Raw genomic sequence first — 60,948 nt, forward strand, 5'->3', positions numbered from 1 at the left:
CCCCCCCCCACCCCCCCCCCCCCCCACCCCCCCCCCCCCCCACCCCCCCCCCCCCCCACCCCCCCCCCCCCCCACCCCCCCCCCCCCCCACCCCCCCCCCCCCCCACCCCCCCCCCCCCCCACCCCCCCCCCCCCCCACCCCCCCCCCCCCCCACCCCCCCCCCCCCCCACCCCCCCCCCCCCCCACCCCCCCCCCCCCCCACCCCCCCCCCCCCCCACCCCCCCCCCCCCCCACCCCCCCCCCCCCCCACCCCCCCCCCCCCCCACCCCCCCCCCCCCCCACCCCCCCCCCCCCCCACCCCCCCCCCCCCCCACCCCCCCCCCCCCCCACCCCCCCCCCCCCCCACCCCCCCCCCCCCCCACCCCCCCCCCCCCCCACCCCCCCCCCCCCCCACCCCCCCCCCCCCCCACCCCCCCCCCCCCCCACCCCCCCCCCCCCCCACCCCCCCCCCCCCCCACCCCCCCCCCCCCCCACCCCCCCCCCCCCCCACCCCCCCCCCCCCCCACCCCCCCCCCCCCCCACCCCCCCCCCCCCCCACCCCCCCCCCCCCCCACCCCCCCCCCCCCCCACCCCCCCCCCCCCCCACCCCCCCCCCCCCCCACCCCCCCCCCCCCCCACCCCCCCCCCCCCCCACCCCCCCCCCCCCCCACCCCCCCCCCCCCCCACCCCCCCCCCCCCCCACCCCCCCCCCCCCCCACCCCCCCCCCCCCCCACCCCCCCCCCCCCCCACCCCCCCCCCCCCCCACCCCCCCCCCCCCCCACCCCCCCCCCCCCCCACCCCCCCCCCCCCCCACCCCCCCCCCCCCCCACCCCCCCCCCCCCCCACCCCCCCCCCCCCCCACCCCCCCCCCCCCCCACCCCCCCCCCCCCCCACCCCCCCCCCCCCCCACCCCCCCCCCCCCCCACCCCCCCCCCCCCCCACCCCCCCCCCCCCCCACCCCCCCCCCCCCCCACCCCCCCCCCCCCCCACCCCCCCCCCCCCCCACCCCCCCCCCCCCCCACCCCCCCCCCCCCCCACCCCCCCCCCCCCCCACCCCCCCCCCCCCCCACCCCCCCCCCCCCCCACCCCCCCCCCCCCCCACCCCCCCCCCCCCCCACCCCCCCCCCCCCCCACCCCCCCCCCCCCCCACCCCCCCCCCCCCCCACCCCCCCCCCCCCCCACCCCCCCCCCCCCCCACCCCCCCCCCCCCCCACCCCCCCCCCCCCCCACCCCCCCCCCCCCCCACCCCCCCCCCCCCCCACCCCCCCCCCCCCCCACCCCCCCCCCCCCCCACCCCCCCCCCCCCCCACCCCCCCCCCCCCCCACCCCCCCCCCCCCCCACCCCCCCCCCCCCCCACCCCCCCCCCCCCCCACCCCCCCCCCCCCCCACCCCCCCCCCCCCCCACCCCCCCCCCCCCCCACCCCCCCCCCCCCCCACCCCCCCCCCCCCCCACCCCCCCCCCCCCCCACCCCCCCCCCCCCCCACCCCCCCCCCCCCCCACCCCCCCCCCCCCCCACCCCCCCCCCCCCCCACCCCCCCCCCCCCCCACCCCCCCCCCCCCCCACCCCCCCCCCCCCCCACCCCCCCCCCCCCCCACCCCCCCCCCCCCCCACCCCCCCCCCCCCCCACCCCCCCCCCCCCCCACCCCCCCCCCCCCCCACCCCCCCCCCCCCCCACCCCCCCCCCCCCCCACCCCCCCCCCCCCCCACCCCCCCCCCCCCCCACCCCCCCCCCCCCCCACCCCCCCCCCCCCCCACCCCCCCCCCCCCCCACCCCCCCCCCCCCCCACCCCCCCCCCCCCCCACCCCCCCCCCCCCCCACCCCCCCCCCCCCCCACCCCCCCCCCCCCCCACCCCCCCCCCCCCCCACCCCCCCCCCCCCCCACCCCCCCCCCCCCCCACCCCCCCCCCCCCCCACCCCCCCCCCCCCCCACCCCCCCCCCCCCCCACCCCCCCCCCCCCCCACCCCCCCCCCCCCCCACCCCCCCCCCCCCCCACCCCCCCCCCCCCCCACCCCCCCCCCCCCCCACCCCCCCCCCCCCCCACCCCCCCCCCCCCCCACCCCCCCCCCCCCCCACCCCCCCCCCCCCCCACCCCCCCCCCCCCCCACCCCCCCCCCCCCCCACCCCCCCCCCCCCCCACCCCCCCCCCCCCCCACCCCCCCCCCCCCCCACCCCCCCCCCCCCCCACCCCCCCCCCCCCCCACCCCCCCCCCCCCCCACCCCCCCCCCCCCCCACCCCCCCCCCCCCCCACCCCCCCCCCCCCCCACCCCCCCCCCCCCCCACCCCCCCCCCCCCCCACCCCCCCCCCCCCCCACCCCCCCCCCCCCCCACCCCCCCCCCCCCCCACCCCCCCCCCCCCCCACCCCCCCCCCCCCCCACCCCCCCCCCCCCCCACCCCCCCCCCCCCCCACCCCCCCCCCCCCCCACCCCCCCCCCCCCCCACCCCCCCCCCCCCCCACCCCCCCCCCCCCCCACCCCCCCCCCCCCCCACCCCCCCCCCCCCCCACCCCCCCCCCCCCCCACCCCCCCCCCCCCCCACCCCCCCCCCCCCCCACCCCCCCCCCCCCCCACCCCCCCCCCCCCCCCCCCCCCCCCCCCCCCCCCCCCCCCCCCCCCCACCCCCCCCCCCCACCCCCCCCCCCCCCCACCCCCCCCCCCCCCCACCCCTCCCACCCCCCACCCCCCCTCCCCGCCACCCCCCCCCCCCCCCCCCCCCCCCCCCCCCCATCCCCACCCCCCCCCCCCCCTCTCACCCCTTCCCCCCCCCTCCCTCCCCCCCCCCCCCCCTCCCCCCCCCCCTCCCCCCCCCCCCCCCCCCCCCCCCCCCCCCCTCCCCCCCCCCCCCCCACCCCCGCCCCCAGAACAAGGTCGATACTGCTTCGAAGTGGGGAAGCATCGAAACGACGCCTCATCCGTTCAACCAATCACGAGCCGCTTTTGTGGCATGCGCAGAACGGGAGAGTCGTGGCGGGCAGAAAGTGCATGTAACTGTAAACTGTAAAAACTGTAAAAAAAAAAAAAGAACGCTCCCGTTTCCCGCCGTAACGCAAGCGCCAATCACGATCGAGGAGCGAAACAGGCACCAAGATGATCCCGCCCACTTAGCTCGGTTCCAGGGGGCCAACTCAGTTGCTGTGGGGGCAGCCTGGAACCGCCCTCCACTGAAGGGAACCGAGTCAACTTTAGCTCCTGTAGTGGGGAAAGCCTCTTAGAAACTCTTTCAGTGCCGAAAAGTGGGGCATAAAAACCAACTCTTCTTATAGGAGCCATCCCAAATGACAAGGGTTGGGGGGTTTGCCCTCAGGTTGCCAATCCCCAGGGGGTGGCTGGATGTCTCTTGCTATCACAGCTGATCTCCAGGTGACAGAGATCTGCTCACCTGGAGAAAATGGCCACTTTTGAAGGGGGAGTCCGTGGCATTATACCCCACTGAAGATACCTCCCTTCCCCAAACCCCATCTTCCACCTCAAAACCTCTAGGTATTTCCCAACCCTGAGCTGGCCGCCCTGGATGGCCCTCTGAGATTTAAGTGATGTCCCCCAACACCTTCATCAAGTCTCCGGGATGACCTCAGGTGTTGTCTACAGCGGTGGGATCCAGCAGGTTCTCACAGGTTCCCGAGAGTAGGTTACTAATTATTTGTGTGTGCCGAGAGGGGGTTACTAAGTGGTGATTTTGCCACGTGATTTTTGCCTTAGTTATGCCCCTCCTCTCAGCAGTAGCGCGCAGAACTTGAAGCAGTCTAGCAGGAGGTGCACTGGCGCGTGTGGCAGCCTGCGCCTGCGTGCATTCGTTTCCCGCCCAAGGACTGGCGCAGGGGCTGCGTCCTTGCCACAGCTCAGCCCAGCAATGCCCCGCCCCCAGAATGCCCAGTCACGCCCCCGTCGTGCCCCGCCCATCCCCATTGGCGCTACGCCACTGTTTGAATCCCACCACCATGGGAACCTGTTACTAAAATGTTTGGATCCCACCACTGGTTGTCTACATGCTTCTAAGTGCATCTTTGCAACTATAACGCCTAGGCCCTTGCTTTTCAAAAAGCAGAATTTTTTAGAAAAGGCCATTCTCTTTCTGCCGACGATCCCATCTGCCTTGTTTTTCCAGCCCCCCGCAGGTTTAAAGTAAAAAAAAATGAAACAAAACAGGATACCTTCGAAAGCATCTTTGAAATTTTTTAATAGACATTTAGAAACAGATTTAAGCCACTGTGGCAGGCAGAGAGTTCCTTCCGCCCAAATCTGAGCACGGGTCTCTCCTTACTAAACTAAACCTTCGAGCTGCTTCTGCATCTCATTCTCCTTGGTAAGGGATGACCATATGATTCACCCTTCCCACCCTGCCTTTGTGTGTGCCAAGTGCTGTCAAGTTGCAGCCAACTTCTGGTAACCCAGAAGGGTATGTATGAACCAACTTCATTTGTTATATGTTGCAAGCTTGTATTTTGATATGATTTTGATGTGATTTTATACTGTTTATGCCCAATAAAGGCTAAATGAATGCAAGTTTTCAAGGCAAGAGGCTCACAGATGCTGTTTGCCATTGCCTGCCTCTGCGCTTAGCGTACATAACATAGAGCGCATCTAGTTTTTCTCTTGTAGGGCTCTGGACTCACGCTGCCTCCCATCCTGCTTTATGGTGGAGGAACCAAAAGGGACTTCAGGCTCGGTGTTTTGTTTTGTTTTTAAACAGTCAAAACCTGTTCCTTTGCAGATTTAAAAAAATGATTGTTATGGTTCAGTCCAGAAATGGCTGTTATGCCATTAGCTGAACCAGGCAAGTTGGGTACAACTCGTAGCAACAGCACAAGCTTGTGAGACTGCTGTCCACCCGTACCCTACTCCGGCCCACCTAAAATGTTTGTGGAAGTTTTAACAAAGTTCCTTTTCCAGTGCCTGTATATGTTTTGTGGTCTTTGAGCTTTCTGCTTTTGGACCTGTGCATGTTAAATAAATTGTTGTTTTCTGTTTAAGAAGTCTGTTTTGGGTGTGGTTGTTTCCAAGGATTTCGAATCTTTGTCCAGAGATTGTCCCAAAGTGTAATAAATAATCGCGCAGAAACTCCAAGACCAGGGAGGTGGGATCCAGCAGAGTTCTCCACCCAGTTTCGAAATTAAGGGTTCCGCCTAAGTATTAATTTATGTGTGTGCCGAGAGGGGGTTACTAATTGGGTCCGCTTTTCCATCTCCACGCCCTCGCCTCCCCGAGAGGCCTACTGCCTTTGAACGTGGAAGGGTTAATCCCCTTTCAGGTACTGCACAATTCATTGATTCTCAATAACCTTTATTGCCGTCACCTTTTATCCTCACGCCAGAGTCCTCTATCCAAAGAACCTGTTGTGTTTCACCATTTGCTTTGTGTTCAGATTTGTGAGTTTAGGGGCATTTTTCTATGATGCTTGATGAAGATTTAGAAATGACCTTGGTGCAATTGCAAAATTTACTGAAGTCATGGTGGGGTGGCCCAGGTTTTGCCCAGGGCTCAGGTTTGCCTAAGTACGCCTCTGCCCCCTTTGCTGAGGGGCGGGGGCGGCGAGGGAACCTGTTACTAAAATTTTTGGATCCCACCACTGTCCAAGACTCTATCTTCTGTCCACTTCCATGACGTTTAGAAGGAGAAAAGAAAGGCACCTGCCTTTCCCTAGAAAGAACAAGTGGCACACGATAGGGACAATACCACAGGAGTGAAAAGGTTTATACTCCCATTTCCGCTTCCTCTGGATACTGGACTGGACTACAAGAGTTAGAGAACTGCCCCACCAATGTCAGAGATAGCGCAGATGTTTTAAAAATTTGGTGGGAGAGCTGTCAGGCAGGGCCCTTCAACTTTTTTGAACCTGTGGGAACCGTTAAGAGTACTGAACTAGGGTGGTGGGGGCAGCACCAAAATGGCCACCACGGGAGGCGGAGCCAACCATCAAATGGTCACCATGGGAGGTGGAGCCAAACACAAAATGGCCACCACAGGAGGTGGAGCCACACACAGAAACACATGGGTGAAGCCCAAGTACAAGGGACAAGATAAGTAATCTTTAAAAATACACTGGGAAGAAGAGTGAGAGTGAATTAAATTAACACTGTGGGGGCAGTTGCTGGTGAAACACTCTTTTAAAAAACATCTGCCCAGCCAATCAGATCTTGGTGGGTGCCAGGAAAGTTATCAGTGGTTGTCACTGGGGACCCTTGCGGTGAGATATGTCTTGTATTTTTAAGAACATAAGAACAAGCCAGCTGGATCAGATCAGAGTCCATCTAGTCCAGCTCTCTGCTACTCGCAGTGGCCCACCAGGTGCCTTTGGGAGCTCACATGCAGGAGGTGAAAGCAATGGCCTTCTGCTGCTGTTGCTCCCGAGCACCTGGACTGTTAAGGCATTTGCAATCTCAGATCAAGGAGGATCAAGATTGGTAGCCATAGATCGACGTCTCCTCCATAAATCTGTCCAAGCCCCTTTTAAAGCTGTCCAGGTTAGTGGCCATCACCACCTCCTGTGGCAGCATATTCCAAACACCAATCACACGTTGCGTGAAGAAGTGTTTCCTTTTATTAGTCCTAATTCTTCCCCCCAGCATTTTCAATGGATGCCCCCTGGTTCTAGTATTGTGAGAAAGAGAGAAAAATTTCTCTCTGTCAACATTTTCTACCCCATTGAACCTGGAGAAAAAGCAGAGGATGGTATATTATGTACAGGGATATTCTCTAGAACAAGGGTCTGCAACCTGTGGCTCTCCAGATGTTCATGGACCACAATTGGCCATGCTGGCAGGGGCTGATGGGAATTGTAGTCCATAAACATCTGGAGAGCCACAGGTTGCAGGCTCCTGCTCTAGGAGATAAATGTGGTTATATACAAGTTAAGCATAGGTCTGACTTCTTGACTGTCCCACAAAATCCAGAATTCTACAAATGATGGGGTTTGTAGGCACCGTAATTTCTTGTACTTTAACTGTCAAATTTTCACACTTCAAAGAGTTTGGATTTGTACATGATTTTTTTTTATCACTGCAAACTGGCAGTTCAGAACCCACATTTTCCTGTTGCAAAGGTCACGCTTGGGGATTTAAATTAAAGGGAAGTTAATTCATTTCTGCCCTGGCGCGCAAACCAACGAAACTACTTGTTCTACTTTGTGCAAAAAAAATATTTAAATTAAATGAATTAAAAGCCTCGTTAAATCTTTCAATAAAGGAGGAGAGCTAGCAAAAAGGCCACAATTTAAAAGAGAAAAAAATCAGATTTTTTGTGTACACATTGTGGGCCACACCTGTAAGGCCGGAGGCCGACCAAAGAACAAACTTTCCCCTCATCACTGGATTCAATTTGCTTATTTGCGAGCTTTCCAGGACTGTGTGGCCGTGGTCTGAGTAGACCGGAAAGCCACACAATAGAGAAACCAGTTACCAATTGAGCTAACGTGAAAGCCTTCGGCAATACGATTTCCCCTCATCCTCTGCTTTCAGGAGTTGTGAGTGTCGAGATGGAGCCAGGCCAGTTCACCAGCTAAGACTCCCCTGTGCGTATCAACCACAGTGGATCAAGGACCACAAAAACAGCTTTTCCTATTGCTTCAAACCCACTGCTTTCCAATGGAGGGGCTTTCCCCACTCACCTTCTGCTGCTTATTAACTGCTTGCGCAGCCCTCGGCTTGCCCTGTCAAGCGTCGGTCATTCTGGCAGCTGGCAGCTCTGCAGGGGTTCAAACCCGCTCTGCCTTGAAGTCATCCAAAGGAATCACCCGTTCAGCTTCCAGCGCTGCAGGAATGGCGCGCACTGAAGGTGAGTGCAAGGCCCGGCAGCGTCGAGGAAGTGACTGCGTGGTTGCAGCCGCTTACAGAGTCAAAGGAGCGCCGCTGGACCCCGCGCTACTTTCCCAGAGTAGCGCGCAGCAGAAGGTAAGTGGGGAAAGCCCCGGAGTCAGAGGGCGAATCTGCGAGGAACAAGACGCGAAGCCACACTGTCCTTAGTCGGGGACGCAGCTGCCAAATCTGCGATACCGTAGTGATGTTTAGGGCTACGGCCTCGCCCTCCAGCCTCCCCTTCCTGGGGGCAAATCTGTTCCCCCTTTTGCAGCAGGGATCAAGGCACAGTGCTGCGGCAAAAAAGCTTTGACTGAGGTCACTTGGTGAGAAAGAACGCAAAACAGGGCAGGGATGGGACCGGTCAGCTGGCTAGCAGAGTCCCAAGGAGCGTGCCAGGAGCTGCTGTTCTAAGTGTGTGGATTTGGACAACGGGAGGGAGAAAGGCTGGGCCAAAGCGCTCTCTAGGTTAGCAGACTTCAGAGCAATCCGGGATTACACCGTGTGTGCATTTTGTGCTTGGCAGCTGCTTCCCCCTGCCCCACGATATTAAGGCGGGAGCAAAGGGTGGAAAGAGGTAGCTCTTAGCTCTGTTGCAGTTGTAGGGTGAAGCTGGGCCAGAGGAGTGGGGCTCAGTCATGTCTCTTCCCCTCCTGGAACCTGTGCTTCCCAGACTTGTGGGCGACCTCCTTCTGGGAGAAGAACGGGCGTTGCACGTGCCAGGGCTTCCGGCCCTTGAACTCATGTGGTTGGTGCTTAGAGTCCTGCTTGCGCCTGGGGTGGTGGCCCTCACTCCTGTCGCCCCCCTCCTTGTGGCGCCCCTTCCCCTCGTTGTGCGGGTGCCGCTTGTGCTCCTTGAAGTGGGCTGCCTCGTGTTTTGGAGGGCGGCTCTTCCCTTCCTCCCTCTGATGCCGCCGCCGCTCTTTCTCTGCGCCCTCCCGGCGGTGGTATTTGCTCAATGGGCGTTTCTCCTCTTTTTCCTCCTCTTCATGTACTCTGTGGTCTTTGGGGGCCTTGCCTTTGGACTTCTCTCTTTTGACAGCTTTCCCCTCTCCCCTTGGTTTCTCCCGGCTCTTTAGTGGCTCGGCTTTTCGTGGTTCAGGCTCTGGCTCCTCCTCTTCTTCTTCTGTTGGCTCCTCCTCTTCTTCTTCTGTTGGCTCCTCCTCCTCTTCTATTTCTGTTGGCTCCACCTCCTCCTCTTCTATTTCTTCTGGTTCCAGTTCCTCCTCCTCTTCTTCTTCCTCCTCTTCTGGTGGTTCATAGTCTTCTGGCCAGCTCAGCCACCTCTCATAAAACCACAACTCTTCCTAGAAGAGAACATGCGACAGTGTTCAGCACAAAATTTTAGGGTAGCCAGCACTGGGTTGGAAAATACATGGAGATTTTGGGTAATGGAATCTGGAGATTCCATTAATATAATATAATATAATATAATATAATATAATATAATATAATATAATATAATATAATATAATATAATATAATATAATATAATATAATATAATATAATATAGTATGATATAGTATGATATGATATAGTATGATGCAATGCAATGCAATGCAATGCAATGCAATGTAATGTAATGTAATGTAATATAATATAATTAGTGTAATATCCATCCTCCAAAGTAGCCATTTTCTCCAGGAGGCCTGAGCTCTGTCACCTGTAGATCAAGCTTGAACTGTGACACCTAGATACTTAAATCTGTCAACTTGTTCTAGTCTGTTTCCGTTTATTGACCATGATCTTTTGGGAGGGCACTTTCCACATGCCATTACTTTTGTTTTATTTATGTTAATGGTCAGATCTTCTTTTTCACAGTAAGTTGAGAATGCAATGTGCCCTCCATCCCAACCGGAGTTCTATCGAATACTAATAGCACAACATCATCTACGCCATAATAAAATCGGGAGAGGGGATGTTATGTATTTAATTTAGGTGGATGTGAGGTCTACAGTTTTCATATGTGCCTTACACCCATTTTATCCAGGGAAATTAAATAAAGGCTGGAGATAATATACACCCCTGTCTGGCAGCTCCTCTATAGGTCATATTTGTTCAGTAAAGGTATCGCTTGTGTATTTACCAGCGAACTCTCAAGGCGGATTACTCCTTATAGAAGATGGATTAGGAATTATAATCTTCTATCTATAGTGAGCTGTTTCCTGCACAATAATAAGGAGAGAGCCTGCATTGGCGTTAATCATTTGCCGATGCAGGCTCTGGAAGGCCGTTAACAAGAATGACCCCATAGATCAATCGCAGCTGTTGGAATGGAGGCTCCCTTTGCTTTGGCTGCATATTCCCCTCCCCAACCCAAAATGCCTCCTTACACCTTCTGCTGGCAGCCAGCAGGCTCTGTCGTTGCTCTGAGGAGGAAGGGACGTACCCGTAGCCAGAGTGATGAAGCAGAAGCACCCGGAGGCCGAGCGTGTCACCCTCCTCAAACGACAATGAACGACGGCTGACCAGCAGAAGATAAGGACGCATTTAAGGCTTTTGAGAAGAAGGAGGGGAAAATGCCGGCTTCCACCCGCTGCCGTTCGCATGGCAGCGGATGGAAGCCAGCGTTTGCAGGAAAACTCGCTCCCCAAGCGAGTTTTGAAAACACCGTTTGGGCAGGCACAGAGTGCAGCTGCATCGATTTGGCAGCGGCGCCTGCGCGAAGGGCCCCCACCAAAACGGTGTTTTACCGGGCTGAAGCCGTTGCTTTCAGCCCGTGCAGAAACCGCCTTGGTCTCTTCTAATTTCTGCCTTAATTTCCCCCTAGAAATTGAATCAAAGGCAGATTGGAGATCAATAAAGGCAATATATAATGATGTTATTTTGCCAGTTACATATTTTCAATTAGATGTTGTAGTGTTAACGTATGTTCATCTATTGATCTACTTTCCCTGAAGCCTGCCTGCTCTACAGCGATCATGTCTTCATCCCTTACTGTGAGGCTAGTCACAGTTCTTCTGAGCTCTCTCAGCTGGCATGTGTTGGAGTGCACAAGCTGATCTGGTTCACCAGATAAGCCTCCACAGCTCAAGTGGCAGAGCGGGGAATCAAACCTGGTTCTCCAGATTAGAGTGCACCTGCTCTTAACCACTACACCACGCTGACGTTCCTTGTCAGCATCCCAGACACATTCTCTTTGATCCACTCCTCCCTCCCTGCAGCGGCTTTTTGTGCCTGTTATCCCCCCGCCTCTCCTCGCATTGCTTGGGGCCAATCCTCTCCAGATTGGCTCTCTGGCTTACCAGTTCTCCAGGCAGGCTGCCTTCCTGGGCGCTGCCCTCTGGCGGAGTCAACACACCGGGCTCTATCACTGGAACATCCTCGTCAAAGTCAAAAATGTCTGCAAAAACAGGATAGGGGGTGAACTCCAATCATGCCAAAGGTAGGGCTGGCATCCTATAACCTGCCACCATCACAGCCTTCTGAGGGCCAGACAATCACGGGCTCCAGCATTTGACCCGGAGCCCTCTTCAGAGCCCAGGAGGGAAAAGGGCAGAGGTGGGATCCAGCAGGTTCTCACAGGTTCCCGAGAGTAGGTTACTAATTATTTATTGTGGTATTGCCGAGAGGGTTTACTAGAGAGTGGTGATTTTTTTTTTGCCGCGTGATTTTTGCCTTAGTTATACCCTCTCTCCTCTCAGCATTGTGGCATGGGGGCAAGAAACTGAAGCAGTCCTAGCAGGAGTGTGCACTGGTAGCGATGTGGCAGCCCTAAGCCTGCGTGCATTCGTTCCCCGCCCAAGGACCGGCGCAGCGGCTGCGTCCTTGCCACAGCCCCGCCCAGGAATGCCCTGCCCCCGGAATGCCCCGCCCCACCCCCGTTGTGCCCTGCCCAGTCCCATTGGCGCTACGCCACAGTTTGAATCCCACCATTATGGGAACCTGTTACTAAAATTTTTGGATCCCACCACTGGATATATGGAGGCGACCCCTTCTGACAAGCAAACTGTGTGAAGGCTCTGGTGTTGGAATGAGCGACTTCTGCATGCCTGGACACTGGGCATTGCTGTGTATCTCACTCTAACTGTGTTGTTGCCTCTCTTGTTTGCCCTCCTTCTCTGGGCCAGGAGACCGCCTACTAACTTCCTTTCTTCCCTATGCTGGTCTCACTTCTCACCTGGCTTTTGTCCTGAGCGCATGGACAAAAGGCTGCGTGCCTTAGTGGGGCTTTCCCACTGAAGCAGTCTCTCTAAGCAGTGCACTTTAGATATTATATTGGGAGTGCCAAGAGCGGAACACCACGCAACACAGGGGCATCCTGGAGGGGGAATCCGCGGCCGGTCTTGTAAAGAATAGACTTGTGTGACCTTGCAACTGCAAAAGTTAAACCTTCCTATGGAAAGAACATCTTGCGTGGAGAGTATTCTTTTCCAAGTGTGGTAGGAGGCTGCAGTGAGTGCAAGAAGACTAAAGACCTTCTCATCTTACCAGAGTGACTCCGCTTTAAACTCTGCTGATATCCTTAACTATTGATTTTGGTTTTCTCCACCTGCAAAAAAAGGGGCCCGGCGATGGGGCAGGTCGGAAGGGGGGGTGAGAAACAACCCCCCCCCGCCCCCAGGATCCACCACACTTACCTTGAACCACTTGGCAGCCCATGCTGAGGAGGGCGAGGAAAGAAGCCACGAGGAGGCATTTGTTCAGCGTCAGCCCCTCCCAGGGGAGCGTGTCCTTTGCGCTGAAGCACTGGCGAAGGATGAACCTGCTTTTCCCAAGTGCTTCGGTTAAGAGCGGGGCCGGTCTATGATCACCACATCTCCAAAAGGATGCTTCCCCGAGATTAGAAAAAAGAAGTGAGAAGGTTAGCAGAAGGGATGATTGAGGACAGCAGCACCTTCCTTATGAGAGCTGCAGCGTTTGGGACTCTTTAGTTTGGAAGGCGTCGGGGATGAGTGGAAGTCTATAAAATTATGGAGTGGGGTGAAAATGGAAACAAGAGATAAATTTTTCTCTCTCACAATACTTTACTAGAACAGGGGCATTGAAATGGGGAAGGTAGAGGGGTGTCAAAGGAAACACTTCTTCCGCGCGTGTGATTGGTGGAATATGCTGCAGGGAATTGGTGGCCACTCACCTGGATAGCTTTAAAGAGAGTGGACAGATTTATGAAATTGATTTATGGCTACCAATCTTGATCCTCTTTCCAGCTGAGCTTTCCGTCTGAAAGACCAAGTGCTGTATTAAGGTGGCGAAAAGCTTGAGACCCTTGCTTTCACCACCTCCTGAGCTCCAAAACCTGGTGGGCTTTTCGCGAGTAACGAAGGCTGTGGACCTAGATGGACTCTGGTCTTTTTGATCAGCGGCTTCTTATGTTCTTATGTTTCTGAGTCACCACATCTCAAAAAAGGGGATATCGAGAGAGATAGAAAAAAAGTGCAGAGGAAAGGCAAACAAGGATGGTTGAGGGGACTGGAGCACCTTCCCTTGCCAGGGAGAGGCTGCAAGTTTGGGACCTCTTTAGTTTGAGAGGGGAGACGTCTGAGGGAGGATATGATGGGGACAGTCTATAAAATTATCGTGGGGTGAAAAATGCTGACAGAGATAAATTTTTTCTCTCTCCACAATTTTAGAACCAGGGGGCATTCCATTGAAGAATGGGGGGGGAAGAATTAGAGGGGGTAATAAAGAGGCAAACACCCTGCTTCGCATGGCGTGTGATTGGGTGGTGCATTCCCCAGATATGCTGCCTGCAGGAGGTGGTGATGGCCACTCACCCTGGATGGCTTTAAGGGAGGGCTTGGACTGAGATTTATAGGGGAGAAGTCGATTTATAGGCTACCAATCTTGATCCTCTTTGATCTGGGATTACAAATGGCTGGAGCAGACCAGGTGCTGGGAGACCTTGAGCAGCCAGCAGCCTAGACCCTTGCTTTCACCTCCTGCACGTGAGCTCCCAAAGGCACCTGGTGGGCCACTGCGAGTAGCAGAGAGCTGGACTAGATGGACTCTGGTCTGATCCAGCTGGCTTGTTCTTATGTTCTTATGTTTCCAGACTATTTTAAAATCCTTTCCAATTTTATATCTCTCAAACCTTTGGCTACCGTTTTTAATATAAGATTGCAACTTTTCATCATGATTAACTGCCTCTTTTTACACGACTCCCCCTCAGCCTCCCCCCCACCCCATGTAGCGGGAATGCATGTGTTTTACTGGAAATTACTTTGAATGAATTTTGAAAGGCAGCAATTATAGAAGATAAGAACAGTTGGTTTTTCTATCCTGCTTTTCATTACCTTTAAAGGGTCTCAAAGGACCTTACAAACTCCTTTTCCCTTCTTCTCCCCACAGGAGACACCTTGTGATGCAGGTGGGGCAGAGAGAGTTCTGAGAGAACTGTGCTTAGCCCAAGGTCATCCAGCAGGCTTCATGTGCAGGAGCGGGAAAACAAATCACCAGATTACAGTCCGCCGCTCGTGCAAAGGAGTGAGGAATCAAACCTGGTTCTCCAGATTAGAGTCCGTGGCTCGTAACCACTACGCCACGCTGGCTCCCTATATAGAAGAGTTTGGATTTATATCCCCCCTTTCTCTCCTGCAGGAGACTCAAAGGGGCTGACAATCTCCTTGCCTTTCCCCTCTCCCAACAAACACCCTGTGAGGGAGGAGGGAGCTACCAGAGAGTCTCCGAAAAGCTACTTGACTAGCTGGGGCCAAGGTCACCCAGCTGGCACATGTATGCTGAGGAGTGCACAGGGCTAATCTGAATTCCCCAGATAAGCCTCCACAGCTCAGGCGGCAGAGCTGGGAATCAAACCCAGTTCCTCCCAAGATCCAGAATGCACCTGCTCACTTAGCCACTGCGCGCTGTAGCTTCCCTTCCACTCCTTGAAGCCAGCCTCCATGGAAAAGCCCGCCTCTCCACAACTCTCAAGCCTCCACATGAAGCCTCGGCTCCTCCAGGAAGTAAAACCTCCATTGAAGCCTCCAGATTAGAATGAAGCCTCGGCTTCCTAACCACATGATGAAACTCTCCATTACATGAAGCCCGGGGCTCCCTCCACATGAAAGTGCCTCCACATGAAGTACATTGAAGCTCCTCCTCCACATGAAGCTCCTCCTTGAGCTTTTCCTTGAGCCCGCTCCCTCCATAGAGCCTCCGCCTCCACCATGAAGTTTCCTCCACATGAAGCTCCGCCTTCCACACATGAAGCTCCCTCCCACATGGGAAAGCCTCACATAGAACAGCTCAGGCGGCATGAGCAGGGAATCAAACCCGGCTCCTCCACATTAGAAGCCTCCTACCTGAAGCTCTTGAAGCCTCCACATGAAGCCCGCTCCTCCACATGAAGCCTCCACATGAAGCCCGCTCCTCCACATGAAGCCTCCACGTGAAGCCTCCACATGAAGCCCGCTCCTCCACATGAAGCCTCCACATGAAGCCCGCTCCTCCACATGAAGCCTCCACATGAAGCCCGCTCCTCCACATGAAGCCTCCACATGAAGCCTCCACATGAAGCCCGCTCCTCCACATGAAGCCTGCTGGGTGACCTTGGGCTAAGCACAGTTCTCTCAGAACTTTATAATGTAAATATTATAAAGCAAATAAGTAACACCTGTGTGAAAAGAGAAGCTCCCTTGCCACACAAGAACCACCAGCCTCACGAGGAAATGTCGGCCAAGAGTAGACTTATTTGTGAGCAGCAACCTGCTGCGTTTCGTAACATAAGAAATCTACCCTCCTTCTGGTGGATCAGCTTTCAGGCCCAAGAGCCAGCCTGCTTCGCAAAGGGCCTGGCAGGCAACCACCAAGGAGGCAGGCTTTGCAGCTCTTTTTGAAGCAGTTTGCTTTGCAATGCTGCAGGCTGCAGTTCACCAGGTAGAGAGAGGAAGGCGATCTGCCAAATAACCAGAAGTGCTGATTTAAGCGGAAAGAGGATAGAGGGGATGATTTCCAGATTGGTGGTCCCATCAAGAAAAAATCTCCCCCCCGTTTTTGGAGACCTTTTAAGGACTATCTATTGAAAAAAATGCGGCAGGAGAGAAATAATGGCAGGATTTGAAATTGAAAAGAAAACAGCAGATTGAATTAGAATATTCAAAATGATACAGAGTGTAACTGATAAATTGTTTCATTTTAAATAGATGCATGAACCTAGAATGGATTAGAATTCAACAAGATAATGGGAAGTCATTATTTGGTGTTCTGGTGTGTACTTTAGTTGGTTATACTAAGTTGAGTCAAATTATTGTACGAGTTATGTTTTAATTTTTGTGTGTGTTTTTGCTTTGTATTAATGTAATACATTACATTTATAATGTGTATATATGTTTGTTTGGTATGCTGAGAAGAAGAAGAAGAAGAAGAAGAAGAAGAAGAAGAAGAAGAAGAAGAAGAAGAAGAAGAAGAAGAAGAAGAAGAAGAAGAAGAAGAAGAAGAAGAAGAAAGGAGTAGGAGTAGGAGTGGGAGTAGAATTGGGAGTAGTAGTTTTGAAGTTTTATATCCCCCCTTTCTCTCCTGCAGGAGACTCGGGCTTACAATCTCCTTGCCCTTCCCCCCTCACAACAAACATCCTGTGAGGTAGGTGGGGCTGAGAGAGCTATGAGAAGCTGTGACTAGCCCAAGGTCACCCAGCTGGCATGTGTGGGAGTGTACAGGCTAATCTGAATTCCCCAGATCAGCCTCCACAGTTCAGGCGGCAGAGCTGGGAATCAAACCTGGTTCCTCCAGATTAGATACACGAGTTCTTAACCTCCTACCCAATTACATTTAAAAAAAAACAAATCTCCCCGTTGGTTCTGGTGGGATTTCCAGGCCACGGTCACACAGCCCGGAAAACCCACCAGAACCAGTTGAATCCGGTCGTGAAAGCCTTTGACAAATCTCCCCATTGTTTGCAGAAGATAGTCAGCAGTTAACACTGTGGAAAAGAATTCTAACCCTTGGGCTGCTAATAGGGCCTTTCCCAGCACCTGTCACTCGAGATTCTTTTCCTGAAGATGCTGGGGATGGAACCTGGCATCTCCTGTCCTGGCCACTGTGCCAAAACCCCTCCCTGGTCGATTTCCCACTCACCATTAGATGTGCGCTCCTCGCGGCAAATATCCCGGGGTCCTGCAGCACTCCCCACTACACCAGCGGCGACGGCGCAGTCACCCCGATTCTGCTGCTCCTGCCACCCCCTCGGCGCGCTGTATTCCGGAACCTCGTTGGAGGGTGCGCGCTTTTAAAACCACATGCAGACATGGGAACAATTAGGGAAGTCAGAGGTGACTCCAGGTTTAAGGAGTTCCCTTCATCCGATCAGGTGGTCACAGCTGGGGTGTATGCTTGATCTTGTAGCAACCTTTCATTTTAGCACAAAGTAACAGGCATCTACCGCGTCGATCCCCTAAAGGCAGTGTTCCCAACCTTTGCTTTACCGACAGCCATTGGTACCCTTAAGCCTCGCTCACCCCCCATCTCAGAATTTTAAGGAGTTCATTTAAATTTTTTTGCATTTTAAAGGGTTTTATCCAGTTTTTGAAGCTCCTTAGGTAGAGGGAGTGGCAGAAGAAGGGGGAGGGGAGGGAAAGCAACATTAACAACCCGTGTTACTTGTTTACTAAATTACCGTATAGATTGGGGGGGGGGGTTAAAGGGAGAGCTCAGTTTAAATCTACCCCCCCCCCAATCCACACCAAATTTAGGCAAACCGTGAGCAATGCTATTTTCAGTGTTGTTTAAAGAAGGCCATGAAGCTTCTGGCAACCCCTTCAGGAAATCCATTTACGGTTCCAGTGGGGGGGGGGGGGCAGTGATACGTGCATTGTCCTTGTTACCCTGGGATGTGCATGGAACCCTGGTTGAGAATCACTGATCTAAGGCAATGGGGAGGGGGGAGGGGGAGTGTGCATTCACTTAAAAACGTTCCCGCGCATGCTCGCGGAGACATGGACCCGTCCTTTTGAAAATAAAAAAAAATTCCCGCCCCCGCACAATGCAGCAGCCAATCAGGACAGCCCCTGAGCGGATTGCGCACGTTAGGGGGCAGAGGCTGCAGTGGGGACCGTGACACTGTGCTCAAAAGGTCCCGAAGCAAACCAAACTGGTGCGTATCGACTTTCTTTTTTGAAGTGGGGAATCGACCCCCTGTTGTGTTTTGCCTGGAGCCTCCCAACACCCTTTTGGTACTCTGGTGGTATCACCCCAGCCTGGGTGACTGTAACGACTGAATGCACGAAGAGATTTTCAGTGGAGAAAAGTATACCTGAGGAGCCGGCGGGGCGTGTCTTCTCCGCTGGTTTCTCCGCCCGGGGTGTTTTCTCCACCACTTTTTCAGTCCTCGGCGCCTTCTCTGGGATTTTCTCTGCCCTGGGCAGTTTCTCTGCCTCCCTTTCTGTTCCTGGCCATTCTTCCACACGTGGCACTCTCTCCGTCACCTTTTCCGCCCTCAGTACTTTGTCTGCCACTTGCTCAGCTCGAGGCAATTTCTCAGGTACTCGTTCAGGACTCAGAGGCTTCTCAGCCTCCAGCAGCACCTCTGGCGGGACTTCGGTCATACTGTCCACAAATTCATCTAGATCCTTGTCAATGATGTGGAGTTTGTTTCCGCCTTCTTTCTCTATTCCCTGAAATAACAATGGGAACAGTTGGGTGTCAAGAAAGTCCTGGTAGGGATTCACACATGACACTAGAGACACTTCACAAACCCTGAATCTGTCATTCAAATGTTAAAAGTACGTGAGGAAGAATGTGTATTTTGTTTTGAACACTGTCTCAGATTCAAGGAAATCAGATCCAAGTATGTGAATCTTACTCCTTTACATTTACCCGATCTCCCCGATTTAATTAGATTACACTACTTGTTGGACAACCTTGATCCTCCTCTCTGTATGATAGTGGCAGACTTTCTCCTGGAAATTACTAAACGCCAGTAGTTTTCCTTCCACTTAACATTTATTTTCTGTGTTGTATATGCTTTTTAATCCATTTTTATTATTGTTGTACTGTTGTCTATGCCAATAAAGGCTTGCTGCTAAAATTTTGTTTTGAAAATAGCTCCTTCCTCTGGTTAGACACCAAATCTTCAATGAATGAGAGCAGGAAGCAGTATGGTGTCGTAGTTAAGGGATCTGACTAGGACCAAGGAAACCCAGGTTCGAAATTCCGTTCACACCATGGAAACTTGCTGGATGACTTTGGGCCAATTTTACATTCTCAGCCCAGATTCTGGCTATTATTTGGTTAGGAGATCTTCAAGGAATACCAGGACTTTGAGGTGGAGGCAGGCAATGGCAAACCACCTTCCAGCATCTCTTGCCTTCAGAGCCCTACAGATTTGCCATGAGTCAACTGTGACTTCATGATGGAAGAAGAAGAAGAAGAGGAGGAGGAGAAGGAGGAGGAGAAGGAGGAAGAGGAGAAGGAGGAGGAGGAGAAAGAGGAGGAGAAGGAGGAGGAGGAGGAGGAGAAGGAGAAGAGGAGGAGGAGGAGGAGGAGGAGGAGGAGGAGAAGGAGAAGAAGGAGGAGGAGAAGGAGAAGGAGAAGAAGAAGAGGAGGAGGAGAAGGAGGAGGAGGAAGAGAAGGAGGAGAAGGAGGAGAAGAGGAGGAGGAGGAGAAGAAGAAGGAGGAGGAGAAGGAGAAGGAGGATAATGAGAAGTAGAAAAAGGAGAAGGAGGGAGAAGGAGGAAGAGGAGAAGGAGGAGGAGGAGGAGGAGGAGGAGGAGGAGGAGGAGGAGGAGGAGGAGGAGGAGGAGGAGGAGGAGGAGAAGAATGATTAGGGTGCAGGCTGAACAGATGCCTGAATTACTGGGCTTGAAGATGATACTGAAAAATTGGAGCTGTATTGTAGGGTGATCCCTAAAGAATACAGATGGTTGGTTCATTAAGACAAGTGAACAGCTCAGACGGTGAACGTTCTGGACTTGCCACAGGGGGAGCCATATTGTCAACTTTTTACCTCAGGGACCAATAGAAAGTAATCTTGGAAACCCCAGGAGATGCTCTCTTCTCAACAGAGCACTGGCAAACCAAAATTTAATATGAGAGCCAAAGCAGAGAAAAACAGTTATCTATGCCTTCTGTATTTGTGTGCTGTCAAGTAGCAGCCAATTTATGGCAACTCCATAGGGTTTTCAAGGCAAGAGACTAACATAGGGGATTTCCATTGCCTTCCTCTGCCAGCAACCTGGGCATTCCTTGGCGATCTCCCATCCAAGTATTTACCAGGGTCAACCCTCCTAAGCTTCTGAGATCTGACAAGATCAGGTTGTCTAAGTTCAGGGCACATCAACACCTTAAAGTGGGATAATTTTCACCGCTGCTCTCCAGAAATAAAAAAAGGAAGCATCTTAGAATCAGAAAGTGCAGTTTAATTACTCAAGTAGGAACAAGGGATTGTGCTCAGAAACCAAAGGTGCTTGTTACCTCAGATGAGGAACCTGCCCAGTGGTGGGATCCAAAAAATTTAGTAACAGGTTCCCATGGTGATGGGATTCAAACTGTGGCGTAGTGCCAATAGGGCTAGAAATGAGGAGCACAACAGCAGAGTGGCAGACATTCTAAGTGAGACATTCCTGGGGCAGGGCAGCTGTGTGGAGCCCTTGGCCCAGCTGCTCCAGTCATAGCTGGGAAGCAAACGAATACACTTGAGGCATGAGCTGCCACGCATGCCAGTGCACCTCCTGCTGAACTTTACTTCAAGTTCACTGCAGCTACTGCTTTCCAAGGAGGGGAGTCACTAAAGGCCAAAAATCAAGTAGCAAAATCACCAATTGGTAACCCACTCTCGGCACACACAAAATGAGTGGTAACCTACTCTACAGAGACCTGTGAGAACCTGCTGGATCCCACCTCTAGGAACCTACTTGAGGAGTGTTGTGGTCTAGAGAGAATTTACCAGAGTAAAACCACAGCTCACACATTGGGTCTTGGCGAAATTAACAATCAAAACAGGATAATGTGGGAAGATCCTGGGTCCAAAATTCCTCTTATGCAACCAGAATCAATACAGCCTGAACAAATAACCCCAGGAAAGTAGTTAGGACATAAAGGTCTGTGGAGCAGTTTTCCCCCAGTCATTTAACAGCGTCCTAGTTAAGAAGAAGAAGAGTTTGGATTTATATCCCCTCTTTCTCTCCTGCAGGAGACTCAAAGGGGCTGACAATCTCCTTGCCCTTCCCCCCCTCACAACAAACAACCTGTGAGGTAGGTGGGGCTGAGAGAGCTCTGAGAAACTGTGACTAGTCCAAGGTCACCCTGCTGGCATGTGTTGGGAGTACACAGCCTAATCTGAATTCCCCAGATAAGCCTCCACAGCTCAGGCGGCAGAGCGGAGAATCAAACCCAGTTCTCCAGATTAGAATGCACCTGCTCTTAACCACTACGCCATTGCTGCTCCTCCTTAAGTGGGAGTAGATTGTGATTTTCCAGCCCTCTTTTTTTTCCTTAATTTTTCTTTAAAAAAAATAATTATTTTCCATTGCAAAGTTACAGGTTGCACAATAGTGAACAACCCTCATAGAGAAGTGGTGAGAACCATGCATGGATCCCACATGGCATGCAGTAGCAGCACATGTAGTCGAAATGGCAACAAGCTGCAGCAGAAAAAGATACTGAGTGGGTGAATGGAGAAGCCAACCTCTGTTATAAAGCAATGGTAGTGACAGAAGTCACATGGTTTAACAACCCTGACTTGATTTTTTTCAAGCCAACTTGCATGACAGATAGTTTGTTTCTGGACAACAGCGAGATGAGCCCATTGAGAGCAGGCAAACGGATCAGACAGCAAGACCACCTGTCAAGGATCCTCTCAAGCCATGGTGGCTGAGGCAGCACTCAGATGTTATGGACTACAATTCCCATCAGCCCCTGCCAGCATGGACCCAAAATTGTAGCCGCAAATGCACAGGTAGGAGAGTGAGTAAGTGTGAGATCACTGTATCCTGGAGTCAAGACTCCCACTGTCTAACGTGTCTCCTCCGTTTTGCCCTTAGAACAACTGTGAGCTAGGCTAGGCTGAGAGTGTGAGCTAGGCTAGGCTGAGGCTAGGCGAGCTCCCAAGGTACAAGAAGGGATTCAAACCCAGATAGTATGTCTATTCAAACCGGGAGACGTTTTGTGTGTATGTCTATTGGATGGAGGTTTTTAATGTCCTTGGTTTCTTTTTTCCTGATTCAAAGTAAGAGCTTCAGTCATTGTGGATTGTTGCTTGATATTTCTTTTGTATTTTTGGCTATTCTAATCTGGAGGAACCGGGTTTGATTCCCCATTCTGCCGACTGAGCTGTGGAGGCTTATCTGGGGAATTCAGATTAGCCTGCGTACTCCCACACACGCCAGCTGGGTGACCTTGGGCTAGCCACAGCTTCTTGGAGCTCTCTCAGCCCCACCCACCTCACAGGGTGTTTGTTGTGAGGGGGGAAGGGCAAGGAGATTGTAAGCCCCTTTGAGTCTCCTACAGGAGAGAAAGGGGAGATGTAAATCCAAACCCTTCTTTTTCTTCTATGCTCCATACACAATTTTTAAAAAAATAATTAAACTTTAACAAACGCCATTGTTTTTAAAACCTCCAGGAAAGTGATAGCTTCTCACTGTTCTGCGACAGGGAAGACATGCCCGTCATCTGGCATGGCCACGGTTTCCTCTGGCATTTGGCTCTGAAGGAGCGTTTGCCCTTAGCTCTTCTTTCCCAATAGAGATCCATGTGCTCACACAGCAACAATTTTTGGACAGCCTCCTAAGTGTTTCCTTTCCTCTGTAGGAATGGAAGTGTGGTTCTGAACCAAACACGGCCTGCCTCTCATCCGAAAAGCAGACACGGGCCTAGAAATCAGGTATTCAGATATTGGCACATTCGCCAATCCAGATAGTGGCACATTCGCCAATACCCACTTAGCTGTGGTTTACTCAGGTACTTTCTAGACCAGTGATAGAACCTATAGCACTTGAGGTGCCAGAGGAGTTGGCACTGGGAACCCTCTCTGTGGAGCACGCGCCTAAACAAGGTTCATCATGTAGGGGGGAAATCACCCGCCCCTCCCCCACACACACATGTAGGCTGGCCTGGGCTGCTGGGCTTGATTATTAGCATTAAACCTAAGACCTAGTTTTGGAGAAGCAGTATAGGTAACCCTGTTAAGTGCTATTTAAATTACTTTGAGATTTTCATGCAAAAGAACTTAAGTGCGATCCTTTACACAGGAGTAAGCTCAGTTACTTTAGCAATGTGGCTTGCTTCTAGGTAAACCCTCCTAGAATTAAGTGATTCCACTTACGTTCGAAGAGTTTCATGGTTGCTTCAAAGCAAAACCAACAACTACCACCAAGCTTACTCCAGAGTGAAAATTACCGCCTCAGAACCAACCACTTTTGCTTAACTTCAAAACCTCGGCTTTCAGGTTAGAATTGCCGGGTTGGCACTTTGCGATAAATAAGCGGGTTTTGGGTTGCAGTTTGGGCACTCGGTCTCGAAAAGGTTCGCCATCAGTGTTCTAGACCAATAACACTGGGACAGGTTCCTCATCTGAGGTAACATGTACCTTTGGTTTCTGAGGTAACGTGCACCTTACTAGCTAACTCTTTCTTCAGTGGTCTCTGCAGCTGCTTGGGATCATTCGGACATCGCGCTCTGCCCCTCTTTTGGCATCGGCCACTTAAATATTGTCCATGTTTTTCTTCTTTGCAAGAGTGCATTGCAGCTGCCTGCCTTTAGGATTTGAAACTTTAAAATAAAATCAAGAAGTATTGGATAGAAGAATATATGAAAATGCAAAAAAAACCCCCACCCCTCCCTTAAAAACCCCTTTTACTGCAAAAAGTCTGCTATTAGGCATTTCGCTTGAAAATCTTCTAAAGAAGCTTGATGAACTATGTTGGCACTGATTAACAGCTGCAGGAATAATAGTTGTATCCTGTTGGAAAACTAAAAGAGATTTTTTTAAAAACATAGAACCCTGGGAAGTTAAAGTTAGAGAATCTGCTAGGATGGCCAAATTAACAAATCTGGTAAACAGACAGTCAAAAGAAGAGCTTGATGAGAAATAGGAGCTGTATTTCTTATTTGAAGCGGAATCGATTATGTAAGAATAATAACAATACTAAGGATATTAATTTGTCATTGACTAACATATAAGTAACTGCTCACTAGAAACTTGCTGCTGTTTTGGAATTAAATGTCAGAAGGTAACAAGTTTTAAAACTATGTAATGTTCTCTCTGAATGATATTAGTGTTGTATTTTTTAAAATCCAACATGTTGGAGTTAATATACATATATATAATTTATGGGTAGCTGTATTTTTTTCTTTTTCTATCTTTTCTTTTCTCGTATTATATTTGAAAAAATTAATAAAAACATTATTTTTAAAAGGACTTGAAACTTAAAAAAAATTCTGCACCCAATATACATCTTGCAATGCGGTTACAAAATACAAACACAGGCCGTTTCCCCACTTTGGTTGTTTCCCCTTTGCTGCACGCTACTCTCCAGTCACGTCATTTCTAGTCTTGCGCGCCCGAACTTCCCCACGACCCCCCATACTCTGCATTAGGGTCGGCATCAAAAGGCGCCGTTTTGAAGAGCATAGGAATGGCGCGTGTGGAATGCTTGAGAGCTGGCAGCTTAGGAGTGGCAGCGTTGTTACCGCCCCTGTAGTAGAAGTGCCATTAGGACCCCGCGCTTCTTGAGGAGAGTGGCGATGCAGCAGAAGGAGGAGTAAGAAGTGGGGAAGGCCCACAAAGTGTTTCCTTTCCTCTGTAGGAATGGAAGTGTGGTGCTGAACCAAACACGGCTTGCCTCTCATCCGAAAAGCAGACACCGGCCTAGAAATCAGGTGCCTAGAAATCAGGTGTTCAGATAGTGGCACATTCACCAATCCAGATAGTGGCACATTCGCCAAAACCCACGTAGCTGTGGTTTACTCAGGTACTTTCTAGACCTGTGGTGGCAAACCTTTGACACTCCAGATGTTATGGACTACAATTCCCATCACCCCCTGCCAGCATGTGCCGCCATTTGCACTGCAGGAGTAGGGGCCAGCCGGGATTGCTGGGATCATGGCGGCAAGAAGCGGCCCAGTTTGCACAGGAAACATGGTGTTTCCCTGAGAACCACGCAGCTGAGAATCCCCCACCCGAGAATCCCCCCACCCACTTGCTGGTACGACATGGCACTGCCTATTGGAGAATCCACTCTAATGCAGCCACCTGGGGAATGCACCATAATGGTGGACAGAAAGGGGTGGGAATAGGACATTTCCTACTTGCCGTAGTTTGCACAGGCAAGCAGGAAGTGTCTGAGACCTCACCTGAAGAAAAGAAGTTGCTGATTTAGCGACTTTCATTTAACCCGGGTTCAGGCAAATGAAGAAGAAGAAGAAGAAGAAGAAGAAGAAGAAGCAGAGGAAGAAGACGAAGAAGAAGGGAAGAAGAAGAAGGGAAGAAGGGGGGAGGGAGAAGAAGAAGAAGAAGAAGAAGAAGAGAGGAGAAGAAGGAGGAAAGGAGGAGGGAGAAGGAGAAGAAGAGTTAGATTTATATGAAGAAGAAGAAGAAGAAGAAGAAGAAGAAGAAGAAGAAGAAGAAGAAGAAGAAGAAGAAGAAGAAGAAGAAGAGTTGGATTTATATCCCCCCTTTCTCTCCTATCCCCACTCTCTCCTTTCTTTCTCAATATCCTCTCTTTTTCTTTCTTATATCCCCCCTTTCTCTCCTGTAAGGAGACTCAAAGGGGCTTACAAAGTCTTTATCTTTATTAACCTTTAATAGGCATAGAGGCTTACAAAGTCCTTTCCCTTCCCCCCTCACAACAAACACCCTGTGAGGTAGGTGGGGCTGAGAGAGCTCCGAGAAGCTGTGACTAGCCCAAGGTCACCCAGCTGGCATGTGTTGGAGTGTACAGGCTAATCCAAATAGAACAGGTTAGAAGCGATTGGGGGGGCAAGTTCTATGGCTGTGGTGGCGAACCTTTGGCACTCCAGATGTTATGGACTGGCAGGGGCTGATGGGAATTGTAGTCCATAACATCTGGAGTGCCAAAGGTTCACCACCACTGTTCTATGGGAACTTCTCCCCCATAGCATTTTTTAAAGGGCCATTTTTTAAAAGGGCCATTACATTTGGCCTGTGCAGAATCACCATCTGTTAGAACTAGACTTAAAAAAAAATTCAGTACAGAGGTATGGATGGCAGACCGATTTAGCTCAGAAAAATTGAAAATCTACATATAGGGATATATTAGATATAAATTAGTTAATGTTAATATCAGGAAGAATGTCCTGAAATTGATGTAAAGATGGTATTTTAAACACAGTGACAGAAAGCGTTTACCAATAGTTCATAGAAAAATAGAGCTGGAGGGGACCCCGAAGGTCACTTAGTTCCACCTCTTGCACAGTGCAGGAAACTCACAACTATTCTCCCCCCCCCACACACACACTTCCCCAGTGACCCCTCCATGCCCAGAGGAAGGGGGGAACCCTCCAGGCTCCATGGCCAATCTGGCCTGGAGAAAAATTCCTTCCTGATTCCAAAGGGGTATCAACTTTATCCTTGGCATATAAGAAAAGCCTACAAGAGCTGAGCCCTGGGTCACCCTGCCTCCCGTGATCTTCCAAAGTTCAACATATCAGCATTGCTGTCAGACAACCATCTAGCCCAGACCTGGGCATTATACGGCCTGCGGGCCACATCCAGCCCGCCGGATGACCTTGACTGGCCCCCCTGCCGTGTGGGGAGTGAGGTGCCTTTGAAAGCCCCGCAGAAGCCGGTTGCCTTGGCTGCCGGCTTCTGAGGGGCTTTCAAAAGCGCCTCGCCCCCCTGCCTTTTGGCCCAGCCCTCCACAATATTTTCTGTTTCTTATGCGGCCCCATGGAAAAAATAATTGCCCACCCCTGATCTAGCCTCTGCTTAAAAACCTTCAAAGGAGAGCCCAGCACCTCTCGAGTAAGCCTGTTCCATAGAGGAACCACTCTAATTGTCAGGAAGTTCTTCCTCGTGTTCAGATCAACATCGGAGATGCCGTCAGGAAAGAGGAATTCGTCTCCCTACTTGGGGAGACTCGTCCCGATATTTGAAAAAATATTTTTGCGCAAGGTATGGAGCAAAATCTGAACTAGCGGGGCGAAATCCACGCCAGTGAAATTAGGACAAATGGAGAAGCTATTAGGGAAAAAAAACGCATGCATCTCATGGGGAATTTAATGTGGCTGCAAGGATTTCAGTTATTGGAAGCAGTCCAATACTCTAATAGATACATGGCTTAGGAAGAGGTGGCTAATTACGGGAATAGATGAGATTGCAGTTTACAAACAAACGGGGTGTAAATGATAGCGGAGTCAGAGATGATTTATTCCATTTCTGATCTGGCTTTTAAATAAAGATGGAACTATGTTTTATTTCTGTATAAGTTAAGTAGGAACAACTTGTATTAGGTAGAAAGTAGGAATTGTAGCAATATTTTGTATTTGTGTCTGCATGGACCCTCCTTGGCTCAAGGCAGGAATCCACCCCTGCTCCACCTGGGCATGTCCCTTTCATTTGTAAAAGCCCTGAATGGACGTTGACAAAAGGGACCCCGGAAGAAGCGCCTCCAGCTGCCTTAATCCCACCAGCTGGCAGGTAAGGGTGCTGTCGTCGTTAGGTTTCGTTTCCTGACGCCAAGCACCCAAAGGACTCTTTTGTGTTTTTCCCGCCTGTGCCTACGCCATCGCCTCGCCCTACTTCGGCTGCAAAATTCAAGAAGGGACTGCCCACTGGACTCTAATTGGTTCTTATGTATTTGTAGATGTATGATTGATTGCTACGTATTTTGTGAATGAATGGTTGTAGGCTGTCCTGTATTCCCCCGGACTCCCGGGCGGGAGAAAGTGTATATAAGTTGTTGTAAAGCTGCTAGGCAGCGCAGTTGCCGTGGTGTGGAGGTGCTGACACGTAGGTCAGCATCTCAATAAACTCTTTTATTATTTCACTATGCTCGCTGTGTTGGGCCCCGTTTCTGTTCCTCTGCGCTGCCGAGAGCTGGTTGGTCTGGAGCTATTAAAAGTTACCAGGCAGCGCGGTAACATAAAGAAGAAACACGAACAGTCGCTCATCATGCAAAGATAGTCTTTATTCTTAAATTATTGGAACCAAGCTAAACCAGAAGAGGAGATGCATTTAAGCGGTTAGTTGGAGGCGTTACGGTATCATTTACTCTTCTATGGATAATTGTTTTTTTCTCTTTTTGGTGTCACGTTAACGGAAAGCAATTTGATGTAATGGTATATTCTAACGGTTTATAGTAAAGCTATAATTTAAAAAGAGCATGTGCTTTGCATTCAGCAACATTCCGTGTTCCGTTCCTGCCACTCGCATTGGAAGGATCTTATGTAGCAGGTGTCTCTCTGCCCGGAAAGGAACAGCTGTCCGTTAGACAAAAGGTCATTAGGCCAGAGGGGGCTGATGATCTGATTCAGCGTAAGGGAATTTTTTGTGTTGTGCGATACTCAAAAAGCTTGACTCATCTGTTTGGCCGAGCCAAAAAAGTATTCGCTCGCACCAAATCTGTTCCCTTAACACAGCGGTGGCAAACCTATGGCACGGGTGCCAGAGGTGGCCCTCAGAGCCTGCTCTGTGGGCACGTGCAAACAGAGTCTGAAAATGCTGGGGGGAAGAATTAGGACTAATAAAAGGAAACACTTCTTCACGCAACGTGTGATTGGTGTTTGGAATATGCTGCCACAGGAGGTGGTTGTGGCCACTAACCTGGATAGCTTGGATAGATGTATGGAGGAGAAGTCGATTTATGGCTACCAATCTTGATCCTCTTTGCATCTTGAGTATCGATTGCAAAGAGCGACTGAGCAGACCAGGGTGCTGCACCGGGAGCAACAACCCATAAGCAAGGCCCCTACCTCGGATTGCTTTCACATCCCGCAGGTGCCCCACCCAGTCTCCCAAAGGCTTACGCCTGGGTGGGAATCCCACTCCGCGCAGTAGCAGAGAGCTGGACCATAGATGGACTCTGGTCACTGATCCAGCTGGCTTGTTCTTATGTTCTTATGTTCTTAGAGTCTGCCTGTCCCTCACGCCCCCCACCCCCCACATCTAGGCTGGCCTGGGAGCCGCTGGAGGCCTCGATTATTAGCATTGCTAAACCTAAGACCTAGTTTTGGGGAGGCAGTGTAAGAATAACCCTGTTGGGTGCCAAAGCTTGTTAAACCCCACTGATTTTCATGCTAAGAATCTAAAGCACGATCTCCTTTACCTGGGAGTAAGCTTGGTTGCTGGCAACGTGGGCTTGCTTCTGAATGTAAACCCTCCTAGGGTCGTGATTCACCCGTTACGGAAGAGTTGAAGGCAGGTTGCTTCAAAGCAAAGCCACCGACTACGCACCAAGCTTACTCCTGAAAGTAACGCTTGCCACTGGTGGCAGCCAACCGTTTTTTTCTAAACTAAAACCTTAGTATTCAGGTTCAATTGCCCTGTTGGCACTTTGCGATAAATAAGTGGGTTTTGGGTTGCAATTTGGGCACTCGGTTCGCTATCACTGCCCTAAGAGAACATCTTATCTAGTCATTCGTATTCTGTAAAAAATCTCAGTAGAAATACAAACCTCAGATTCCCAGTATAGAGGAGACAGGGAGTTAATAGTTTTAAACGATCACAAAAACCTCAGGACAACTTACGTTTGGGGTGCCATTTACCTCTTCTTTACTTGTGGGTGTCTTGGCATCTGATAAAAACACACACATACACAAATGTTACTGGAAATCAAGCATCAAGGAAATAATTTACCAATAATAAAAATGGATAGAGGTGTTTTATTTCTGCCCTGGAACTTTGGGAAGGTTAAAGCTCACTGATCCATGCGGATGAAATATAGTGGGTCTCTAGACTTCTGGTGGAGAACAATTGCCCTCAAGTCACAGATGATTCGTGGCCACTCAATAATGTTTTCAAGGCAAGAGATGTTTGGAAGTAAGTTTGCCATTGCCTTCCTCCATGTGGGCTGAGAGAGCTCTGAGAGAACTGCGAGTGACCCAAGGTCAACCAGCAGGCTTCATGTGGAGGAGTGAGGAATCGAACCCAGTTCTCCAGAGTAGAATCCGCCTGCTCTTAACCCCTACTTCATGCTGGCTTTAAAAAAATTTAAGAAGTACCTTCTTTTCTGTCCTCTTTCAATTGTTGATGAGTGCTTTCTTTCTGTATGGACAGCCCTTTTATAGTGTCTGGGCATTCCTCATTTCTCTCCAGTACCTCACAGGGTCCTGTGGCCATATCACCTTCCTGGGATCCTTGCTAGACCCGACAAGATGTGAAAGATATATATATATATTAATTAGCAGTCACAGCTGGTCCTCTTCTTTTTAACACCCCCTCCCACACATATCAAGTGGGAAAACCCAACGATGGCTACTTCCAGATGGAAGTTTCACTTTGACATTCAAACTGGAGTGGGTTTTGTGGCGCATCGTCCCCAATTGTTTTCTTTTCAGGTTTTCTCCACCTTTGCTCTATCCCAGTGGTTCTCAACCTTCCCAATGCCACTACCACTTTAAATATGTTGACAGTTCCTCTCATGTTGTAGGGTGTGACCCCAACCTCTAATCATTTATCCATTTTACAGATGGAGAACACTGATGCAGAGAGTCTTAGGCAATGGTTCTCAACCTCCTCCCAATGTCCATGGCAACTGGCCTTTAATACAGTTCCTCATGTTGTGGGGACCCCCAACCCTAACATTTATCCATTTTACAGATGGAGAACACTGATGCAGAGAGTCTTAGGCAGTGGTTCTCAACCTTCCTGCAATGTCACACCCCTTTAATACTGTTCCTATGTTGTGGTGACTCCCCAACCCTAACATTTATCCATTTTATGATGGAGAACACGGATGCCGAGATCTTAGGCAGTGGTTCTCAACCTTCCTAATCGCGACCCTTCAATATGTTCCTCATGTTGTGGTGACCCCCAACCCTAACATTTATCCATTTTACAGATGGAGAACACTGATGCAGAGAGTCTTAGGCAGTGGTTCTCAACCTTCCTAATGCCGCGACCCTTTAATACAGTCCCTCATGTTGTGGTGACCCCCAACCCTAACATTTATCCATTTTACAGATGGAGAACACTGATGCAGAGAGTCTTAGGCGACCCCTGTGAAAGGGTCGTTCGACCCCCAAAGGGGTCGCGACCCACAGGTTGAGAACCACTGCTCTATCCCCAAACTGGTAGACTGTGGCCAAAGTGAATTTGTGCATAGTGTGTACACCTTTTGGAAGATCGTGTCCACATTGGCACTGTTTTTCTTGTCTCTCCGCAGCCGCTGGCATTTCCCCCGGTGCCACCCAAGGGTGGTGGTGAATATTTTAAAATTGCTAGCTTATAATAATCTATTGTCATGATCTGCTAGCTCCACTGAAATCCCAGCATTCATTTCAAAAGACGTCTTATTGGTTTATTGGGGTAATACACATTCCCTCTTAAATTTCCACAAGGAAAAGGGCTGGGTTTCCTTTTTTAAAAAAGAAAACTGGGAATTTAGAACTAGTAGATTGTGGCAATCAATATTTTTAACCTTATAACATGACTGCAGTCTAGATACAACCAATGTTTGTTCTTAAGCTTAAAAACGCCTACTCAAGTTACAAGGAAAAAATGCAAGGGAAATGGCAGCCAGTAGCAGAAAGTGTGCACAGCACTCCTGTGAGAGGAGGAGGAGGAGGGGGGGGAGGAGGAGGAGGAGGAGGAGGAGGAGGAGGAGGAGGAGGAGGAGGAGGAGGAGGAGGAGGAGGAGGAGGAGGAGAAGAAGAAGAAGAAGAAGAAGAAGAAGAAGAAGAAGAAGAAGAGGAGGAGAGTAGTAGTAGTAGTAGTTTGGATTTATATCCCCCCTTTCTCTCCTGTAGGAGACACTCAAAGGGGCTTACAATTGCCTTTCCCTTCCCCCCCTCACAACAAACACCCTGTGAGGTAGGTGGGGCTGAGAGAGCTCCGAAGAACGATGACAAGCCCAAGGTCACCCAGCTGGCATGTGTGGGAGTGCGCAGGCTAATCTGAATTCCCCAGAGAAGCCTCCACAGCTCAGGCGGCAGAGCGGGGAATCAAACCCAGTTCCTCCAGATCAGAATGCACCTGCTCTTAGCCACTGCTCTTAGCCACTACGCCACAGCCTGGAAAAGCCTCCACAACTCAAGCAGCAGAGCAGGGAATCAAACGCGGTTCCTCCAGATCAAAGTGCACCTGCTCTTAGCCACTGCTCTTAGCCACTACGCCACTGCTGCTCACCCTTTTAACAACCGGTTCTGCCGAAGTGGTGCGAACCGGCTGAATCCCACCACTGGTAACGTGTCACGCATCTTAAGCACTCGCAATAGGAAAATTGCAATGCTTTCAATGTCCTTGTGGTGGCTACTGTCCAGCATTTGTACCACCTTTAAATTACAACGGTTCTTTGGCTTGGAGTCAAACTCAAGGGCAGGATTGGTATGTCTTAACTTTGAGTAATGGGGGCAGATAAAAAGAATATGTACAAGGGTTTCGGGCATTTTCAAAAAATAGAGACAAAGTCTATCAAAAGCTGGAATGTTCTGTAATCGGCTATAGAACAAAGCTGTGGGGAGTGCATTACATTTGGCCCTTGCAATTATCCACCTGCGTTTGGGTTTTTTTTTTCAAAGAAGACAAATATTTAGCCATCTGACCTAATTTGGGCTGAATGTCAAGAACTAAAAGGAGAACAGGTCTTTCTGGCTCATAAGAAATTGTTGCAGCAGTGCCATAGGAGGTTAAGAGCTCGTGTATCTAACCTGGAGGAACAGGGTTTGATTCCCCGCTCTGCCGCTTGAGCTGTGGAGGCTTATCTGGGGAATTCAGATTAGCCTGTGCCCTCCTACACATGCCAGCTGGGTGACCTTGGGCTAGTCACAGCTTCTCAGAGCTCTCTCAGCCCCACCCACCTCACAGGGTGTTTGTTGTGAGGGGGGAAGGGCAAGGAGATTGTCAGCCCCTTTGAGAGTCTCCTGCAGGAGAGAAAGGGGGGATATAAAGCCAAACTCTTCTTTTTGATCAAAAAGTCTCCTTTTGATAGCACGCAGGATCTCTGGGGGAAGTATAAGGATGGTCCCTAGAGAGAGGCCAAGTGAAGATCATTTAGTTATTATGGGCGACCATCACTCCGATAATTGTAGATCTGGCAGCCCTAGTTCTCCAGATTACAGTCCACCACTCTTAACCACACTATACCATGCTGGCTCTCTTTCTCGACCTCCAGGGTCGCTTCTGCATGGTCAATTGAGCGAGAAAAATATCCCAGTTCAGTCGTGAGCTCCTCACGGCTCCTGGCACAAATGTGAGCCTGCCCCGGTGCTGCCCTGCAATATTTCCCTTACCCCGGGATATTCAAAAATCGCCAGTTTGGTGGTTCTTTTAAAAAATCCCAAGGTGATCCCACTGTCGTGCAAACACCATGAGAGCAGACCTGGTATATTTTCCCCGCCTCCCCACTTTCCCTCTGGGACGGAGGAGAGACATTCCCTCTGTCTTTGGAGTCGGCGAGGGGTCGATTGGGTAGGAAGGGGAAAGCTGAGGGGGGGGGCGTTTCCTCTGTCTTTTGTCAATGGGGTAAATACAAAACACCAGGGACATGCAGAACCAGTGGTGTACCTGCCTAGAGACAGGGGGTACCCTATGTCCCCGGGCACTCCATTTGGTCTATGGAGGGGGCACCAACTTATTTCGATTGAGATTTGTTTCTATGTTTTTAAATTTTTTAGTGTTTTTTACGTTTTGGCCTTCAGGGGGCGCATTTTTAAGGCTGGTGGCACCAAAATTTCAGGGTACCATCCAGATACTGTCCTGATGATACCACCCAAATTTGGTGATGTTTGGTTCAGGGGAAACAAAGTTATGCGACCCCCCAAAGGGGGTTGCCCCTTCCCCTTTTTTTTCAATGTGAGCTAACAGGAGATGGGGGCTACCCATTTGAGGGACCATAACTTTGGTCCCCCCGAACATAACTTCATCAAACTTGGGTGACATCATAATAATAGTTACCAGATGACACCCTGAAATTTTGGTGTCACAAGATTTAAAAAATACACCCCTTCCAGGCACCCCAAGAAATTTGCCCAAGATTCTTTGTTTTGCAGTGACTCAGAACAAACTGGAGTATTACCTCCCGGTCCTACCTTGGCTCCTGGGAAGAAGCGGGGAGCCGTGCGGAGGCAAAAACTGGGATAAAATTGCCCCAGTATATACAATCCCAGGTCGACCCCGGTGTAATTGTGCCACGAGAAACGGGCCAGGAGTCTCAAAGCAGCTTACAATCACCTTCTCACTCCCCCCCCCCCAAAAGAGGCACCTTGTGAGGCAGGTGGGGCTGAGAAAATCATGTGGGGGGAGGGGAACAGCTGACGGGCCCCGAAAGATCATGCAGAAAGCTTCGAAGACTCTTCAGGTGGAGTAGCAGGGAGTGAAACCTGACCTCCAAATTAGAGTCTGCTGCTCTTAACCACTACACCACATAGAATATTGACTTTCTGTACACTGGTATATTGCCGTAACTATCGCTCCCTCGGAATACAACCAAGTTACAGAGCAAGAGCTAAATATCTCTCATCTCTGCTATCCATTAACCAACATCGTGCATCCATGCTAGCACGCCTCAATATTTTCCCATCGGCGGAAACTTCGGGGAAATACCCCCAGATCCCTAAACATCCCAGGAGACTAAGGCCGACGCGGGATGTGGGATCTATAGAAACCATAACTCATATTCTTCTGGAATGCTGTCTTCACAGCAACCTGCTACATGATTTTAATTCACCCTTTGTTGCTCCTAAGACTTGCTACTCCGAAGTCTGGAGACCACTCGCTTTCTGTTAAGTGGCTACCAATGGCTACCAATCTCGATCCTCTTAGATCTGAGATTGCAAATGCCTTAGCGGACCAGGTGCTCGGGAGCAACAGCCGCAGAAGGCCATTGCTTTCACATCCTGCATGTGAGCTCCCAATGGCACCTGGTGGGCCACTGCGAGTAGCAGAGAGCTGGACTAGATGGACTCTGGTCTGATCCAGCTGGCTTGTTCTTATGTTCTTATGTTCTTATGACTGTAATCCATCGATCACCCTGGCAGTAGCTACATTCTTGGAAAGCATTTTAAACAATCTGCATTTAAACGCTCTTAAACAGTTTTCTCTTTTAAATGGAAACATACTAATAATTTATATGCCATTAAAGGTTAACATTGAAAATTGAATATTGCCGTAACTGTTCAGTACAGTCAGCAACGGAAGCCCCTGCCCTGGAGTTGGGTGGGGTGGTATCATGCACACGGCTGAGAATGCAACCAACAGCACCCACAGTTAAGACCACCAGACAGACTGGTGGCCGAAGCAGAGTCTCTTTTATCTCCTAACAACTGTCAGGGAACGAGGGAGGCTGGGGGAATTAGGATGGTGTTACCCAGCTTGGAAACACTCCAGGATACCAGGTTTCATACCCCTATTCTTAGAAAACTGCTGGGGGGGGGGGGTGGCGTTTAATGGTGACCACACAAACTGGAGCTTCAGTGTGACTCCTCTAAATATGAATGAAGCACTGGCATTTCCAGGAGGGAAATTAGACGGCTGTCTTAAGGACGTGGGGTGTTCCTGCCCCTAAACATTCACCTCGAAATATTCAGATCCTTAAAAGGAGAGCAAAGATTGTTGGGGGGGGGGGTGGGGCGGGGCGGGGGAAGCAGATTACTAAAGCCAATGACTGGGCAGATTGAATGCAGATAATAACTGGTTAAGAAATTAAGCAATTAGCTTGACGGGCGGCCTATTGAGAAAATATGGTAGAAGAGAAACTATCGCAGGATTTGAGATTTCAGAAGAAAACAGCAGACTGAAATGGTATAGTAGAAATGATAAGGAGTGTAATTGATAAGTTGTTTTATTTTATTTATTTATTTATTTATTATTATTAATTTTATATACCGCCCCTCCCCCGAAGGGCTCTGGGTGGTGAACAACAAAATACAACAAACAAACAAATGGAGCATGTAACAAAATATAAATTATAAATAAATAATGTGGGCTCCATGAACCATAAAACATTAAAACCTATTAAAATACAGCATTCCATACAAAAAGAAAACAGCAGACTGAAATGGTATATTAGAAATGATAAGGAGTGTAACTGATAAGTTGTTTTATTTATTTATTTATTTATTTATTTATTTATTTATTTATTTATTTATTTATTTATTTATTTATTTATAATTTTATATACCGCCCCTCCCCCGAAGGGCTCTGGGCGGTGAGCAACAAAATACAACAAACAAACAAATGGAGCATGTAACAAAATATAAATTATAAATAAATAATATGGGCTCCATGAACCAGAAAACATTAAAACCTATTAAAATACAGCATTCCGTACAAAAATTATTTGACGTCCCAACATTAAAAACCTGCAGTGAAAAACCCTCCCAGGGCAATTAGCAATTAGATGTAGGAACCTAGAATGGATTAGAATTCAATATTGAGACTGCGGGAAGTCATTATTCGGTTATTTTCTTGCTTTTTCTTTTCTTTTTGTATTTCATGCTCATGTTTTATATTGGTGTGGAAGGGTGCGAAAGTGTGAGATAAACTTCCAAGTAACAGCGTATCTACTGAAATCAATGGCTGTGCATTTGTATATACATTGTATATACATGGAAAAGGTTTACTTTTAGAGCAAGAGAAAAAAGAGATAGTTTAAAAGGAAGCCAAGCCAGCACAGTAAATCATACAGAGATACAGTAGGAAAACTCTTCTTCTCTGCTGAGACTTAGGCTCATTCCACACATGCAGAATAATGCACTTTCAAACTGCTTTCAGTGCTCTTTGAAGCTGTGCGGAATGGCAAAATCCACTTGCAAACAGTCGTGAAAGTGGTTTGAAAGCGCATTATTTTGCGCGTGCGGAAGGGGCCTTAGCCTCAAAAATGAGCTGATCGCGCCTGAGGCTGAGCCGTGAGCTGTGCTAACTTACAAACAGGTTATTTGCCCCAGAATGGATGCTACTGGGAAGATTCCTCCCCAGTTCCTCACAGCATTGACCTTCTGCGTTCTCCCTGTCCTTCCTGCAATCGTTGCCAAAGACTACATTGCTGCAATTTTGGGGGAGAGCTCAAAGCAAATCCAAAATAGGAGCCAAGTGGATAGGAAAGTGTGGGTTTTTTCCAGTCTTGATGTGATTTATTAGATTTATATACCGGTACCTTGCCCACATTGGTGCTATTTTGTCTGCCCTGGTCCCTGCAGGTGTTCATTCTAACTGTGGCACCTTGGCAGGGAGACTTTAAAAAAAAGGTAATTGACATATTGTTATAATGGCATACTAATATGTCAATTACCAATTTTTAAACATTGAAAGCTCTGCTCCCAGTGGTATGGGAGATGGTCACTACTGAGAAGAAAAATGCAGGGGAAACCGACAAGTTGCTCCGCTGCACTGGAAGCTGTAGGAAAGCATCACTCTACGGAACAGGAAACGTAGGAAAGCATCACCCTACGGAACAGGAAACGTAGGAAAGCTGTCACTTCTACCACGAACAGGAAACGAGGGAAAGCCGCCACTTGCGGAAACAGGAAACGAGGGAAAGCCGCCGCCTCTCTAATGGAACAGGAAACTTAGGAAAGCTGCCACTCCTACGGGAACAGGAAACGTGTAGTAAAGCATCACCCTTCTAACGGAACAGGAAACGTAGGTAAAGCATCACCCTGTATTGAACAGGGAAACGTGAAGCAAAGCATCAAATTCTTACGGAACAGGAAACGAGGAAAGCATCAGCCTACTCTAACAGAGATTACAGTGCTATGCTCTGCAGACCTATTTGCCTCCGAATGGTATCAACTTCTTAAACTTCAAAAAAAAATCCATTAACTCTAGGTTTAATACTTGAAGACCTCTGCATGCTGTCACCCAGAGAGATTCTGCAAACCTTAAAAAAGCAGACTTCTAGAACAGGAATACCATATCTTGTTGGGCCAAGCAAATAAATCATGCTCACCCCTTTCTGTCGGAATACTACCAGAACAGGGGCACATAGCCAAATATCTTGAACTATTAACTGAACCCCAACAGAGATGGATTATTACAAGGGCCAGATGCAATACTTTTCCATCGGCCATTACAAAGGGTCGCTACCTATCTATCCCTCTCCAGGATCGGGTCTGTCCACACTGTAAAAACCAAGTGGAGACTCTTGCTCACACTATACTTGACTGTCTGAGATATGTGGGTATTAGGAATTTCTCTCCTGGGCGGGTCTTAGACAAATCTGAAAGAGACTCTGACAACTCTGTTGTGGAGCTTTTGTTAAAAGTAGCAAAATTTCTTTTACAAGTGACAGAATTTTCTAAGTAACGTCCAATGCTAGATACGGTTTATCTGTCTGTGTTTTGAAAGTACTTTTGATTTGTACTTCAGAAATGTCTGTAATGCTCTGGAGCCTATTTTAATATGCCTAATAAAGGTTGTTGTATTGTATAGATTACAGTTATCTGGTTGATTGGAAGGAGGCAAAGATGGAACAGGAGATCATTCAGAGATGGTGTGGGCACCCTCCTTTGTTTTTAGGAGATATCTCAGAAACCCTCAGTTATTTAATTTATTTCTTATGGCTAGGCCAGAGCATCCCAGTTCTTATGGCTGGGCCGGAGCTTTTTTGAGAGGAATTTACTACATCAAGAAGAGGGCGAGTTTGGATTTATACCCAGCTTTTCTCAACCAAAAGGAGTCTCAAAGCATCTTACAAACTCCTTTCCCTTCCTCGCTCCACAGCAGACAACTTGTGAGGTAGGTGGGGCTGAGAGAGTTCTGAGAGAACTCTCTGGCTAGCCCAAGGTCACCCAGCAGTCTTCATGTGGAGGAGAGGGGAAAACAAACCCGGTTCTCCAGATTAGAGGCTGCCACCTATGTGGAGGAGTGGGGAATCAAACTCCACTCTTCGGGTTAGAGTCCACCACTCTTAACCACCAGAGGCGTGGCAAGGGGGGGAAATGCCCGGTGCACTGGTGCGTCCTCCGCCCCTGTTCCACCCCAGAACGCCCCCTTCCCACCCTGGAACACCCACGTACCGCCACGCCCCTGCCAAGCCCCACAGGGGGCACACCCGGTGCATTGCGTACCCCCTGTCTCCTTGGAGCTACGCCTCTGTTAACCACTACACCATATATTTTCCCCCCTCTACATGGACGCAACATGGTAAGCCATAGGAAAAAAAGGATTTAGCAAGTGGCTGGGGCGATCAGCCGCACACTTTCAAGCTCTACAAAGGTTCTGCAAAGTCCCACTTGGCTTTGCTGCATTCGTTCTCCCCAGGGTATTCTTCAGGTTGCCCAACGTGGGTGGATTGTTTGATTCCACTGGAATTCATGGAAGTTCCTAGTTTCTGTGGGCCTCATAACTTTGGGGTGGACCTTGTGGGACTGTGGAAACTTTTGGGGGAGGGTGTTGCATAGGAAGAAGACGTGGTGGTGGTGGTGGAGGAGGAGTTTGGATTTAAATCCCACCTTCCCCTCCTGTAAGGAGACTCCCTTTGTATCATCTGCGGCCTTTTACATCTTGGACCTTTCCGTTCCCTCCTCAGAGGGACCTCTAGATTGCCGGACGCGATGTTTAATGAATGAATGAATGAATGAATGAATGAATGAATGAATGAATGAATGAATGAAGGTGGCTTACAAGTTCCTTTTCCTTCCTCTCCCCACTAGGAACTCAGTGATTTCGGGGAGGGGGGCAAAGGCTCACGAAAGGATGCCATTTCCTAAGCTCCAAGAAGTACACATGCATGTCATAAGCTTGTCACTCATCCAAACATTAGGGGTGGGGGGTGGGGGGAAGCACCAGGCATAGTTTAAAGCATAGGTGTCAAATTCACGGCCCTCCAGATGTTATGGGCTACAGTTCCCATCATCCCCTGCCAACATCATGCTGGCAGAGGATGATGGAAACTGTAGTCTATAACATCTGGAGGGCCGTGAGTTTGACACCTGTGGTTTAAAGACAGAGAAATCTCCTAATGCAACACAGGTGAACACTTTTTTGGGGGTAGAAAAAGGTCTAGCGGTTATGAACCGAAATCTCACATAGGGCTCCATCCAGTGGTGGGATTCAGCCGGTTCACACCACTTCGGCAGAACCGGTTGTTAAAATGGTGCTTGTAAACAACCAGTTGTTAAATTATTTGAATCCCACCACCGGATCCAGCTGTTAAATTATTTAAATCGCACCACCGGATCCAGTTGTTAAATTATTTGAATCCCACCACTGGATCTAGTTGTTAAATTATTTGAATCCCACCACCGGATCCAGCTGTTAAATTATTTAAATCGCACCACCGGATCCAGTTGTTAAATTATTTGAATCCCACCACTGGATCTAGTTGTTAAATTATTTGAATCCCACCACCGGATCCAGTTGTTAAATTATTTGAATCCCACCACTGGATCTAGTTGTTAAATTATTTGAATCCCACCACCGGATCCAGTAGTTAAATTATTTGAATCCCACCACTGGATCTAGTTGTTAAATTATTTGAATCCCACCACTGGATCTAGTTGTTAAATTATTTGAATCCCACCACTGGATCTAGTTGTTAAATTATTTGAATCCCACCACCGGATCCAGTTGTTAAATTATTTGAATCCCACCACTGGATCTAGTTGTTAAATTATTTGAATCCCACCACTGGAACCAGTAGTTAAATTATTTGAATCCCACCACTGGATCTAGTTGTTAAATTATTTGAATCCCACCACCGGATCCAGTAGTTAAATTATTTGAATCCCACCACTGGATCTAGTTGTTAAATTATTTGAATCCCACCACTGGATCTAGTTGTTAAATTATTTGAATCCCACCACCGGATCCAGTTGTTAAATTATTTGAATCCCACCACTGGATCTAGTTGTTAAATTATTTGAATCCCACCACCGGATCCAGTTGTTAAATTATTTGAATCCCACCACTGGATCTAGTTGTTAAATTATTTGAATCCCACCACCGGATCCAGTTGTTAAATTATTTGAATCCCACATCTCACTGGATCTAGAAGGTTGTTAAATTATTTGAATCCTTCACCACCGGGATCCAGTTGTTAAATTCATTTTCTGAATCCCACCACTGGATCTTAGTTGTTAAATTATTTGAATCCTGAATTTCACCACGGATCCAGTTGTTGTTAAATGTTCATTTGAATCCCACCACTGGATCTAGTTGTTAAATTATTTGAATCCCCCCACCCACTGGAACCAGTTTAGTTAAATTCATTTGAATCCCACCACTGGATCTAGCTGTTAAATTATTTGAATCCTCTGACCTCACCGATCCAGTAGTTAAATTCATTTGAACTCCTACCACTGGATCTAGTTGTTAAATTATTTGAATCCTGAACCACCGGAACCAGTAGTTAAATCTCATTTGAATCCCACCACTGGATCTTAGTTGTTAAATTCATTTGAACTCCCACCACCGATCCAGTTATTGTTAAATTCATTTGAATCCCAACCAACTGGATCTTAGTTGTTAAATTCATTTGAATCCTTTTGAATTTCCACCGGATCCAGTTGTTAAATTATTTGAATCCCACCACTGGATCTAGTTGTTAAATTATTTGAATCCCACCACCGGATCCAGTTGTTAAATTATTTGAATCCCACCACTGGATCTAGTTGTTAAATTATTTGAATCCCACCACCGGATCCAGTTGTTAAATTATTTGAATCCCACCACTGGATCTAGTTGTTAAATTATTTGAATCCCACCACCGGATCCAGTTGTTAAATTATTTGAATCCCACCACTGGATCCAGTTGTTAAATTATTTGAATCCCACCACCGGATCCAGTTGTTAAATTATTTGAATCCCACCACTGGCTCCATCCCAAAATTTATTATCTGTTCTGCATTTCAAATAACATTCTTTTTTCTTTTTACAGCTTCAAGGAAGAAAATAATTTTTAAAAATGGGATTCTAAAAAGGAATAACCCCCCCCCCACACACACACACACACTGGTTCTAAGCTGACAGCCCTGCTTCTAAAGAAAGGGCCATGCGCTCATTTAGTGGGGATGGGAGTTCCTGATTCAGCAGATGTTTCTGTCAGGACGTCAGCCCCCACCACCTGCTTGGGACTTCACTCTGTCCTCCCCCGGGAACTGCGTTTGAAAGCAATGCTGGGGTCTGGATGCGTCTCCCCCTCACCTGCCTGCATTCCGCATTCCAGTCAGATTCTACAGAACGGACCTATGGATTTATCTTGCAAAATTCATGCAGATTTTATTCTAGCCACAAAGTGGGCACAGGGTACACTGCACTGAAGCTCCACTTAGAATCATAGAGTTGGAAGAGACCCCAAGGGCCCTCAAGTCCAACCCCCTGCCATGCAGGAACACACAATCAAAGCACTCCTGACAGATGGCCATCCAGCCTCTCTTTGAAAACCTCCAAAGAAGAAGACTCCACCACACTCTGAGGTAGTGCATTCCGCTGTCGATCAGCCCTTACTGTCAGGAAGTTTTTCTTGATCTTTAGGTGGGATCCTTTTTCCTTCGCCTTGAACCAGGGCCATAGCTGGGCAGGAGTGTATTCTGCCACCACCACCACCACCCCGCACCCAGAGGTGGGATCCAGCAGGTTCTCACCAGTTCCCGAGAGTGGGTTACTAATTATTTGTGTGTGCCGAGAGGGGGTTACTAATTGGGTCTGCTTCTCCGTTAGAAATTCCATTAGGTCCAAAAATCATAAAATCCTGTTGTTTCCTACGTGGCTGGTTAGCGAAGGTAGAAAACGGGATAATTCTCCCTGTTGGGCTGTTTTAAAAACATGTTTTAGAAATATGGTAAAGTTCCTTGTTTAAGGAAAGTATCCTTCTTTGGATTTCTAGAAACAAAATTAAGTATTTGAAAGTATGAAGTATTTGACAGGCAGTCCATTAGAGGAGAAGTAGTTTCTGTTGGCAGTAGACGATAGGACTTGCTGTAATGAGTTTAAATTATGGACAGAAAGATACCAGCTGGAAATTAGGAACTTTTTTTACAGTAAGACTTTTTTACAGTAACAGAGAAATTACACGTCTCGCCCTCACTGAATGCCCTCAAGCCGCACTCCCCCTGTCGCAGTTAGTTCCCCGCCCCTTGTCCCAGACATGCCACGCCACTGTTTGAATCCCACCACCATGGGAATCTGTTACTAATTTTTTTGGATCCCACCACTACCCACACCCCCCCTCCCACATACCTTTTCCAGCCGGCAGAAAATGGGCCAGGCTGGTGGGGTTGGGTGGGACCAGGTGGGGGGAAAGGGGGCAGGGGGCGATTTTCGTGCCCCCCAGGTGTGCGCCCACTGCAACGCGCACCCCCTGTCACCTTGTAGCTCTGCCACTGCCTTGAACCCATTACTCCTGGTCCTAGTCTCTGGAGCAGCAGAAAACAAGCGTGCTCCCTCACCAACATGACATTCCTTCAAATATCTAAACATGGCTATCATGTCACCTCTTAACCTTCTCTTCACCAAGCGAAACAACCCCAGCTCCCTAAGACTCTCCTCGTAGGCCATGGATTCCAGGCCTTTCACCATGTTGGGTGCCCTCCTCTGGACCCGTTCCAGCTTGTCAATATCTTCCTTGAATTGCGGTGCCTGCTTGTAACTACACAAAGCCTTCTCAGCTCCCACCTAGCACTGGCAGGGGTCCCAATTTCAAAGTGGGTCTGGTAACAGGCTCCTAGTCACAGTAAGGTAAAAATGGCCTGGGCCCCGTAAATCGTTTGTCATGCCCCTCCAATCAGTGCTAGGGTGGGTGTGAAACCCAACAGAAATCTTTCAAATGTGAATTCTCTTTGGCCGTTTCCGCATGGCCACGATGGGGGTTGGGTTGGTGTACATAACGCCAACTCAACCCCCCCGGGACCGTTCGCACAAATGGTCCCGGTTGCGACGGGGAGGATGGCGCAGCATCCGCACAGGCTACGCCGTCCCCCAAACGCCTCACCGTGTCCTCCGGCCTCCGGCCTCCGGCGTATCGCACAGGCCAGGAGACATGCCCCCCCCCCGCGCGACAGCTCGGAAGTCACAGGGCAGGGGGGCGCGTCCCCTGGCCTTTGCAACGTGCTGGAGGCCGGAGGACACGGTGAGGCGTTTGGGAAAGGGGAGGGGGAATGACGCCTTCCAGCTGCTGCCGTTTGCACGGCAGCGGCTGGAAGCCGCTGTTTCCCAAAAACCTCGCTGGGGAAGCGAGGTCGGGAAACAGCGGCTTCATGCCGCTGGGGAGGCATGAGGGTGGCGCGGCTGTGATACAGCTGCGCCCCCCATGCGAACAGCTCTCTGGGGACGGCGTTTTTGCTATCCCCAGGGCGCTGTTTATGGCCCGTGCGGAAAGGGCCTATGTTAAAAAGGAAGGAGCTGAGAGAAAAAAGGTGTGAATCCTGTCATAAATCTTCCAAATGTGAATTCTCGATGCATTTGGCGGGAACGGAATTAGCAGTTGGCGGGGCTGAAGGGTCCCAATTTAGAAAGCCTGGGATGGGGGCGTGACCGACGGTGTCTGAAACTTTTTGTTTTACACTTTGCTCATTTTTGTAAACCTAACTCTATTGTGCTGCTTATCAGCTCTCTCATGGCGTTTAATTACATTGCGTTACGCTATGCCTCCATCTTGAGGCTCGAGTACAAAATGGGTCAATAAATAATGAAGCAGAAATAAAGAAATAATAAAGAATATAAATAGATTTCCTGACTGTGGGCCTGGGCCTTGAGATTTTCTGGAATCACAACTGATCTCCAGAACCTAACAATCAGATTCCCTGGGAGAACATGGCTGCTTTAGGAAGGTGGGCTCTATGGCGTTTTAACATTGCTAACTCCAGACTGTGAACTTCCCAGAGATTTGGTGGTAGAGCCTGAGGAGGGCAGGGTGTAGGGAAAGAGGTTACGTCAGCAAGTATCATCCCATAGGCCAGGGATGGCGAACCTTTTTGAGACTAAGTGCCCAAATTGCAACCCAAAACCCACTTATTTATCACAAAGTGCCAACACGGCAATTTAACCTGAATACTGAAGTTTTAGTTTAGAAAAAACGGTTGGCTCTGAGGCGTGCATTACTCAGGAATAAGCTTGGTGGTTAGCTTTGCTTTGAAGCAACTGTGCAACTCTTCGAACGGGTGAATCACGACCCTAGGAGGGTTTACTCAGAAGCAAGCCCCATTGCCAGCAACCGAGCTCACTCCCAGGTAAAGATCGTGCTTTAGTTCTTCGCATGAAAATCAGTGGGGTTTCACAACGCTTAACAGGGTTACCTAAACTGCTTCCCAAACTAGGTCTTGTGGTTTAATGCTAATAATCGAAAGCTCCAGCAGCCCAGGGCCAGCCTAGATGTGGGGATGGGGGGCGATTCCCCCCCACATGATCGGATCAACTCTGTTTTATGGCTGCCAAGTGCTCACAGAGAGGGCTCTGAGTGCCACCCTTCTGGCACCCCGTGCCATAGGTTCGCTTACTGTTAGTTAGAGCTGATTCAAGATGGGTTGAAGACAGCGGTGTGAAAACGGTGTGAAAACAGTATAAGCCCTTTTATACCGTTTTAAACCCTTTCACACCGTTTTCACACCGTTTTCACACTGCTGTTTTTGGCCCATGCGGAATCAGCCATAGATTCCACCCACTTTCTCCAGAGGAACTGAACTCTGCCCTCTGGAGATCAGTTGTAATTGTGAGCGACCCTCAGGCAACCCTGAGCGTTACAACCTGCCTCTGTTCACCAAACTCCGCCTTCCTCTTGATGAACCCCCAAATCTCCAGGATTTTCTCAAGCTGGAGGTGGCAACCTTACCTAGCAGTATTATAATAATGCATAATAATGCATTCACATGCGGCCTTATTTACTTGGTCATTCATAAGGACTGGTAAGCTGGGTCCGGGAGCAGAGAAACGTGAAGATGCTCGGGGTTATAAAACACGGATCAAACAGAGGTTCTATGTTAGTGTTGCCAAACTCCAGGTGGAGCCAGGAGATCTCCAGGAAGTACAGCAGATGTCCACAAGACAGAGATCTGTCACCAGTGGCGTACCGCCCATTGGGAAAACCGGGCAGCTGCCCAAGGCACAGGAATTTAAAGTCACTTGGGGATGGCCTGATTTCTAGCCCCACCCACTCTCTACGGTGGCCAACAAGCAAGGCAGGACAAGCAAGGAGTTTCCTGCTGTCGCAGAGGACTCCTGCTGTCGCAGAGGATGATCCGCCTCCCCCCAGAGCCCAGAGCAACCCAATCCCTGGAGGGCAGAGCAACCCCCAGCCAGGTGGGCAGGGCTACCTCTGTCCATTGGGGGGGCATCAACCTAGGTTTTGCCTAGGGCGCCAGTTTCCCTAGGTACGCCACTGTCTGTCATCTTTGTGAAAATGGCTGCTTTGTAGGGTGGAATGTGTGGCAGTATACCCCACTGAGACCCCTTTTCCCAGGCACTGCCCCCCAAATCTCCAAAACTTTCCCAGCCCTGAGATGGCAACTTTAGTTATAAACATTTGTGGACTAGAGTCGTCTTCCTCTAATCCAGAAATGGTTATGCTAGAATGGAAAGTTGTTAGCCTTCAAGGTGCCGCGGGACTCTTTCAAAAAACGTCAACAACAACGAGAGGATCATTTTAAGATGCTCAAAGTTCTAAATTCCATGAGCGACTCCTTGGTTATATATATGTGGCAAGCCCAGCCGTAAGTTCAGAACAGTGATGGCGAACCTTTTTGAGACCGAGTGCCAAAATTGCAACCCAAAACCCACTTATTTATCGCAAAGTGCCAACACGGCAATTTAACCTGAATACTGAAGTTTTAGTTTAGAAAAAACGGTCTCAGGAATAAGTTTGGTGGTTAGCTTTGCTTTGAAGCAACTGTGCAACTCTTCGAACGGGTGAATCATGACCCTGGGAGGGTTTACTCAGAAGTAAGCCCCATTGCCAGCAACCGAGCTTACTCCCAGGTAAAAGATAGCGCTTTAGTTCTTCGCATGAAAATCAGTGGGGTTTAACAGTGCTTAACAGGGTTACCTACACTGCTTCCCCAAAACTAGGTCTTAGGTTTAATGCTAATAGGTTTAATGCTAATAATAATAATAATTTAATGCTAATAATTGAGCCCAGCCACCCAGGCCAGCCTAGATGTGTGTGTGTGTGGGGGACTCTGTGTGTGCCCACAGAGAGGGCTCTGAGTGCCACTTCTGGCACCCATGCCATAGGTTCGCCACCACTGGTTCAGAATGACCCAGTATGTCTGTCGCTCTGCTTAACAGTCTGGAAAGAGGCAGTAAAGTGACTGTTCTGAAAGCTGTTAAAATAAATTGGCTGTCCACAATTTGAATCCCCTTTTATAAGTCACCAGAAAGCTGGCGGTGGTTTGGGGGGAATAAGATAGCGCCGTAAGAAAGGACTTGTAGGAGTAGGGGGTGAGCAGGTCACTGTTTCGATTTGCTTTCCCCCCCAATTATTCAGACACAAGCTAGCTTTGCTCTTGGACCATAACATCTCCTTTCAGCTCTTGGCAGAATACAACCGTTGGGTCCAGAACGTGAGAAACATGCACATTTGTGTCGGGTACAAATCATCACTAGGTCCTCTACACTTCCTAACATTGGGCCTTTCCCCACTTACCTTAAGCCCTGCGCTACTTGAGGAGAGTAGCGCGGGGTCCCCCGGCACTCCCCACGAGAGGGGCGGCGACAGTGCAGCCGCCCCGATGCTGCCGCTGTTGCGCCCCCTCAGCCCGTGGCATAGGGGGGGATCATGGTGAGTGGGGAAATGCCCCCTGAGGCTTAAGGAGTTTGGTAAACATTTGAAAATAGCAAGGGGGGGGGGGAAGTAGCTCACCCCTATGGTTGCCAACTTCAGCTCGGGAAACACCTGGAGATTTAAGGGTGGAACCTGGAAAGGAATGGGAGTCATTTGATGTAGACTCCGCCCCCTTAAGCAGCCATTTTCTCCAGGGGAACTAATCTTTATAGTCTGGAGACCAGTGGCAATTTTGGGGGATCTCCAGAACCTACCTGAGGGATATGGCAACAACACAAATCCGTATCCAATATTCTTTGGGATTATCCCTCAGCAATCTAGCCCTGCTATATACCTGGAACATCTTGTTAATTACAATTGCAGATGGGTCATGACTAGAGCAAGGTGTAACTCTTTTCCCTCAGTACATCTCCAAGGTCGCTTCTCTAATATCCCACAAAATGAGCGTTGCTGTCAATTCTGTCCTGATACAACTGATTCACTTTCTCATATTCTGCTTCACTGTTCAAAATATAATAATAATAAGCCTTTATTTGGCATAACAATAATCATAACACAATAAAAAACCTGAGATAAAAGGTATACAAATACAAAGGTTTAAGATAAAATATAAATTATTGATTGTGCATCACCTCCAGTAAAAATTGTGCAACCAATTCACAAGTTTCATTGTCAGAATTGTCCAGAAGGAAAGGAAGTCTACCTGATTCTCCCATTTCACTAGGTATCCTAGAAAGAATATTGGAATATTTTGATCTGATATAACAACTTCAGAACTGATTTGAGAACTGTACTACCAACAGGATTTATGCTTCTTTCTGCCATTTTTCCCAGCACTGTTTTCTATTCATTTCCAAGTCAGCTTCCCTTGAGTGTGCAATCATGTTCAAACTGTCTTTATTTCTCTGTCCCACCAAACACCTAGCCCAGGGGTCTGCAACCTGCGGCTCTCCAATTGGCCATGCTGGCAGGGGCTGATGGGATTTGTAGTCCATGAACATCTGGAGAGCTGCAGGTTGCAGTCTCCTGACCTAGCCCTTTCCCATGCACCTGTATAATGGCCCAACCTCTCCTTCAGCCATTTTCTCCTCCCCTCTCCCCCCTCCTCCATTTTTGAATATAATTGTATTTATTTTTCTCTTTGACATAATGAACTAGCAATGTAACAATGAGATAGAGATAAGAGGCAGGGACAATTGGATCAGATTTGTCAATTTCACATAGCGCTCACAATGTTGATGGTTCAGGTACAGATCGAAAAAAGCAGGAGCAATTAGACCAGCTTTGTCAGTTTTACCTAGAGCTTGGATGTCAAACACAGGCACAGATTTTTTAAAAAAGCAGGGACTATTGAATCAACTTTGTCAATTTCACCTAGAGCTTGGATACTAAGGAAGGAACAGATTTTAAAAAAGCAGGGACTATTGGATCAACTTTGTCAATTTCACCCTAGAGCTTGGATGCTAAGGAAGGAACAGATTTTTAAAAAGCAGGGACTATTGGATCAACTTTGTCAATTTCACCCTAGAGCTTGGATGCTAAGGAAGGAACAGATTTTTAAAAAGCAGGGACTATTGGATCATCTTCCTTTAGCCTTGGACGCCACCTTGGAATCCCGCATAAAGAAAGGAAATGCCCGTGTGGCATGGGTTCTGTGGAAACAGTATCTCATATGCTGTTGAATTGTCCTTTTTATGAGATAGGTAGGAAGAAGCACATAATCCCCTTCCTGCATGGAAGTGAAGGCATTACAGATAAACAGAAGGTTATATATCTTTTAAACAGCCACAACTACGAGCTGTTGGAAGCGGTGGCTAAATTTTTAAATGGTGTTATTTTAACTCGTCAGAAATTGTAAAGTTGTAAAGGCTGTTATTATCTTGCTAAGTTAATCTTAAACAATTTATATGCCATTAAAGGTATTTGAAATCGAATCGAATCGACTATTGGATCAACTTTGTCAATTTCACCCTAGAGCTTGGATGCTAAGGAAGGAACAGATTTTTTAAAAGCAGGGACTATTGGATCAACTTTGTCAATTTCACCCTAGAGCTTGGATGCTAAGGTTCAGGCACAGATGAAAAAAAGCAGGGGCCGCTGGATCAGCTTCCCAAAACCCATCTTCCCCGGATGCCAGCCCAAATCTCCAGAAATTTCCCAACCCGGAATTAGCAGCTTGCTACAGGAGACAGGATCAGATTTGCTGTTAGTCTAGAGCAGGGGTCGGCAACCTTTAACACCCAAAGAGCCATTTGGACCCATTTTCCATGGAAAAGAAAACACTTGGAGCCGCAAATACTTTTTGACATCTAAAATGAAGATAACATTGTACATATTCTCATGCAGGGAGAAGTTCCCTTCTTTGGGGCCCATTTTTACCCATCAAAGCAAAAAAAAAGGGGAGGGGATAAAAAGCCTGTTGTTTTGTACATGATTCAAATGACCAGCAATAGAACCCCCGTTTCACACATTTCTCTTTTCTTGTGTTGAAAGACACGGATTATGTCCCCCCCCAAAAGAACCCCCTCAAATTCCACTTGGATGGTGGATCAGAATTGGTGCCTTATTCCTCTCTAGGAACGGGGACTCTTTCCCATTAACCCTTAGGGCAACTCTCCGAAAGAGGCTGAGAGGAGCCAAGCCACATGGAGCCGCAGTGCAAGGACAAAAGAGCCGCATTCGGCTCTGGAGCCACAGGTTGCAGACCCCTGGTCTAGAGGGCAGCACGTAGACTCCTCTGGGCCAAATCTGCCCCACCCTGAGAAGTACTGGAAGATCAACAGAAGGAAGAGACCTGGGTATAATGGGCAAAGCTGGGCCCCTCTGCTGATTGTAGCCCACCTAGCTGTGTGCAGTGCATATGGTTGCCGGTTCTGGGTTGGGAAACACCTGGAGATTTTGGGGAGCCTGGGTTGGGGGAGGGGAGAGACTCCAGTGGGGCGTAATGCAATAGAGTCCACCTTCCAAAGCCGCCATTTTCTCCAGGTTAACTGATCTCTGTCATTTGGAGAGGAGGAGTAATCCCAGGAGGGCTCCAGCCATTACGTGGAGACTGGCAACTAAAGCAGCGCAATGCTTGTTGTGGCTGCTAGGAGCAGCAGTGGCGCAGTGGTTAAGAGCAGGTGCATTCCAATCTGGAGGAACCGGGTTTGATTCCCAGTTCTGCCGCCTGAGCTGTGGAGGCTTCTCTGGGGAATTCAGATTAGCCTGTGCACTCCCACACACGCCAGCTGGGTGACCGTGGGCTGGTCACAGTTCTTCAGAGCTCTCTCAGCCCCACCTACCTCGCCAGGTGTTTGTTGTGAGGGGGGAAGGGCAAGGAGATTGTCAGCCCCTTTGAGTCTGCTTACAGGAGGGAAAGGGGGGATATAAATCCAAACTCTTCTTCTTCAATTGTGGAAGAAGAGACGATGCGAGCCTATTTGTGTGTGGGAACCTGTGCCATGCATGGGCTGCTAATGCCAGAATCAAAAAAATGTTCTTTTCTGTTGGCAACCACATACAGGCCTTCCATAGGTTCTGTGAACCCAAAACTAGCAGGAAGAAGAAAGAGAAGAGTTTCCCTCCTGTAAGGAGACTCAATGCGTCTTACGACGCCTTCCCATTCCTCTCCCCACAACAGAATCCTTGTGAAGTCGGTGGGGCTGAGAGAGTTCTGAGAGAACTGTGGCTAGCCCAAAGTCACCCCAGCAGGCTTCATGCGTAGGAGCGGGGGAACCAGTTCATCAGATAAGAGTCTGCCGCTCCTGTGGGGAAACAGGGAATAGAACCCGGTTCTCCAGATTAGAATGCTCCACTCTTCACCACTCCATCGCAAGGGACTCCATGGCAACAGGCAATGCTTCTCGGCATGCCCAGACAAAGTTCTACGGTCAGAGGTTCTGGCACCTTTCAAGCCCTCTCTCGTTGCCCCAGATTTCTACTAGTCGGCAACTTTATTCATGTACAGATTCCGGACGCAAATGGAGCCCCTCGGAATTGTCCGAAAGTAGGCAGAAGGCAGCAGATACGACTCAAAAAAAACCTCACACTCCCCCCTCCACCACCTTAGATGTCAATGCCTCCGTTTAAATCGCACTGTGCAGGGGGTTAGTTCAATGCAAAACGAAAAGCGAAAGAATACCTTTCTACCTTCATGCCTGCCTTCAATTTTTCATCTAAAGTAGCTCAGTGGCCCACAGAGAACTGAAAGGGGGGTGGGGGGTTGTGTAGCTGGCTCAACCTCAAAGAAGGATCCCAAAATAGCTTTCCTTTCCCCCCTCCCGGCCAACCTTTGCGAGGCAGCAGAAGTTGGCTCTGGCTTTTATGCGCCGGCATGCTGAGCGTTCAGATCCACGACGGTCAGACGGCAACGATGTCGATTTGGGAGGGTTCGTCGAAACCACGGTTGTGTCTTTAAAACCAGAACCTGAAAGGACACCCTCCCAAAGGCAAAGACACACAAACATGCGGTTTGTACCTAGGACTGAAATCCCACTGCCTGGCCTTCGGTCTGTCGCCTGGATCAGCCTCTCTCTCTCTCTCTCTCTCTCTCTCCTTCCTTCCTTCTCTCCCTCTGCGCACAGCTGTAATATACAGCAACAGGTGCTGGATCCTGTCAAGAGGAAAATACCAGCCAATCATGGGGGACACTTTCAGCTGCTGCTGCTTCTTTTTTCACAAGACAAGGAGCCCGTCTCTGACTTCACCCAGGAAGGACAGGAACAAATATTTAAGGCACGGTGGGACGGTCGTCTTCCTTGTGCGGAGGGCGCCATCTGCAGGATGGGCAGAACTTGACGCACGGTGAACACGGGTCAGGCTGAATGGACATTACGAAAAGACATTCATAAGAACATAAGAACTAGCCTGCTGGATCAGACCAGAGTCCATCTAGTCCAGCACTCTGCTACTCGCAGTGGCCTTTGGGAGCTCACGTGCAGGATGTGAAAGCAATGGCTTTCTGCTGCTGCTGCTCCTGAGCACCTGGTATGCTAAGGCCTTTGCAATCTCAGATCAAGGAGGTTCAAGCCCTTTTTAAAGCTATCCAGGTTAGTGGCCATCACCACCTCCTGTGGCAGCATATTCCAAACACCAATCACACGTTGCGTGAAGAAGTGTTTCCTTTTATTAGTCCTAATTCTCCCCCCCCCCCCCCCCCCCCAGCATTTTCGATGAATGCCCCCTGGTTCTAGTATTGTGAGAAAGAGAGAAAAATGTCTCTCTGTCAACATTTTCTACCCCATGCATAATTTTAAAGCCTTCAATCATATCCCCCCTCAGACGTCTCCTCTTCAAACTAAAGAGTCCCAAACGCTGCAGCCTCTCCTCATAAGGAAGGTGCTCCAGTCCCTCAATCATCCTCGTTGCCCTTCTCTGCACTTTTTCTATCTCTTCGCTATCCTTTTTGAGATGTGGCGACCAGAAACTCAACACAGTACTCCAAGTGCGGTCGCACCACGGCTTTATATAAGGGCATGACAATCCTTGCAGTTTTATTATCAACTCCTTTCCTAATTATCCCCAGCATAGAGTTGGCCTTTTTCACTTTGGCAATAGGGAAGCCAGCTTCCAGGTGAGATCTGGGCACCTGGCGGAATTACAATTCATCTCCAGACTACAGAGATCAGTTTCCACTGGAGAGAAATGGATGCTTTGGAGGGCAGGCTTTCTAGCATTGCACTCCACTGACGTCCCTGTTTTCTCCAGACTCCACCCCCAAATGTCCAGGAGTTTCTCAACCTGGATCTGGCAAAAAAAAAAAAACACCCAACAACCCGAGGTGGGATCCAGCAGGTTCTCACCAGTTCCCGAGAGTGGGTTACTAATTATTTGTGTGTGCCGAGAGGGGGTTACTAATTGGCTCTGCTTTCCCGTTAGAAATTCCATTCGGTCCAAAAATCATAAAGTCCTGTTGTTTCCTATGTGGCTGGTTAGCGAAGGTAGAAAACGGGAGAATTCTCCCTGTGGGGCTGTGTTAAAAACATGTTTTAGAAATATGGTAAAGTTCCTTGTTTAAGGAAAGTCTCCTTCTTTTGATTTCTAGAAACAAAATTAAGTATTTGAAAGTATTAAGTATTTGACAGGCAGTCAATTAGAGGAGGAGTTGTTTCTGTTGGCAGTAGACGATAGGACTTGCTGTAATGAGTTCAAATTATGGACAGAAAGATACCAGCTGGAGTTTAGGAACTTTTTTTTTACAGTAAGAGTTTTTTACAGTAACAGAGAAATTATTAATGCCCCGCCCCCGGAATGCCCGGCCACGCCCCTGTCGTGCCACGCCCAGCCCTCTTGGCACTACGCCACTGTTTGAATCCCACCACCATGGGAACCTGTTACTAAAATTTTTGGATCCCACCACTGCCAACAACCCATCCTCCACCGGTTGCCAGAGGGGACCTGGCCACCCTATTCAGCAATCTAGTCTTTCATAATGCATTGGGAAAAAAATGGCAAATTGATATTTGCTGGTAAGGAAGAGAGAGCCACCTGACAGGCGTCTGCATAGCAGAGCTTGATTTTTGTTTTTGTTTTAAAGTTTCCAGTCCCTGTCATTGTAGAGGGGTGAAGTGCCCTCAGTTGTTTACCGGAAGCTTGCATCTGTGATTAGTTTTCTGTCCTGGAGTTTTCTGCCCCAGAGTAATGATGACGCAGAAATAAGCACCTACATCCAAATGGACTAACTGAGCACAAATCTGCCTTTGTTTGTCACAGAGCTAAATGCGGGCATTGTCCTAAACTTTCTTTTTTTATTTTTCTCCCCAAAAAGCAGCTATTCTCTCATGTTCGACGAGAGCTTTCTTAGACAAAACCCCTTCTTACAATCAGTGCTCAAACAGTTTCAAAGCACAAAGCCCCAACTTCTGTTCAGCGGGAGGCGATTCGCAGTTCCCGAGAGCTAGCCAACATGGAAACCCAACTGAGCGCACACTAATCCACCTGTGACCCAGATCCGCTCCAAAAAATCTCTCTTGTTATGTGGCTGAATTAGCTGCATCCCTGCCAGCGGATGCAGGAGGCGATTAAAAGAATCTTGCAGGTTTTGAACCAGTTGTTCCGTATTATGCTTGCCTCTGTCTCCAACATTACAGGGTTGTCGGAAATCCTGAGTGGCCACACCAGAGGTTTATCAGCAGAGTTTAAAGCGGAGTCACTCTGGTAAGATGAGAAGATCTAGTAGTCTTCTTGCACTCACTACAGCCTCCTACCACACTTGGAAAAGAATATTCTCCACGCAAGATGTTCTTTCCATAGGAAGGCTTTTACTTTAGCAATTGCAAGGTTACACAAGTCTATTCTATACAAGACTATAAGACTATGCAGAACACTTCGGCAATAACAAAGTTCAACACACACAGAACTTAACTCTATCTCTATCTCAACTTAGCATAGCATATACAATACATACATCAGGGATACTTTTCCCTGTCCACGCAACAGCCTCTCATTGGTCTAGAATTACCGCTGAATTCACCAATCATGTTAAAGGTCAACCATTGCTACTTTTTGCCCCTAGACTGACTGTCTCCGTCCTCTGGGTTTTGCAAACTTCTGCTAACTCAGAAGATGACCTATTTGTGAACTTTTACTCTTTTTAATATATCATGACAAGGTTGATATAGTTGGGAAGCTGCCAGGGCCTGGGAGAAAGTATTGACCCCTTCATGATTTCTTCTTTCTTTGGTGTACCTCAAACAGATCTAGGCTGTTTTCTTATTGTAATGCTCATCATTCAAATTCACAACCTGCTTCCATTTGCTGGACACCAAATATGTTTTAGGCACACACCTGGTAAAAAGAAAACTTTGTTGTTGTTGTTTGCCCAGGGATTTGTGACTTGATGTTGAAGAAGTCCGGGCTGGTGTTGTTTTTTGTTCTATTATTTTGTTCCATTCTTTGCCCTGCCTAACGTTGGGTGATTCCGCACAGGTCAAATAAAACCGGTTCAGGGGTGTGAAAAAAGCGTTACGGGGGATAAGTTCTCACAACTCGCCCCCCAAACGCTCTAACCCATTATATTTTACTGAACCCGGGTTAAATGAAAGTCGCTTAGCAACTTTCCCCCTTTCCCCCGGGTTTCAGACACTTCCTGCTTGCCTGTGCGAACTATGGCAAGCAGGAAGAGTTCTATTTCTTCACCTCCCATCCACCATTATGGTGGATTCTCTGGGTGGCCGCCATTAGAAGGTTAAAGTGATCTTGGCTAAATGGTGATCCTTAATCAGAATATAAATGCCCTCTCAATAAGAGGCCTCATCTATATATATAATAAGCTAACAGTGTATTTGTTGATGACAGTATACCTCAGTAACTGCTGGGCCAATTCCTCTGAAAATTCCCAGCCACTATAGTCAGCCAGGCGAGAGTGTTTTTAGATGTTCACATACCTGAAATTTCACACCTGGCCCAGGTAAAACGCCTTTTCCCTGGCGCTCCCTGGTGAAGGACATGCAGCTGCCTGTATGTAACTGTCACCCTTAGAATGTTTGTGCCCTTAGAATGTTCACTCAGATGGCCAAATATGAGCAGTGAAAACAGTACATAGGCAGTAACTCGCACAGTATCATGCTGCGTGTTTGCATGAGGACGTACTGCTGGCCTCTGCAATTGATTTGCTGCTACTGTTCCTTTTCCATTTCACCACAATAAGCCACAGCAACGCGTGGCTGGGCCCCGCTAGTAGAAGATATCTATGAATACAAATACCTTTTCTGAATACAACTTGTGAGTATTTTAATGATGTGCCCTACACTGTAATCCACAGTTTTCCAACATGGTGCCCATGGTCACTACCGGCGCCTATCAGTACTTCCTTCAGCGCCCACAGAGTGTGCACGGCTCGTTTTTGTCTGCCTCATTGAAAAGAAAAGGGTTTTTACTGGAGGATCAGGAGGTTTGGTAAATGCACTGGCTTTTCCATTGCCCCTTTCTAGGAGAAGTGAGAAGCGAGATATTCCCTTTGGCCCTTGCTCCTGGGACAACCATTTGGAGTTTGGCTCTGCCACCTGCGGCAGCCAGTTTGGGGTGGTGCACAGCACGCCCTCTCACAATGACACAGGTGTTTGCAGGCTTAAACAGGTCGGGAATCTGTTGTAATCTAAACATTTCAAAGAAAACCCTCTTCTGGTTTCACGGGCAGAAGGCCCCCTCTTCTGGTGGGACCGGGCCTTTTAGCACCCTTGTTTATTCTTAGCTGATGACACTCGGCTGTCAAAACGACTTAAATCTCTCACCAGGCTCTCTGCGTAGCAAAGCAAATTGTGGAAGCTCATGCCCATCACAAATAAAAGTCCAGCAAGGCCATCCACAGGTAAGGGAGGGGTTCTACTACTCGGTGGTGTAAGAAGGGTGTGCCCCGAGTAAGCTCCTCATTTCCAGATGGGACTGCCTCTCCGCCCCCATTTCTGGTAGACTGCTCTTGAGCAGCAGGCTTGCTGGAGAAGATACCATCAAAAGTCTCTTAAAGGTTCAGTTTTAGAGGTTTGTTCTGACCACACAGAGGTGGAGACTAATAAAAGGAAACACTTCTTCACACAACGTGTGATTGGTGTTTGGAATATGCTGCCACAGGAGGTGGTGATGGCCACTAACCTGGATAGCTTTAAAAGGGGCTTGGACAGATTTCTGGAGGAGAAGTCGATTTATGGCTACCAATCTTGATCCTCTTTGATCTGAGATTGCAAAGGCCTTAACAGACCAGGTGATGGGGAGCAACAGCCGCAGAAGGCCATTGCTTTCACCTCCTGCCTGTGAGCTCCCAAAGGCACCTGGTGGGCCACTGCGAGTAGCAGAGAGCAGGACTAGATGGACTTTGGTCTGATCCAGCTGGCTTGTTCTTATGTTCTTATGTGGGCAAATGAGGGACCTTGAGGGAAAGGAAACACAACTTGCAAATAATTAAAAAAAACCAGTTTCTGGCTAATTCAAAATGCACGAGGTTTCTTTTGTAGTCACACCACCTTTGGGAAAGTGGGCCAACTTCTCAGTTTTATTTACATAACGACTGCTTGTTCAGCGGTGAGATCATATGGATTCTATCACATTGCACAGTTAAGCGGAGAGGTTAACAACAATAAACATTTCATAGAAATGGACTAAAATAGGTGGACTAAAATAGGTGGAATACGAACTGAAACAAAACATCTCTCACCTTTTATTACTCTTGCCTGAATATTGAAATAGAGATATTGGGGGGGGGGGGGGGGGGAACCAGTAAGCAATACTATCAGAGATCTCTGAGGTACTGCTAGACTCTAATATTACTGTTCCACGTCAGATGGACATGGTTACCCTCCGAAACTTTCCCAGTGAGCACACTAAAAATAAGATGCACAGTTTTTTCCTGCGTTTTCAGAGGCATTAGATTTTGTTAAGTTTGTTGTTGTTAAGCGGTCTTTTTCTATTTCTTTCCTCCTACCTCCTACTGCAAAGCATCTGCTCCGGCACTGAGATGAGGTCCTTTCCCTTTGTAAGGTCATGGGTGCGAAGCGCCAGAAGAGTCAATATCAGGAAGGCAACGGTGTTTTGTGAGCACCACTGTCCTGCAGGGCCTTGTTTTCGCTTCTGTTTTCACAGCAGCGCATACGATTTGTCTGAAACCAACAGCCGCTGAGTCATCGATCTCCAGTCAAAGAGCAAACTTGGCGCTGTGTCAAAAATGCCTTTGCAATTTTCGCTGTGCTAAGCCCTGCAAAGGAAAACGCACATGCAAACACAGAAGGGTTTTGTTTTCTTTGAGGATGAATTGTTGGGTGTGCGTGTGTGTGTGTGTATGTTAGACTAGAACAGAAGAGGCAGATTCTCAGTTGCTTTTTATAAATGAGTTTACTAACGACTGTGTTTCCCCGAATATAAGACAGTGTCTTATATTCGGGGAAACACGGTCGTTAGTAAACTCAGTGTCTTATATTAATTTTTGCTCCCAAAGATGCGCTATGTCTTATTTTCAGGGGATGTCTTATATTTCTGTATTCTGTTCGTCAGGCATACTTCCAAACAAAAACTTTGCTACGTCTTACTTTTGGGGGATGCCTTATATTTCGCACTTCAGCAAAACCTCTACTACGTCTTATTTTCCGGGGATGTCTTATATTCGGGGAAACAGGGTATAAGGGAAGGTTACGTGGAGATAAAATAAGACATCCTTTCTTTCCTGTTACCCACCTACGTTACTATATGTTTGTTTACATCTTCATACATATCTAAGAACATAAGAACATAAGAACTAGCCTGCTGGATCAGACCGGAGTCCATCTAGTCCAGCACTCTGCGACTCGCAGTGGCCCACCAGGTGCCTTTGGGAGCTCACATGCAGGATGTGAAAGCAATGGCCTTCTGCTGCTGCTGCTGCTCCTGAGCACCTGGTCTGCTCAGGCCTTTGCAATCTCAGATCAAAGAGGATCAAGATTGGTAGCCACAGATCGACTTCTCCTCCATAAATCTGTCCAAGCCCTTTTTAAAGCTATCCAGGTTAGTGGCCATCACCACCTCTTGTGGCAGCATATTCTGTTGTCTCATGGTGCTGGTGCGGCTGGTGGTCGTGGTGGTGTCGTGTCTGCTCAAAGAAACAGAGTTAACTTTATAAGTTCAGATGTACGTGCTCACAAACATGTAAGCAATGGCTATCTGACTGACCAATAGCTAATCAATAGATCTGGTCGGGGACAGAATCCTCATGCCAGAGGTGGAAGGAAATGGCCCTTTCCGCACAAATCTCCCAAAACGTTTGCAAAACATTTTCAGTCCCCCGCCCTTTCGTCCACACTCACCCTCTAGAAAGGATTCATGGCTGCCATGACATGGTTTTCCCCTTTGAGTTCGTTGGTGAATTGATCCTTCATTGCTTCACCGTCTCGTGCTGCAATTCTCTGCGCCTTGTATACTCGATGCATCAAAAATTACCCCCAAAATAAAAAAAAATGTATTATTATTATAGATTTCACAGCTGCCAGATCTTTAGCTGGTTGTTGGCCATCATTACAATCCGAGCCTCACCCAGAGGCCTAGGAAGTTGTAATGTATCGGCGTAGTATTTGTGCGGATCCCAGCAGGGCTGCCTTCTGAATTTGGCAGATGTTGATTTTGTCAATTCGAAGATGTTTCAAGTGCTGCCCTAGTGTTTTCAGGATGGCGCCCAGCGTGCCGATTACCACTGGGACAACCTCAGCTGGTTTGTGCCATAGACGCTGAAGCTCGATTTTCAAATCGCGGTATCTAGTGACCTTCTCCTGTTCTTTTTCAATGACCCTGCTGTCACCGGGGACTGCTATGTTGATGATGGTCACTTTCTTGTCCTCGATCACGGTGATGTCTGGTCCATTGTGTTTCAACACTTTGTCCATTTGGATCCAAAAGTCCCACAGGATCTTGACCTTCTCATTTTCCATTACTTTCTCTGGACAATGTTCCCACCAGACCTTAGCTGTTCTTATGTTGTAATTCTTGCATAAATTTCAGTGGATCATCTTGGCCACTGAGTTGTGTCTCTGTTTGTACTCAGTCTGGGCAATCTTTTTGCAGCAGCTGAGGACATGATCTACAGTTTCATCTGCTTCTTTGCACAATCTGCATTTTGCATCATCATCATCATCATCATCATTATTTATTTGTTTATTCGTTCGTTCGTTTGTTCGTTCATTCGTTCGTTCATTCATTCATTCAATTTGATATACCGCTCCATCCCCGGAGGGCTCTGGGCATTTAAGGAAATGCTCTAAATAAACAGTTTCATCAGCTTCTTTACACAATCTGCATCATCATTATCATCATTATTTATTCGTTCGTTCGTTCGTTCATTCATTCAATCAATTTGGTATACCGCCCCATCCCCAGAGGGCTCTGGGCATTTAAGGAAATGCTCTAAATAAACAGCCGAGAGGGAATAGAAAATGAGCACAGAAAATGGTGCCAAGGAGAGAGGACAGCAAAGAGGTCTGTAAGATGTTTTTAAGCAAATGAAAACAGCAAGTGAAATGTTTTGAAAATGTTTCAGCCTCAAGAACAATTTGAAAAGTTTTGAGGCTGGAAACAAAATGATTTGGGGTAAAAACAATGTGGAACTCCTTGGAGGAAACTTTTTTACTTCCTGCCTCGAAACATTTTAAATGAATTGTGCGGAAAAGCCCACAGTGTTTTGTTTGGTCGACAGTAATTTTGAACACAGCTCTCCATCAGCCACGGAATGAACCTCTCTGACTTCGAGTCATTACCCACATGTTCCTGTTTTCACCCTTGTTGGCTACTTCAGCTCCATGATTTGCTGTATTCTCTAAGATTTTTTTTAAGCTAATGAAAGGGTTCCATTTTCATGTTATGAAAACAAACGGCTCTGGCCGGGAAATAACTAGGGAGTGGCAACCGCAGTCTTTTGATGACAAAGCTTAATTCTAGTTCTTCAGCTAAAAGAATCTCAGCCAGCCAATATGAAGAAAAAGACTCTAGAAAGCACCGGAAATTTCCGGGGTCCTCCTGAAATAAAGACTCTGATTCACATG

General features: G+C 48.9%; 1 protein-coding gene across 5 annotated transcripts; it reads right to left on the bottom strand.

Annotated features, from left to right (window-relative positions):
• Positions 1-7,798: 7,798 nt before the first annotated feature.
• On the bottom strand, positions 7,799-58,134 carry LOC125432972 (cilia- and flagella-associated protein 251-like). Of its 5 annotated transcripts, none has more exons than XR_007244575.1 (9): positions 57,873-58,134; positions 51,936-52,070; positions 29,355-29,401; positions 17,965-18,325; positions 17,031-17,032; positions 15,266-15,271; positions 12,356-12,519; positions 11,021-11,118; positions 9,030-9,081 (listed from the first exon to the last, which is right to left on the bottom strand). XR_007244575.1 is itself a non-coding variant. In XM_048497179.1 (6 exons), exons 4-6 carry the CDS (start codon positions 12,375-12,377, stop codon positions 8,407-8,409), a joined length of 795 nt encoding a protein of 264 aa, XP_048353136.1. In that variant the 5' UTR covers positions 12,378-12,519; positions 15,266-15,271; positions 17,031-17,032; positions 17,965-18,087; the 3' UTR covers positions 7,799-8,406. The 5 variants fall into 5 exon arrangements, 1 of the variants encoding a protein (XP_048353136.1); XR_007244578.1 differs by lacking the exon at positions 51,936-52,070 and adding an exon at positions 29,829-29,967 and having other exon boundaries at positions 57,873-57,956; XR_007244576.1 differs by lacking the exon at positions 57,873-58,134 and adding an exon at positions 29,829-29,967 and having other exon boundaries at positions 51,936-52,123.
• Positions 58,135-60,948: the final 2,814 nt, after the last annotated feature.

This window comes from Sphaerodactylus townsendi, linkage group LG05 (assembly GCF_021028975.2).
Source record: "Sphaerodactylus townsendi isolate TG3544 linkage group LG05, MPM_Stown_v2.3, whole genome shotgun sequence".
Classification (NCBI taxonomy): domain Eukaryota; kingdom Metazoa; phylum Chordata; class Lepidosauria; order Squamata; family Sphaerodactylidae; genus Sphaerodactylus; species Sphaerodactylus townsendi.

Excerpts from the sequence above, each read along its gene's own strand:
- LOC125432972 (XM_048497179.1), bottom strand. The coding sequence starts at position 12,377 with ATGGGCTGCCAAGTGGTTCAAG. Across the intron at positions 11,119-12,355 it reads GGGCTGCCAAGTGGTTCAAG|ACATTTTTGACTTTGACGAG; the intron begins GTAAGTGTGGTG and ends CTGTTTTTGCAG. Across the intron at positions 9,082-11,020 it reads GCAGCCTGCCTGGAGAACTG|GAAGAGTTGTGGTTTTATGA; the intron begins GTAAGCCAGAGA and ends GTTCTCTTCTAG.